This window comes from Aquarana catesbeiana, linkage group LG05, assembly GCF_042186555.1.
Source record: "Aquarana catesbeiana isolate 2022-GZ linkage group LG05, ASM4218655v1, whole genome shotgun sequence".
Taxonomy (NCBI): Eukaryota; Metazoa; Chordata; class Amphibia; order Anura; family Ranidae; genus Aquarana; species Aquarana catesbeiana.
This window is the reverse complement of record NC_133328.1, coordinates 322959723-323031811: the sequence shown is the minus strand read 5'-3', so window position 1 is coordinate 323031811 and position 72089 is coordinate 322959723.

Genomic DNA, 72089 nt, shown 5'->3' with positions numbered 1-72089 from the left:
GACCCGGGTCCCCAAACCCTTTTTAGGACAATACCATGCAAATTAGCCTTTAAAATGAGCACTTTTGATTTCGAACGTTCGAGTCCCATAGACGTCAATGGGGTTCTAATGTTCGTGCAAATTTTCGGTCCGTTCGCAGGTTCTGGTGCGAACCGAACCGGGGGGTGTTCGGCTCATCCCTAATGGGCACTGATAGGTGGCACTGGTATGCAGCACTAAACAAAAAAATGGGTAGTGGCACTGCTAAATAGTATGAAAATACATTAGTCCATCAATAAGTCTTTGAAGTGGATACTCAGTATATGTGGAGGGGGAGTGATGAAGAGGGGAGACCTGTATAGATTACTTTAGCAGTCCAAAACAACCTTGGCAGCCTTTGAGGGGGGAGTTGAAAGCAGACTCCAGATATGCAAATGAGAAGAGAAACACAGGTGCCTCTAGGTTAGAACATTATCCACTTACATGGAGGTTAAGGAAGTAAGGCACAAGTCCATCCACACTGGCGTGGTGTTCACTGCAGAGCAGCGTTCTGAACAGCTGATTTTTCTGCCTGTGTGGGAGAAATCCTAGCCAGCAGGATCTCTGGGACCACGGCAATGAAACCGAGGCTTAGTTCAGGTCGATGGTGAGGGCTGGAAAGCGACGCTGAGCGTGAATACATCACAGGTGGGTTGCAACAGGGTTTCGCAGCATGCGCACTGGCAGATGGGATTCGGGCGCGCTCCTTTGTCAAGCTAGTGAGACTTTGGCTGATAACAGCCTTATATGTGTCTTGGAACACAGCCATCTAGTGGAAAGGATGTGACATACTTTCCAACATGAAATACCCAGAGCTAGAAATACAGTCTGGACTGACTGGTGTTCCTAAAGCCATAGGGAAGTCCCCGTGGCATCAGAGGGGGTGGGTTCACCCAGGTACATCACCGGTAGGCCCCGACCTCAGTTATATACGAATTGTCACAAGCAAACAAGTGTCACACGGCGGGAGCCTCCCATTGACGCGGATCGGTCTCAGATTTTTTTTTTTTCGGTCCGATGCCGAGAGGTAGAAGAAGATGAATGGACTTCGTGGGACATTTTTTTTTTTAATAAAGGACTTGTCCCCAAGCTGTGTATTATCATTTTTAACATTTTGATACTTTTTTTGTGAAATGGTAGGGGTACATTTGTACCCCGTTACCATTTCACACAGGGGGAGGCCGGGATCTTATGGTCCCCTTGTTAAAGGGGGCTTCCAAATTTAGTTAAGCCCCCTGCCTGCAGACCCCCACAACCACCAGGCAAGGGTTGTGGGGATGAGGCCCTTGTCCCCAAAAAAATGGGTACAAGGTGCTTTGGGGGGCTACCCCAAAGCACCCTGCCCATGTTGAGGGCATCTGGCCTGGTATGGTTCAGGAGGGGGGTGCTCTCTCGTCCCCCCCTCTTTTCCTGCAGCCTGCCAGGTTGCATGCTCGGATAAGGGTCTAGTATGGATTTTGGGGGACCCCTACACCATTTTTAAAAAAAAATTGGCACAGGGTTCTCCTTAATTTCCATATCAGACCCGAAGGGCCAGGTATGGATATTAGGGGGACCACCACACAATTTTTTTTAAATTTTGATTTGGCGTTTCCCTTAATATTCATACCAGACCCAAAGGGCCTGGTAATGGACTGGGGGGTCCCCTTTTTTTCCATGAGTTTTACCTATATTGCAGAGACCCGACAATTCATTACAGCCGCGAGCAGTTTTAAATGACAATTTTTCCTTTAGAAATGTGATTTTGCTGTAATACTGTTCTAAACATGGGAAAAATGCACCACTTTTCAGGCATACTATAGACACCCCCCAGGCACTAGATATGTGCAATTCGTTTCGTACAGTAGGTGACCGCCATATTGTGTCAATCTCGCCATTGTTATCGGCAAGATTTGACACCTGTGAGCCCCGTCGCGGGAACCAGTGCCGAGCTGGCTCGCTCATCGGGAAAGGAAAAAAAAATTTCCCTTTCCCAATGAGCGACACGCATTGCTGACAGCTGTCTGGTATGAATCATGAAGGGGAACGCCGTGCCAAATTTTAAATAAAAACTGGCATGGGTTCCCCTCCAGGAGCATACCAGGCCCCTCGGTCTGGTATTGATTTTAAGGGGAGCACCCTACGCCGAAAAATCGGCATGGGGTCCCCCCAAAATCCATACCAGACCCTTATCCGAGCACGCAGCCCGGCCGGTCAGGAAAGGGGGTGGGGACGAGTGAGCGCCCCCCTCCTGAACCGTACAAGGCTGCATGCCCTCAACATGGGGGTGCTTTGGGGGGGTGGGCGCCCTGCGCCCCCCCCCACCCCAAAGCACCTTGTCCCAATGTTGATGAGGACAAGGGCCTCTTCCCGACAACCCTGGCCGTTGGCTGTCAGGGTCTGTGGGCGCGGAGCTTATCAGAATCCGGGAGCCCCCTTTAATAAGGGGGCCCCCAGATCCCGGCCCCCCACCCTATGTGAATGAGTATGGGGTACATCGTACCCCTACCCATTCACCTAGGGAAAAAAGTGTCAATAAATAAAACACACTACACAGGTTTTTAAAGTAATTTATTAAGCAGCTCCGGGGGTCTTCTTCCGACTTCAGGGTCCATCCTCTGACTTCTCCGCTCTCTCCGGCCTCTTCTCCCGGTGTCCGGTTCTTCCCCCGGTGTTCGGCCTCTTCTCCCAGGATCCGGTTCTTCTGCTGGGCTCCTCCGCTATCTTCTGCCGCTCTTTTGCTAGCAGTAGCACGGTCTTCTGCACCGTCTTCTCCCCTCTTCTCTTCTTCCGATGTTGACACGATGCTCTCTCCCACTGTAATGCTGTGTGCGAGCTGCGCAATGACTTATATAGGCAGTGACCCCGCCCCCTTATGACGTCACAGTCCCAGCATGTGCAGGGGGGTCATTGGGTGACATCACCCGGTGACCACGCCCCATGCCTATATAAATGGTTGTGCAGCTCGCACACAGCATTACAGTGGAAGAGAGCGTCGTGTCAACATCGGAAGAAGAGCAGAGGGAAGAAGACGGCGCAGAAGACCAGGCCACCGCTAGCAAAAGAGCAGCAGAAGATAGTGGAGGAGCCTGGCAGAAGAACCAGACACCGGGAGAAGAGGCCGGAGAGAGAAGAGAAGTCAGAAGAAGGCCCCCAAAGTTGGAAGAAGACCCCGGAGCTGCTTAATAAATTACTTTAAAAACCTGTGTAGTGTGTTTTATTTATTGACACTTTTTTCCCTAGGTGAATGAGTAGGGGTACAATGTACCCCATACTTATTCACATAGGGTGGGGGGCTGGGATCTGGGGGGGGATCCCGGATTCCGATAAGCTCCGCGCCCGCAGACCCTGACGACCAACGGCCAGGGTTGTCTGGAAGAGGCAGGGCACCCCCCCTCCCCCAAAGCACCCCCCCATGTTGAGGGCATGCAGCCTGGTACAGTTCAGGAGGGGGGGCTCGCTCGTCCCCACCCCCTTTCCTGACCGGCCGGGCTGCGTGCTCGGATAAGGGTCTGGTATGGATTTTGGGGGACCCCCACGCTGATTTTTTGGCGTAGGGGGTTCCCCTTAAAATCCATACCAGGCCGAAGGGCCTGGTATGCTCCTGGAGGGGAACCCATGCCGGTTTTTTATTTAAAATGTGGCGTGGCGTTCCCCTTCATGATTCATACCAGACAGCTGTCAGCAATGCATGTCGCTCAATGGGAAAGGAAAAAACAAATTTTTCCTTTCCCCGATGAGCGAGCCAGCGCAAGATGCACAGTACCCTATTGCCGAGAACCAGCACGATGGGATCGCGCTGGAAACACAATCTCACAGTCAGGTACTGTACGAATCGAAAATTGGTATGAATTTCCGTAAATTCGTAAATTCGGGAGGATCCGAAATACGAATTGCTATGCTTTCAAATTCTGTATGAAATTCGAAATTTCATTTACGAATTTCAGATCCAAATTCCTAACGAACATTCGTAATTGTTACGAAAAGTTAACGAACCTAAAAGTTAAAAACCCAGGAAGTCAGCACAGCACAGGGATGGTGGGAGCCCCTCATAATGATAAATTCATCATAACGAACATTCGTAATTGTTACAAAAAGTTAACGAACCCAAAAGTTAAAAATTCAGGAAGTCAGCACTTCCAGAAGGGCCTGGTATTGTCTGAGGGGGGAACCCCACGCCAACTTTTTTTTCATTTTGGCGAGGGTTCCCCTTCATCTTCAGCACACAAGTCACACCACAAGTCGAATCATGATGATCCAACTTGCAGTGCGACTTCTATTCAAATCAATGGGCTCCCATAGGGAACCATTGATTTTCAATAGAGGCACAGAAACGCAGTTAAAAGCTAGCACCGCTAAACGTGCATTGACAGCAATGCAAAAGGCTGATAAAATTGTGTTTTTAAAGCAGCATTTTCCTGCCAGCAATCCGACGTTCAGAACGGCCATTTATGAGCTCCAGTGTGCATGGAGCCTTATAAGAGAGAAAAAAATACCTCTAAAAAATATAATGCCAAGGGGTCATTGTCAGTATTGCAACAATACAAGGAGTGCAACAAGAAGTGTAAGAGCACAATCAGGGCAGCTAAAATAGACCATAAACAACACATACTGTAGCAGAAGAGTAAAAAATAAAATAAAATAAAAAAAAACTTGAAAAATATATTAATAGTAAGAAAGTGAGGTTGGAGCATATAGGCCCCATAAAGGATGATCAGGGGATGTTGGTTACAAATGACAAGGAGAAGGAAACTGTTCTAAATGCATTCTTCTCCTCCTTTTACAAAGGAAAAAGGAAGGGTATAGTACTGAAGACTGGATTGTTAGAAAGGCATCACAGAATGAACCCTTGTTGCTATCATAAGCCAGTGTCCAAAAAAAACCTTGAAAACCTGAATGCAAATAAATCACCAGGACCAGAAGGCTTACACCTGCAAGTTCTCAAAGAACTTAGCTAGCTAATAGCCAGGCCCTTATTTCTATATTATGGACAGCTTAAAGTGGTGCTCCAGCCCCCCATAGAAAAATTAAAATTCAGCAGCTACACATACTGTAGCTGCTGACTTTTAATATTAGGACACTTACCAGTCCTGGAATCCAGCAATGTCGGCACCTCAGTCAATATTTCCATCGGCTCACAGGTGCTGCCCCCACCATAGCTTGTGAGGGAAACCAGCAGTGAAGCCTTGTGGCTTCACAGCCGATTACCTACTAAGCATGCGCAAAGCGCATTGCACTTTCTGGTGGCAAGGGAAGGAGGAGGGAGGCGGAACAGGGGACAGGTACCTGTCAAAAACAGGTAACCGCTCCCCCTTCCAAAGGTGACAAATATGGCACCGGAGGGGGGAGAGGACAGATAAGTGGAGCTTTCTCTTTTGGGTGGAAATCCACTTTAAGAACTGGAATGGTACCAGCTGATTGGCATAAACCCAACATGGTACCAATATTCAAAAAAGGGCAAAGATATATACCTGGAAACTATAGGCCAGTCAATCTAATATCAATAGTGTATAATTCAATGGTGAATCCATCATAGAGGGTAAACGATTTAGTTTCAGGGAGATTAGGAAGACACATGGAAATTGAAGGAGAAGCAGTTCAACCTTAAACTGCGTAGGGGGTCCTTTACTGTTATGCCCTGTACACATGGTAGGACATTGATCAGACATTCCCACAACAAAATCCATGGATTTTTTCCAACGGATGTTGGCTCAAACTTGTCTTGCATACACTCTGTCACACAAAGTTGTTGGAAAATTCGATCGTTCTGAATGCGGTGACGTAAAACACGTACGTCGGGACTATAAACAGGGCAGTAGCCAATAGCTTTTGTCTTTTAATTTATTCTGAGCATGCGTGGCACTTTGTGCGTCGAAATTGTGTATACACAATCGGAATTTCCGACAATGGATTTTGTTGTCTGAAAATTTTATAACAAGCTCTCAAACTTTGTGTGTTGGAAATTCCGATGGAAAATGTGTGATGGAGCCCACACATGGTCGGAATTTCCAAAAACAAGGTCCTATCACGCATTTTCCGTCGGAAAATCCGACCGTGTGTACAGGGCATTAGAGTGGTAAGGATGTGGAATGGCGTTCAACAATCAGTGGTGTCAACGGGAATTGTAGATAATTATAAACTCTTAGATGGGCACCTTAGTGAATGCAATATACAAATATATGGGAAATGGTATTGGCATACACACACACATACACAGTTTGGATATGGACTATATGGTATCCTTGTTTAAGCTTACCAACCATGAAATTATGAAACCATGTGCTGCACCACAGTTTTTTGTTACCGTTCTGTAATATTTGTTTATTTATATGGCTTTTTGGTTATTTTTTTTTTCTTTCAAAATCTTTTATTAGTTTTATACAAAAACAAAAAAATAGAATACAGAATTTGTATCGACATATCATGTACCATCAGATGGTAAGTAACCTTCCCCTGCAGGGGCTAGAGAGCTAACAGTGGTAAGGCTCACTAAGATTGTTAAATTATTGCTAGGAGGAACAATCCCTGGCGAAAAGTTACTGGAACAAATATATAAAGGGACCACTAGGATCATGACCATGGGCCAGAGTGGCTCTAGAGGATCCCACCGGCACCCCAGACGGGATCATGCTGTGCACAGTAGGAGCCCCCACGCCTCCCTTTACCAGCCATCATCCTGAGGCCCTAGTGTCCCAAGTCTCATTTCTAACTAAATACTATATGCTACAGCTAAACAGCGTGAACCCTGGAACATCAATCAATTACTTGTCCCAATAATAAGAATTTCTGTGCAAAAGAAACCTTACGGCAATTTAAAGGAGGATCTGACCTAGTCTCCCCCGGCAGGTGAACATAATCGGCGAGAACTAAGACTAGAAGAGTAAAAGAGAAATAGAGAAGGGGGGAAAGTGAGAGAGGAAAGTTAGCCGGCCATCTGGAGGGGCCCCCACCCCCCAATTGTCCACTTTTAGTTTTGGGGTTGGATTCCGGGTATAAGAGAGATGCCAATGAACTGTGCCCAAGGCTCTCAAATAGTTTCAAATTGTGTTTTTTTGTCATCTAGGATGCTAGCTAGTTTCTCCTGGGCCATAATCCAGGAAATTTTAAGAATTGCTGCTTTCACCGAGACTTTGGGCTGTTACAAGATAGAAACAGGAAGAACCAACATATAAGACACCACATCCCGTATTTATAGATAAATAATAGGGAAGGGGCTGTTAGGCATAAAGCCTAGGGACTTTTAAGGTGTCGGTATTTTACAATAGGTATTTAGACCAAGTTGAAGTAAAAAAAAAGGAATTTTTATTACAAATAGATTAAAAAGAGCCTAATCAAGGCCACATATAATACAATGTTTTTCAAAGATATGATATAAATTGTAACAACAATTTTTTATTCCAGATACCACTATTCTTCTCTACATGTTTCGCTCTATGGAGCTTCCTCAGGAGATCATGTGGTAACGTTAGAACTGTAATTTACATGAAAAAGAAAATATCAATGAATCATTACAATACAAGATCATAAATTTCAAGAGTTGTTAATAATGAAAAAGATTAAGAGATCAAATTGAAAATCTACACGATATTACAAACACATGTTATAGATCTGCATTGATACAATGCAGATACTGCAATACAAGCATCTATATATATATACACAAAACAAAGGAAAAAAAAAAAAAAAAAAAAAAAAAAAAAAAAAAAAAGGTTTTCTACACCTTACCTAAAAGCAAAGGCTCTGTGACCAAAATTTATCAATTACAGAATCTAAAATGCAACTGAAGATCACCAGGCAGTAAGAAAAAATTCATCCATGGAGGAGCACGCTCTCACTAGATTTCTGAATCCCCACACAAGTGACTTGCAGAGGTGGTACTTTTTAAGGTTAGGCTATTAAATTGTCCTAGTTTGAAAAACAGGGCAAAAATAATTATAATTGTATAGAGTATTCATATAAAATATCTGTATAAAACTCTGATTGATTATTTGCAAAAACAAAAATCATGGTAAATAAATAATTATCAATTGGTTTTACCTTTGATGTATTTATTTGATAGAATCAATATTCATTAAGAATGACATCCTGGGTGTAGAATGGGACATGAACACCGTTTTGGGATGTAAGGAACCAAAAAGCTTCAAAAAAGAGATGTTTTGATAGGTCTGGAATTAAAAGGGGCTAGATCAATCTGTTTGAATATCCAAAACCTGAGCAATAGAGATAACCATATCCAGTTTTAGTGTAAAGTTTAGGGAAAGATATAGGCTGCTACCAGAGAGATACAACTTCATACCTGGTGAAGAGTTGTCCAGAAATTCAGTCCGAGGAGGAAAGATCCTCCTTGCTTCGTGGTGTCCAGCAGAGGGAAAGACGGGGAACACAGATGAGTTTCCCCGTTTAAGTACTCAGCTCCGGAGTGGACGGCGTCTGACGTCACCGCCATTCCGCGGACGTAAGAGAGGAATCACTGCGCATGCTCTCCAAACTGAAAAGGCAGATGGGAAAGACTGCCTAGGTATGCAGTCCCCAATCGCCATTTTAGAAAGTCTTTTGCCCTCACCTGATGGGAGGGGGGTTAAAGCGGCTGAAGAGAGAGTGAACACGGCTGATGATAAACACCGGCCGTTCACTGTGTAGATCAATATGCCGTTTAGAGTGTATGGATGCTAATTCAACAGTGTGGGAGACAGCGCAGGGAACCAGAAGGCATTTGGAAGGGGGATCATTGATTAGGAGCCCCAATTTCCGAATGCCTGGGTGTCCGTGCAAGTAAAAAAGGAGGGAGATTCAGATTGGAGAACGAGCTGCACATGGAATAGATATTACAAAATGTATATAAATCAGTATAGTTAACTGAAAGTAAAAAAATTTTGTTTAATCCAATAGCATGGTTTCAATACTTTGTCTGGTGATCGTTTCACAAATTGTCAGCAATATACTATGCTTGGTAGACAGAATTAGTTATGGCAAGGTTAGATATTGAAAAATACAACAACAAAGCAAAAAAAAAAAAAATATATATATAGATGCTTGTATTGCAGTATCTGCATTGTATCAATGCAGATCTATAACATGTGTTTGTAATATCGTGTAGATTTTCAATTTGATCTCTTAATCTTTTTCATTATTAACAACTCTTGAAATTTATGATCTTGTATTGTAATGATTCATTGATGTTTTCTTTTTCATGTAAATTACAGTTCTAACGTTACCACATGATCTCCTGAGGAAGCTCCATAGAGCGAAACATGTAGAGAAGAATAGTGGTATCTGGAATAAAAAATTGTTGTTACAATTTATATCATATCTTTGAAAAACATTGTATTATATGTGGCCTTGATTAGGCTCTTTTTAATCTATTTGTAATAAAAATTCCTTTTTTTTACTTCAACTTGGTCTAAATACCTATTGTAAAATACCGACACCTTAAAAGTCCCTAGGCTTTATGCCTAACAGCCCCTTCCCTATTATTTATCGAGACTTTGGGCTGTTTCCAAGCCTTAGCAATGGTGAGTTTTGCACCTAGGAGGATGAAGTGTATAAGTTTACGTGAGTGCTTCAGAGTCTTGGGCAAGTTATCATTGAGAAGAGCTATAGCCGGAGATTTCGGGATTTGAATTTGCGTTGTTTTCCGTATTAGGGAGAATATCTTATCCCAAAAGGGCCTCAGTCTAGGGCATTCCCACCAGACATGAGCCATTGAGCCCAAGAGCTGACACCCCCGAAAACACTTGGGGTCAGCTGTTGGGAACATTCTGGCGAGCTTGGCAGGGGTAAGGTACCATCTTGTCATCAATCCCTGTAAACTCTTCTCTACCTTCAACTCTCTACTTTGTCCTCCATCGCCTCCACCCACTGACTTACTCACTGCCCAGGAAATTGCTAATCACTTCAAAAACAAGATTGATACAATCCGTGATGAAATCTCCATTCTACAGGTATCTCCCCCAGCTAAGACCCCATGTCAAAAGGTACAACTGACACTCCCCCTATTCAAATCTACTACTACAGATGAAGCTGCTAAACTCCTTTCTATCGCCCACCTAACCACCTGTCCCCTGGACCCTATTCCCTCTCAAATGCTACGGTCACCCTCTGACCCCATCCTACACTCTCTAACCCACATCTTCAATCTCTCCCTCACCTCTGGCATCTTCCCCGATTCTCTAAAACGTGCACTGGTCACCCCCATACTCAAAAAGCCGTCCTTGGACCCTACCAATCTTAACAACCTACGCCCAATTTCCTTGCTCCCCTTTTCCTCTAAACTCCTTGAACGCCTGGTTTACAACCAACTGAGTGACCACCTCATTAAAAACAACCTTCTTGATCCCCTTCAATCTGGATTCCGCCCTCAACACTCCACAGAAACTGCTCTTTTAAAACTCACAAATGACCTACTAACTGCAAAAACCAACGGACACTATTCTGTACTCCTACTTCTGGATCTTTCAGCTGCCTTTGACACGGTTGACCACCCCATCCTCCTCAAAAAACTTTACTCCCTCGGTCTGCGTGACTGTGCTCTTCAGTGGCTCTCATCCTACCTATCCCAATGCACCTTCAGTGTCACTTACAATTCTACTTCCTCCACTCCTCTTCCCTTCTCTGTCGGGGTCCCCCAAGGTTCTGTTCTTGGACCTCTTTTATTTTCAATCTACACCTCTTCCCTGGGTCAGCTGATAGCCTCTCACGGCTTTCAATATCATTTCTATGCTGATGACACACAAATCTATCTCTCCACCCCTCAACTCACTCCATCAGTCTCCTCACGCATCACTAACTTACTAACCGACATATCTGTATGGATGTCACACCACTTCCTCAAACTCAACTTGTCCAAAACCGAGCTTATAATATTTCCTCCCCCACGTTCCTCTTCCCCCGACTTCTCTGTCAAGAGCAATGGCAAAACCATCCACCCGTCCCCACATGTCAGGGTACTAGGTGTTATCCTGGACTCTGAACTCTCCTTTCAGCCCCACATCCAATCACTTTCCAAAGCTTGCCGCCTCAACCTCCGCAACATCTCTAAACTACGTCCCTTTCTAACCAATGAAACCACAAAGCTCCTGATTCACTCCCTGGTTATCTCTCGCCTCAACTACTGCAACTCACTCCTCATTGGCTTACCTTTAAACAGATTATCCCCCCTTCAGTCCATCATGAATGCTGCTGCCAGACTCATCCACCTTACAAACCGCTCAGTGTCTGCTACCCCTCTCTGCCAATCCCTCCATTGGCTACCACTCGCCCAACGAATTAAATTCAAAATACTAACAATAAGTTACAAAGCCATCCACAACTCTGCCCCCAGCTACATCACTAACCTAGTTTCAAAATACCATTCTAATCGCCATCTCCGTTCCTCCCAAGACCTCCTGCTCTCTAGCTCCCTCATCACCTCCTCCCATATCCGCCTCCAGGACTTCTCCCGAGCCTCGCCCATCCTCTGGAATTCCCTACCCCAATCTGTCAGACTGTCTCCAACTTTATCCACTTTTAGGCTATCCCTGAAAACTTTCCTCTTCAGAGAAGCCTATCCTGCCTCCATCTAACAACTGCACTATTTTCTCCATTAGCTCATTCCCCACAGCTATTACCCTTTGTATAACTTGACCCTCCCTCCTAGATTGTAAGCTCTAACGAGCAGGGCCCTCTGATTCCTCCTGTATTGAATTGTATTGTACTTGTTCTGTCTGCCCTAATGTTGTAAAGTGCTGCATAAACTGTCGGCACTATATAAATCCTGTATAATAAATAATAATCTTGTCAAAACCTTAACACTTCCTTCGATTAAGGAAATGTTTTTAATACCTTTAAAGGCTCTGTCAAAGGAGCTTCTCCATTTAGAGGCTTCCCATTCAAAAGCTAGATCCCTTTCCCAGTCAAGCATGTAGGGAGACTTTTGGGGGTGAAGGGCTAGTGACTGGTAGATGACGGAAATCCCTCCCCTCTGTTCCAAAGAGCGACCACACCATAGTTCATATGGCGTAAAGGCGGTATGTGAGGAAATGTCTTATTTGGTGGAATCTGAAACGCTCAGAGTTCGGGATTTCCAGAAGCCTTACACCTTGCTCCAAGCAGATAGGACCCTCATTCGTGAAAAAATGTCCGATTCGGTACAGTCCCTTGTCCAACCACCAACGAAAAGCCTTAATATCCAACCCAGGGGGAAAATCAGGATTATTGAAGATGCGTGCTAAGGGAAGGCATCTTGAGATTAGGGCCGAATTTTTCCTAAGGTTATCCCATAAGTGAAATGATTGAGATAGAGATGGGGAGAGTATTGGGGGTCTCTGTTTGTGGGGAGTCCAGAGGAGAAAGTCCAGGGTATATGTGGGGACTGCCTGTCTCTCTATCTGAATCCAGTCTGGTTTCTCTGCCTTAGAGTAAACTGTGGATATTTGGGCCAGCCTAGCTGCTTGAAAGTACCAGAAGAGCTGAGGAGCCCCCATGCCCCCCAGATGACGTCTTTTTAGGACGAAACGCGTCAGGTAGGACCCCATTGTCGCCACTTTGTCACAGCGCTGTATATTTTGGACCTATACGTGAGTGTATTTCCTTACAATTTTTTATTAAAAAAAATTTTATATTCGGATTTACACTATGTGGCCCTTCCTTTCTTATCTCCATATTTACATCATCACCTAACCTATGAATGCTGGTTTGAGGGATTTATCCACGGAACACCTCATCCCGCCCCTAAGACCCACAGAACCATCTATATTCTTGGGACACCCCGCACCTCCCAGGACTCGGGGACTAGTCGGAGGAACCCAGCAAGCCGCGACATCACAGACATCTACAGCCACTTACCACCCAAGCCTTATCTGACCCAATTCGGCGTACGCCCTGTCGGGTCCACCACATCTGGTATGCCTATTTTCCTTCCGGTGGGAGTGAGCTGATCTGCCTTTTGGGACATTGGATTTACCTGTGTACAATATGTCTACCTGAGGACTAACCATGGTTATCTTTTAGTCATAACATCCATATCAGGACTTCCGGCCCATGGATGGTTTTTTATTTAAGTATACCTACCCATTTATGGTCATTTATTATATGGTTTAGCGCTACACTTTTTTGTTGTTTCTTGTCTATATACCTTGTTGGTTGTGTTAGCTGCTTCCCTTTCTTGTTTTTTGTTTTTTGTGAGCAGCGCAGAATTATTTTGCATACCCTGAGCTCTTGGCAGGAATAGGGTTTTTTGTTGAAATCTATGTCCTCTCCCCCCCCAGATGAATTTGGTGATCTTCTTTTGGAAATTGGATAGGTGTTCTCTGTTTATATTTATCGGAATTGCCCTGAAAAGGTATAGCAGTCTGGGCAAAAGTGTCATCTTTACTGCGTGAACTCTGCCCAGCCAAGAAATCTCACCCTTGGACCATGATCCCAGATCAGCCGCTAATTTACGATACATTGGCGGAAAGTTTAAGGGGTACAATTGTTCCGTTCTAGCCGGAAGTTTAATTCCTAAATAATCTATCCATTGGTCGTTCCATTTAAAGTCAAAGGAGCTTTGGAGTGCGGAAACCGTATCGGACTGCAGGGAGATATTTAAAGCTGATGATTTAGAATAATTTACCTTAAGGCCTGAGGTGCCAGAGAAGTCTTTCAATAGTTTACATAAATTAGGGAGTGATGTGATAGGAGACGTTATGAAAACTAGCATATCATTGGCGAAGAGCCCACACTTGTGAACTTGTTCCCCACAGGATACGCCGTGGATGTTAGTGTTTGATCTAATCGCTATCGTAAGTATTTCTATGGCCGTGGCGAAAATCAGAGGGGAGAGAGGGCATCCCTGTCTCGTCCCTCTCACTATTTGAAGGGGTTTGAAGTATTGGCCCTGTAGATGGATTATTGCTGCCGGGTTGGAGTAGAGGGAGCGTAATATCCCTAAGAATCTAGCCCCGAAACCCCATCTCTCCGGGATGGAAAAAAGGTATGGCCACTCGATCGAGTCGAAGGCCTTATGTAAATCTAATGACAACAGCATTCCTGCTTGTTTGGGGCCCCCCTCCCAATTTGATTGGAGAATAGAGACAATGTCCACCGCTCTCCTAATTTGATCTGGGCCCTGCCTCCCCGGGATAAAACCTTCCTGATCTTTGTGTACGTACTGCTTGATAAAGGAGGCTAGTCGGTTGGCTAAGATTTTAGTGAGTATCTTGAGGTCGTTATTGATTAGGGAGATGGGCCTATAGTTCTCTACTTCTTCGTGGTTCTTATTGGGTTTGGGGATAACTGTTATGAAAGCCATGTTCAGGTGGGGATCCATTGGGGAGCCTGATTTCTTCGAATTGAAAAATTTTGCCATATGGGGGGCCAGTATATCCCCAAACTTTTTGTAGTAAGGGACTGACAAACCATCCGGCCCCGGGGCCGAACCTGTCTTAAGGTTTTTGATAACTTCCCTTATCTCGTCTGAGGGTTCCTCCATAAGGTCTCTATGGTCCTTGGAAAGAGAAGGCAGTTTAATATTCGAGAGAAAGGAAGCGATCGAGATGTCGCTCGGTTTTTGTATAATCCTGAGTAAAATTTGTGGAAAGCTTTCATGATTTTGGATGGATTGGCCGTGGGAGGTTGACCCGCTATGCATTTGGTTATTTTTTTTACACTCAACAGATCAGAAATTGACACCTGAAGATTTCCCTTATCATTGACTACACCAAACTAGTGGGTTTTGTTTTTCTAAATATATGTTGCCTTTTTGGATTATGGCAAAAAATATCACTGGAAGTTTTACATAGCAATAATTAGAAATCAGAAGGAACCATTAGAGGAGTCCATAAAGGAATACTTCAGCATTAATTTGACGAGCCACGTCTCTCCTGCGACCGTTTGGGCGGCTCATAAATCTGTTATTAGGGAGAAAATCATTCAATTGACAGCTAAACTTAGAGCAGAAAATAGAGCCGACATGAATAAACTGACTGAAAATTTCCAATCCCTAGCAAAGTCACACAAACAACACCCCACGCCGGAGTCTCTAGCTAATTTAGACAAAGCTTGGGCACTCTTTAACCTGACTTTAACAACAGTTGCTGAAAAGCACCTCAGGTGTACAGGAGCAAAATTCTACTCCCAAAAGGATAGGATAGGCTCAAGACTGGTTGTTAAGCTTAGTCCAAAACCTCGCTCCCTAGCATTCCAAAAAATTAGACTACACTCAGGAGATCTAACTCAGAACCCAACCAAGTTAATGGAAGCCTTCCTTCAGTTCTATTCCGAATTTTACAAATCGAACCTCCCACCCTCTAGGCCTACTCAGAATATGTTTCTAGACTCCCTCTTCCTTAGTAGGAAGTGGATGGAAGGCACGTGATCAGACGCTTACATCAAGAAATGTATGGTTTATTTATGTAAAAGAATACAGACATATAGTCATATAGATATAAAATCATACAAATACTACATAATATTATAAAAAGAAAAGGAAAAACAGGTAACAAAATAAGTACTAGGAAGTTAAAATTGGGCTGTGCCCATATTGAGGCAGGTATTTAAGAAATGCTGACGCGTTTCGAGGAAAACCTCTTCATCAGAGCCAGGAGAACTGGAGCACAGTCTGTATGGGCCGGTAGGCCGACATGTGTACATGGGGAGAGGTGGTGTGGCTAGTAGGAGGATGTGTCCTGTGATGGACAATTGATTATTCCAAGTTCCATACCCAGGTGTTCTAGATGGGGTATAAATAAGAACAATATATAACGTACACTACAGACTGGAGACGTAAGATAAGTTTACATTGAAAAATGCATTCATAAAATGATAAAAAGTATATAATATAAATATATTAGAAATAAAAATTACCATATCAGTACAAAGAATTAATGATAGGTAGTGGGATTTTGAAGCACAGAACATGAGATTGTAGTCTAAATACATACAAATGAAAAAATCTACGCATACATAAGTGTACACACACATACTCGTGTACACATACATGCATATACATACACGTGCATATAAACCTGTGTGTGTACATGTGTGTGTATGTGTATGTATATGTGTATATATGTATATATATATATATATATATATATATATGTACATGTTCTGCACGAAATACCTCCGGTTCACTATTCAAATCATAGTCACACTTTTCATATCACATTACTTTATATGGCTTAATTGGATTCAATATTAGCCTTTTAATTCATGCCCTCGGACCTGCCCCCCCAGAGTCTTTTAAACCCCCAGTACAACCTCATCACAAAACCTTTCCTATCCCTAGGCAGCAAGACGCTTTCTATCCAGCCATCAGCTGCCTCAAGGACACCTCCTCCCTCCTCCTCCCCCCCTTCTGCTGCCAGGATCACACGGCTCTCCACTCCAAAGGATCTCTACAGTTTACAGCTGTGTCTACACACTTCTCCTGAGACAGGTTAGCCACAATGGTCTTTGTAACTTCCTTATCCTGTTAAACCCAGCAGTGTCCATAAGAGCTTGCTTACTTTCCCTGCTCAACTTATGTTTCACTACAGGCACATCTGACAGCCTAACAGGACCGCAAAAAGAAAATACAATCTATTTACATTCTAATTTCATCCATAGGTAGGTGCGTTCTGTCATCAGCCCACCTGTCTGCCACCTCCAATATTTGGTCACCAACACCAGATTATCCCCCTAACGTATCCACTCCCGCCACTCTCCGCTATTGCGTTGCACAAACTACACATTCCCACCCTACCGCCATGACACTGGTTCTACATAGGCACAATACATGCTGTGTAGGGGTGGTCTCCACATGTGTGTGTATGCATGTGGACATGTATATGTGTGCATGTATATATATATGTGTGCATATGTGTATATATATATATATATATATATATATATATATATATATATATATATATATATATGTACAGATTTATGTGAATATATACATATATTTATTTTGTGCATATTGTTTCTTTATCTATATATATATATATATATATATATATATATATATATATATATATATGGATATGCGTTTTAGATTTTTATGTACATTTGATATATGCATTTTTGTATATATTTTTGTGGATTTCCATTTGAATGAACACATTTCTGTTTTTGCACAAACCACATGGCCATCTTTGTGCCCCCATTTGTGCTTTCCGTGAACAGAGGCATACCTCCACATATCTGTTCCAGCACAGCGTTTTACGTGCTGGCAGAGTTTTTACACGCATGCGCATGTCCTTTGGACAAAAGCACAACCGGTTACCATGCGGAGAGACAATATCTCTCAATGTGTCTCAGTGCACTTTTTACTTCATTTACCATCGCCCCCCCCCCCCCTCATATGCATATATGTTTTTTTTTTTTAATGCATTTACATGCGTTTGTATTATGCACGTGTATGTATATACATGTATGTGTACACAAGTATGTGTGTGTACACTTATGTATGCGTAGATTTTTTCATTTGTATGTATTTAGACTACAATCTCATGTTCTGTGCTTCAAAATCCCACTACCTATCATTAATTCTTTGTACTGATATGGTAATTTTTATTTCTAATATATTTATATTATATACTTTTTATCATTTTATGAATGCATTTTTCAATGTAAACTTATCTTACGTCTCCAGTCTGTAGTGTACGTTATATATTGTTCTTATTTATACCCCATCTAGAACACCTGGGTATGGAACTTGGAATAATCAATTGTCCATCAAAGGACACATCCTCCTACTAGCCACACCACCTCTCCCCATGTACACATGTCGGCCTACCGGCCCATACAGACTGTGCTCCAGTTCTCCTGGCTCTGATGAAGAGGTTTTCCTCGAAACGCGTAAGCATTTCTTAAATACCTGCCTCAATATGGGCACACCCCAATTTTAACTTCCTAGTACTTATTTTGTTACCTGTTTTTCCTTTTCTTTTTATAATATTATGTAGTATTTGTATGATTTTATATCTACATGACTATATGTCTGTATTCTTTTACATAAATAAACCATACATTTCTTGATGTAAGCGTCTGATCACGCGCCTTCCATCCACTTCCTACTAAACAGTCCTTTGCAGACCACCCCTGGTCAGCTAAGGCAGCGGGACACGCTCCATCATCTCCCCCAGTCCTATCTCTGACTACAATACTACCTTTGTTTTACAGCAAACGATCTCACAAGCGCAGGAGTATTTTTCACCATATCTTGTTCACACTTTTGCATTAGCCTCCAGGGGTCTCCCGCAGCTCGAGTGAGATGTGCCTTTTGTCCAAGTTCATTCTCTGAACACTACCAAGGTCAGCAGACCCTACAACACAACAGGTCACAAAATATTCTACTACTAGACCAGCATGGTCTTATCTATTAAACAAAGAGAACTGAGACGGACCTCTCTGGCAAGAGGTTTCTCCAATAGCATTGAAGCACATGAAACATGCCACAAACCAACAGAAATTTCCACTACACCAGAAATCACTCCCACAAGGGAGGAACTCATGATAGCACTTTTTTCCAAATTGAGAAACATTCTGCAGAAAGAGATGACACAATGGTGGGACATTCTACTATTAGAAAATGATATCAAAACAAACCGTGTGCCAAGAGGCCTAAGACTAACTAAAACTTGCATATGGCTAGACGATGATCTTAAGGATGCATGGGCAATCCAAATGAGAGAACTAAATAGAAAATTACTCTCATCAATCATCATTCAAAGGGAGAGAAACCTACTTAAAATCCGCAATGACTTGAAAAATGTCCAGGATGATTTGGCCCCCTTCACTGATCTCACGTCTTTCAACGATTGGGATAAGAAGATAAATGACCACATTGTCACTTTTGAAACCAATCTCATCAGTAAGAAGTCAGGCAAATTTGAGAGGGACAGATTAGACTATCTGTATGGGCGCGAATTTGAATGGAAAATACCAACCGATGGCGCTGGCCCTCTCACAAACAAGTCAAAATCACTCCCTCGTAATGACATATGCCCTATGGGCCCTCCACGCCACAAAAAAACAAATAAGGGCAACACCACAAGACAGAGATCGCTCAGAAACTCCCAACCACAGAAACATCCCACCAATAATATTCAAGGGAAAAGGAAAGAGGGGCAACTCCCGACCCAGAGATACCACCAGGCGACAGCAGCCTACTATCCTTCATCCCACAACAATAAAAACAAATGGGCCAATAAACTGGAAAATGGCCGAACTCCACCATCAGGAGCCAAAGCCCAGCAAACACAAGGTCATACTTATGACTCTGTCACTACCTCAACAAAAAGCATTGAAACACACTCTACTGCCAGATACCACCACAACCAACCACCACACCAGCTACCAGATGAACAATACACCCATTCAGCAAATACCGATGGAAAACACACAACCATGTATTTTTTTAGAAGAGGGAGCTGTGGGAAACTGGAACCCCACGGCACAACAACAACAAAAAACCCCTCTGGAATTCCAACAGAGGTCGGTAAGAAAAAGAGAAGATGGAGAAGAAGAGGTAGACGAGGAGGAAAGAGCACCAAAAAAAGGGAAAAGATAATTCCAACACATACTACAATTAAGATCTTCAATCTATCTAGTTCAGTCTTCGATGACACAGAACTCAACATCCTTCGCAAAGGTCTCAACTTTGCCCCAAAAAACCCTCCAAACCTTTTTGAGATCTTTTTAGACCTAAATAGGTATATAAGAAATCTCACCCTGAAAAGGTATTTTGCCCTTCACGAATCACCCTCTGAAGCACCATCCTTATCCACAAGCCCCCCATCTGACAATACTGCACTAAATACGGACAACGCACTCGAAAACTTGGAGAGTCTTTTTCAGGAGGGAGCCTGCGAGGACTATGAAACTGAACCAGAACTCTTAGCCCTCATGGAAAAACAGATCACACACACCGACTTCAAACCCAAGTCTTCCTTCCATCCCCACTGGGCAAAAGGAAAATTCATTCCAATATTCTATGAGATAGTGCTGGACGAAATTAAAAGGATCTGTCAAAAAAATTTTCTCAGTGACAAATCCATAAACATTTAGAACAAAGACCACGAAGTCCCCAAAGAGATCCTTAAGAAATTCCAGAATAGAGAAGACATCATTATTAGGCAAGCTGATAAAGGTGGTGGTCTAGTAATTCAAAATCAAGCTGACTATCTGACAGAGGCCCTGAGACTCCTTGGAGATACCGACACATATGAGAAACTCCCTGCTGACCCACTACCATCTTTTGCAACCTCCCTCGAAGTCCTATTAAATCAAGCTAAGGATAATGGAGTCATCACGAAAAGCGAACTCCTTTTCCTTAACAAACAGCATTCACTGACTCCCCATTTCTACCATATCCCCAAAATTCACAAGAATCAGACAAATCCACCGGGCAGACCTATTATTGCTGGGATCGACAGCTTAACCAGCAATCTAGGTTGTTATATCGACCACTTCCTACAAGACTTAGTAATACAACTACCATCATACGTAAAAGATTCCGGACACATGCTCGACATCCTTTCATCATTTTCTTGGCAACCGCATTTCAAATGGCTCTCATTGGATGTCTCTTCTCTCTATACCTCCATCGAACACAAATATGGCATAGAAGCAGCCAAACACTTTCTCTCCAAGAGTAACATACACCCTGTACAGACCAAATTCCTCCTCGACTCCATCGAATTCTGCCTCACTCACAACTACTTCTCCTTCGTGGGCGAGTATTTTCGCCAAACCAAGGGAACTGCCATGGGAGCAAAATTTGCACCTAGCTACGCAAACCTCTTCATGGGCATGTGGGAAGATCTGTTCACCTGGGCCAACAATCCTTTTAAAGATCAGCTCGCCCTCTACACCCGATACATTGATGACATCCTGATCATTTGGAACGAATCACATATGGATCTAAACAAATTTCTGGAATACTGCAACTCCAATCCTTATGGTATCTCTTTTACCCATGTGGTCGACAACACATCACTCGTCTTTCTGGATTTAGACCTGCAAATCGAGGAAGGCAGCATTATATCCAAAACCCATTTCAAACCTAGTGCTGGAAATTCCTACCTCTACGCCAAAAGTCACCACCATCCCAAATGGATCCGTAACATACCCCACGGGCAATTCTGCAGGCTGAAGAAAACCTGCACTAAGAAAAGTGACTATGAAAAACAGGGATCCATCTTAAAAAAGAAATTTCTTGAGAAGGGTTATGAAGAATCACTCATCAAACAGGCCTTTTACAAATATTGGACCCAGTATGACGAACATCCCTCTGTCACTATGGTAATGGAGGCTAACAAAACAAGCGGCAATAAAAGGACCACCGACAGCAATATCTCCAACCCCATCAGATTCAGTACACAATATAACACCAAAGCATTCGACATACAGAGAGCCATCGAGAAAAATTGGAACATTCTCAAGCAGGATCCCATCCTCAATCCAGTTCTACCACCCAAACCAGTAGTTGTGTTTCGAAAATTCAAAGATCTTAGAAGCCTAATAGCTCCGAGTAGAGGGCGAAAACCTCAGAACCAAACCAAGACCCCCACTGGCAATTGGGCATCCATCTTTGACCAGAAAGGCAACTACAAGTGTGGAACCAAAAACTGTGGAGCCTGTGCCTTCATTGCACACCGCAAAAAAGAAATCATGGGGTCCAACGGCCAGTACCACAAAATCAAACAGTTCATCAATTGCGGTACCTCCTATGTAGTCTATGGTCTTATCTGTCTATGCGGTCTTCTGTATGTTGGGCGCACAATACGTCCACTCAGGACAAGATTTTTTTTTTTTAAATCAGAAAATTCTTTATTGAGCCACAAAAGACAAGTTACATAGTAGACAAGTAGTCAAGCATTAAATATGACATCATATATGTTGTGAACTCAGATCATTCAATGCTTTCTTGACCATGTGTATTCAATGTAAATAAAGATTGTTACAGCAGTGGCATCAAATAGGTTTTACCTTTATATAACAACAAACCGTATTGCGTAAGAGAACAAATACTCTCCCACCCAACACAGCTACCAGATGACAAACTGGTCATCTAACCATAAACCTTGCTCCTGGTCTGCACAATTAGGTTCAGTCTCCCGGATACACAGCATAAATACACCAATTACCGCCTCTGTCAAACAAGCAGTATACACTTAAACTTGAAATATTCTGTGCATAATTAATTGTGGGGGTGCCAATCCCGGGGAGTCCAACCAAGGTCGCCATATAGAGTTAAATTTTCGAGATGCATTTCTATGCTGATATGTTAGATGTTCTCTGATAAATATATAATATATAAGATATAATTTACCTGTTCTATCCATTGTTTTTTGGTTGGAATATTTACAGATAGCCAGAATCTGGCCACCAACTTACGGGCCAGATATAATAATCTGATTATTGCTATATTATTAGGAGGGGGTATATTTCTTCATCAATTGCTCCCAAAATACATATCAGGGGATCCAAGGGGACCCTAATTTGAAATACTGATGAAATTGTATCGGTAACATCGCCCCAACAACGGTGTAACTTGGGGCAGCGCCACATCAAATGAATCAGTGACCCCTCTTCTCCACACCTTTTAGGGCACAAGGGAGAATCCCTTCTGCCCCATCTATGTAATTGTATTGGCGTAGGATAAGCTCTATGTAGCAAGAATAAATGCGAAAGTCTATGTGTTTGTGATACTGAAGTTAATGGCCCTGTCTGAAGGCATGTGTCCCAGATATCCTCGTTCACCTCTCCCAGGTCCTCTATCCATCCACGTCTGCATGGTAAATTTGCAGTGTCTTGTATAGCAGAGAGCAAATGTGAGTAAATGTGAGATATAAGACCCTTTTTTTCCCGACAATAGAAAATGTCATTTATTAGGGGATGGGTAACAAGTACCAGAGCAGCTGACCGGCTTTGAATCTGAAGGGCATGGCGTAACTGAAGATATCGGTAAAATTGATGTCTGGGAAGCCCAAATTCAGATTGCAACTCCATAAAAGGTTTTAAGATATTTTGGTGAAATAATTGGGAAATATTATGAATTCCGGCATTCCTCCACAATTGGAAACCCTCCAGTTTATAGACTTCTGCTAGGTTCGGATTGTTCCATAGAGGGGTCTCTGCTAGGAAGCCCAGAACTTGTAATTTAGATTTGACCGTAGACCATAATTTTTTGAGAAGAACTATGGTGGGGGCCGTTTGTGGCAGGTGTAACAGTCCCGCCTCCAAAATTGCCAGCACCGATGTATTTAATGTTCCAGTTCGCAGCATGCATTCAACCGAGTCAAAATCGTTTAGCAATCCAAGACCACTCAAATGTTGCAATTGAGAGGCATAAAAATATAGTTTAGGGTTGGGAACCGCAGCTCCACCCCGATCTTTACCATACTGCAAGGTGGAAAGACTTATTCTAGCAACTTTTTTCCTCCAAATTAGGGATCTAAACAATGTCTCAATACGATTAAACCACTGACGGGGTATCCATTGTGGAGAATTGTGCATAATGTATAGAAGCTGAGGTCCCCAGACCATTTTGATTAAATTTATTCTACCAATTACTGATAAGGGGAGCTTACACCAAGTATTGCATATCATTTGAAGTCTTTTGAAAAGAGGTAGTAAATTATCTTCTAAGTATTTTTTTGGGTTGACTGACACATGTATTCCTAGATATTTAAATGAAGAGACCACTTTAAGCGGTCTTGCACTAACCGGCAGATCAACCATTGGCTCATCTACCGGAAGAATGACGGATTTACTCCAATTAATGGAGAATCCCGACAATGAACCAAAATGTTGTATTATCTCCATCACATTCGTAAGTGAAGCCTCCACATCCCCTAAGTAAAGTAAAGTGTCGTCTGCATAAAGAGAGATCTTATCAGAAATTGGGCCTCTGACAAAGCCCACAATAGACTGTGAGGATCTTACCACCTCTGCCAGTGGTTCAAGGGCCAGTGCGAATAGCAGGGGTGAGAGTGGGCACCCCTGCCTCGTACCTCTAAAAAGAGGAAATGAATCTGAGAGATCACCATTTACGCGGATCCTGGCTGTGGGGGCCGAATATAGCAGCTTACCCCATTGAATAAAATTATCTCCTAAGCCAAAACGCTTCAAGGTTTCCCATAAGTCTTGTGGCCAGCACCCTTGCCAACAATTTAACATCAGTTGTCAATAAAGATATGGGCCTATACGAGTCAGGTAGATGGGCCTCTTTACCAGGTTTAAGGAGAAGAACAATAATTGCTTCATTCATGGATTGGGGTAAACTTCCTATTTTTTTGGCATCTTCAAATACTTCCTTTAGGTGTACTATTAGGGTTTCAGAGTAGCGCTTATAGACCTCCGCCGGCAAGCCATCCGATCCCGGAGACTTACCAGGAGAGGAAAGCGTCAACGCCTCCAGGAGCTCCTCAACCCCAAGGGGAGCGTTCAACTGTGCTACGTCCTGAGGCGGGAGCTGCGGTAATTGGCAGTGATCTAGAAAAGAATTAATTTCCAACAGGGTAGGATTGACTTTCGTGGAGTACACATCAGCATAGAAATCCCTGAACGTGGATAATATCTCAGTATGGGAAGAAACCAGAGTGCCCGATGAGCTCATGATTGATTCTATGTGGGATGATCCCTTTTGGGAGCGTATCATCATAGCAAGCATATGCCCTGTGGTTTCTCCCTCCTCAAAATATTTTTGTTGAAGAAAAAACCTTTTCTTTTCCGCAGTGGTTAATATCAAATGGTTGGCCATATGCTGAGCCTCAAGAAAAGACCTCTCGGTGCTCTCCGAGGGGGATTCGATAAAAGCCGATTCAGTCCTCTTAACCTCTTTCAACACAGTTTGTTCCCAGTTCTTGGTCTCGGTCTTAATGGTGTTAATAGATCTGATAAATTGGCCTCTCAGAAATGCTTTTAATGTATCCCAAAAAATACCCGGGCTAGATGAAGGTTTGTTAAACCTAATGAAAGATTCTAAGTTATCAAAAATGGGGTCAGGCGCAGGAAACAATGACAACCAAAAAGGGTTGAGTTTCCAGTAGTTCCTCTTTAGAACACCCGATGTGGAAATCTCTATGCATAGGGGAGAATGATCAGAGACAGTTCGTGCTTCATATTTTGTAGAAGTTACTAATGGGAGCATCAAATCATTACCCAGACCGAGATCAATCCTGGAGAGACCTTTATGTGTAGCAGAGAAACATGAATAACATTTTGTCTGCGCATGACTCAACCTCCATACATCCCTCAATCCTAGTTCCGCAATGAGGCGGGCAAAGGACGTTTGTCCTCCCCTCACCCCACCCAAAGAGATCTTTGCGGTCATTTTGTCCAGCTCTGCATCTAAATAGTTGTTAAAATCCCCAACAATAATTGCTGGTATCCCTGGGTGTTGTGAGAGGAAGGAGGCCAACGTCTTAACAACCTCTATCGAAAAGGGAGGTGGTATATATATATTTCCAATAATACATTGTAACCCATCTAATGAACATACCAGAAAAACATAGCGACCGTGAGGGTCAACAATCGATAATGTATGAGTAAAACTTATATTTTTGCCTACCAGAATACTGACACCTCTAGCATATGAAGAGAAGACAGTATGAAACTGAGCGGTAAATAATTTTGTAGAGAATGGAGATTCCTGAGCAGGTAACATATGTGTCTCCTGAAGACACACTACTGAGGATTCCATGCGTTGAAGCATATGCAATACAGCTAGGCATTTCACTCTGTCTCCCAGGCCCCTAACATTCCAACTAGTAAGCATTATCTGTTTAGCCATAGAGCATTAAAACGTAAATAGATGAGGGTGAGTTATATAGGACACACAGAGAATGCTCCAGAGAGCCGCCATTATTATGTCGAACAAGACCATAGAAATTAGGCAGTCTTTGGTGTAGCTTCCTCAGGCCAGGTAAAAATCATTGAGGCAGTACCAGGACCAATGAAGTAACTGTGTCCCTGGGGACAGAAATCAAAAAGAAAACAACAGAATAAAACAGAAACTGTAGCGTCCACGAAGGACCCGCAACTGGGGGGCTAAATTCTGTAGCCGGCTTTAAAGAGCCAAAAGGCAACAGGCCTTGATTTACTTGCGTAGATTTAGCTACCTTCAGTAAACTGTCCATGCGGTATCCTTCGCCTTGAAGCAAATATTGCCATCTTGTGACTAGAACTATTATGAACGGATAATAATTGCACCATCATTGCTTTACTAAAAGAAATTTTCCTCTCAGATTATAGGGAAGGGTATTGATCTTCAGGTAATTCTGCGTCTTCTGCCCAGATCTTCTCGTAAGGATTTTTCCTCTCTGTCCAGCCATTGCACCGCCATCGCGGGCCTCTCAAAAAAATGCACCTCGTCCCTGGCTACTACACGAAGACGAGCCGGATAAAGCATAGAATATTGTAATTCCAGAGAGCGGAGTCTCTTTTTAATATCATTGAACTGAGCCCTCTGCTTTTGTACATCAGCCGAGAAGTCTGGAAACAGTGATATTTTGGAATTTTCAATCACCAGGGCATCTCCTAGAGTGCGGGCTTTTGATAGAATTATGTCTCTGTCTCTGTAATGAAGCATTTTGAAAAGAAATGCTCTAGGAGGATTGCCTGGGGGCAAGGGCCTAGATGGAACCCTATGTGCCCGCTCCACTGCAAACATGGGGGAGAACGAGTCTTTCCCAAATTTATCCAGCAGCCATTTTTCAATAAAATCGACCGGGTTCCTGCCCTCCATTTTTTCAGGGATGCCAATAGCTCTGACGTTATTTCTGCGTAGCCTGTTTTCTAAATCATCGAGTTTCGCAGCATGTTTAGCTACCATTATTTGTTGAGCGTGTGTGTCCCTTTGCATGGGGGCCCAGTCGTCCTCTATGATGCTAATACGTCCCTCAATAGCAGAGGTCCGATCCCTTAATTTTTGCATATCCTGACGCAGGAAAGACATCTCTGTCTTCATCCCCTTAACCTCTGATGCAAGTGCCGTGATAGAGAGATTACATGAAGTGACAGCGGAGAAGATATCTCTCAATGTGGGTTCCTGTTCAGGCGAACTCGCGGTTTGGGCCTTGTGTGATCTTTGGGGCATAGGTAAATTACTCACAGTGTCCCAGGGCAGCAGAGCAGCATGCAGATCCTCCAGGGGAACAGTATCATCTGCCTCCGATTGCGAGCCGCTTCGGCTCTCCGCTCCATTGCCGTTCGTTTCTGGTAAGTCCCATGCTTCAGACAGAGGGAAAAGCTTCTGCACGGCCTCCCTGTGTTTCGCTGCAGCCGACTTGAATGCCGCGCCGCCATCTTGGGCCTCGTGGTCCGGAGCGGAGCGGACTGTAGAGCGGCATCTGGGGTGTTTAGCAGCCATGCTGGTATATCTCTGTGAGCGGGCGATTGTGGCTGGTGTACCGGGGGGTAGTCTGGTGCAAGGTTCGGTCTGTCAGCAAAGATTTGCAGGATTTTTGTGCGGATTTTCGGCGGAGCTCACAAGATGTGCGACTGACTACATCCGCTGCCAAGCCACGCCCCCCCAGGACAAGATTTAGCGAACACAAATGCAGCATAATCAATAGTAACACGTACCATCAGAGTAAAAATAAAAAATGCCACAGCTATTCAGTACCTAGGCATTTCAGAGAATGTCATAACAGCAATCCAACAGGCATCAAAGTGTTTGGCATTGAAGCTATCAAAAAAGATGCTGACAATGGGAGGAGATTCAGAAGACTCTGTAAACAAGAATCATTCTGGATTTTCACTCTTGGGTCATTGGTTCCCGATGGAATGAATGAAGATCTAGATATCCATGGTGCCATCTAGATACAGAATATCACCATCATGCTTTGCCCCCCCCTCTATCCTAGCCATCCCCAGCCCCCCCCCTTATTACCTGTGATCCCCTTCATATCATCACCATCATTCCACCATACGGTAAACCCTGTATACCCTCTCCTGTCCCCACAGTTTCATGTACACCATTTCTCCTCATATTATCCACCTCTGCTGTTATACAACCCATATAAACCTGTGTGTGTACATGTGTGTGTATGTGTATGTATATGTGTATATGTGTATATATGTATATATATATATATATATATATATATATGTATATATATATATATATATATATATATATATATATATATATATATATATGTGTGTGTGTGTGTGTGTGTGTGTATGTGTATATATGCATATATATATATGTACATGTTCTGCACGAAATACCTCCGGTTCACTATTCAAATCATAGTCACACTTTTCATATCACATTACTTTATATGGCTTAATTGGATTCAATATTAGCCTTTTCATTCATGCCCTCGGACCTGCCCCCCAGAGTCTTTTAAACCCCCAGCACAACCTCATCACAAAACCTTTCCTATCCCTAGGCAGCAAGACGCTTTCTATCCAGCCATCAGCTGCCTCAAGGACACCTCCTCCCTCCTCCTCCCCCCCCCCTTCTGCTGCCAGGATCACACGGCTCTCCACTCCAAAGGATCTCTACAGTTTACAGCTGTGTCTACACACTTCTCCTGAGACAGGTTAGCCACAATGGTCTTATCCTGTTAAACCCAGCAGTGTCCATAAGAGCTTGCTTACTTTCCCTGCTCAACTTATGTTTCACTACAGGCACATCTGACAGCCTAACAGGACCGCAAAAAGAAAATACAATCTATTTACATTCTAATTTCATCCATAGGTAGGTGCGTTCTGTCATCAGCCCACCTGTCTGCCTCCTCCAATATTTGGTCACCAACACCAGATTATCCCCCTAACGTATCCACTCCCGCCACTCTCCGCTATTGCGTTGCACAAACTACACATTCCCACCCTACCGCCATGACACTGGTTCTACATAGGCACAATACATGCTGTGTAGGGGTGGTCTCCACATGTGTGTGTATGCATGTGGACATGTATATGTGTGCATGTATATATATATGTGTGCATACGTGTATATATATATATATATATATATATATATATATATATATATATATATGTGTACAGATTTATGTGAATATATACATATATTTATTTTGTGCATATTGTTTCTTTATATATATATATATATATATATATATATATATATATATATATGCATATGCGTTTTAGATTTTTATGTACATTTGATATATGCATTTTTGTATATATTTTTGTGGATTTCCATTTGAATGAACACATTTCTGTTTTTGCACAAACCACATGGCCATCTTTGTGCCCCCATTTGTGCTTTCCGTGAACAGGGGCATACCTCCACATATCTGTTCCAGCACAGCGTTTTACGTGCTGGCAGAGTTTTTACACGCATGCGCATGTCCTTTGGACAAAAGCACAACCGGTTTTACCATGCGGAGAGACAATATCTCTCAATGTGTCTCAGTGCACTTTTTACTTCATTTACCATCGCCCCCCCTCATATGCATATATGTTTTTTTTTAATGCATTTACATGCGTTTGTATTATGCACGTGTATGTATATGCATGTATGTGTACACGAGTATGTGTGTGTACACTTATGTATGCGTAGATTTTTTCATTTGTATGTATTTAGACTACAATCTCATGTTCTGTGCTTTAAAATCCCACTACCTATCATTAATTCTTTGTACTGATATGGTAATTTTTATTTCTAATATATTTATATTATATACTTTTTATCATTTTATGAATGCATTTTTCAATGTAAACTTATCTTACGTCTCCAGTCTGTAGTGTACGGTATATATTGTTCTTATTTATACCCCATCTAGAACACCTGGGTATGGAACTTGGAATAATCAATTGTCCATCACAGGACACATCCTCCTACTAGCCACACCACCTCTCCCCATGTACACATGTCGGCCTACCGGCCTATACAGACTGTGCTCCAGTTCTCCTGGCTCTGATGAAGAGGTTTTCCTCGAAACGCGTCAGCATTTCTTAAATACCTGCCTCAATATGGGCACACCCCAATTTTAACTTCCTAGTACTTATTTTGTTACCTGTTTTTCCTTTTCTTTTTATAATATTATGTAGTATTTGTATGATTTTATATCTATATGACTATATGTCTGTATTCTTTTACATAAATAAACCATACATTTCTTGATGTAAGCGTCTGATCACGCGCCTTCCATCCACTTCCTACTAAACAGTCCTTTGCAGACCACCCCTGGTCAGCTAAGGCAGCGAGACACGCTCCATCATCTCCCCAGTCCTATCTCTGACTACAATACTACCTTTGTTTTACAGCAAACGATCTCACAAGCGCAGGAGTATTTTTCACCATATCTTGTTCACACTTTTGCATTAGCCTCCAGGGGTCTCCCGCAGCTCGAGTGAGACGTGCCTTTTGTCCAAGTTCATTCTCTGAACACTACCAAGGTCAGCAGACCCTACAACACAACAGGTCACAAAATATTATACTACTAGACCAGCATGGTCTTATCTATTAAACAAAGAGAACTGAGACGGACCTCTCTGGCAAGAGGTTTCTCCAATAGCATTGAAGCACATGAAACATGCCACAAACCAACAGAAATTTCCACTACACCAATACTACCTTTGTTTTACAGCAAACGATCTCACAAGCGCAGGAGTATTTTTCACCATATCTTGTTCACACTTTTGCATCTCCCTCTTCCTGCCTACCCTGTCTAACGACCATAGGGATCTCCTTGAGAGCCTGTTCACCCAAGCAGAGGTACTAGACACAAACAAATCTTTGAAAGTCGGCTCTTCACCTGGACCAGATAGCTTTTCCACTGGATGCTATAAAAAGTTTGGACCCTGCCTGGCCCCACATCTGATAAGGTTATTCAACTCCCTTAGGGAGGGTACCCTTCTGGGGGCAGATCTAAACGCAGCATTTATTTTGGTTATTCCCAAACCAGGGAAGGACGCAAGCGAGGTAGGAAATTATTGTCCGATCTCTCTCATAAACAACGATATTAAAATTGTGACAAAGATACTAGCTAACAGGAGAGCAAGCTTCATCCCCTCATTTATTCATAGAGATCAGGTGGGTTTAATCCCTGGGAGACAAGGCCCAGATCAGATTCGTCAAACCACAGCTTGGAAGAGTCAGACGTCTTTGTACAGAGCCTTATCCGTGTAACTCATGGACCTCCCTGAGTTCTGAGCGGTCATGTGACCTGCCTCCTCTGACTCAGACCTTGAAAAGCCTCAATCCAGCCAAGAGCTGAGCAGCTCCTGATTCAAGCCATGGAACCTGCCATTAGGGTCATGGGGAGGAGGCAGGTCACATGACCGCTCAGAACTCAGGGAGATCCATGAGTTACATGGATAAGGCTCTGTACAAAGACGTCTGACTCGTCCAAGCTTCCCAATACTTACCAGCATCCCTGCTCCCTACTTGAAGGATCTCTCCACCAGATATTGCGGTGAGGATTTGAGATCAGGATTCCAGCGGGACACTGATGTAGGAAGATATCATTCTTGGATACAGACAATGGCACCTGCCCACTCCCAGGGGTGGTAATGTACTGTGTTTCTATTTTCAAATCTTATTCCCAGATATCAATAGTGCACTTTATTACATTCATCACCACCGACTATCTGATAATAAACACTCTGATTGGGACTTACCGGACTTCAAGCTACATACAGCAACACAGCTTTGATTTATGATACTTATTCAGGCTGCTTTGAACTTTGTTACCTTGCTTATACCGTCATGGTATCCGGATCCCATAGACCATAGTTGATAACTGAACACCCCAATCAGTTAGTGTCCACTCTGAGCCCCCTGATTTACACTGTGAATTCCTCATGGCCCTCTCCCCTTTTCGATCCTCCATCCCCCTCTTTTGAGCTTCACTCATCCACCCAGGGGATTGGTGTCAGCCTTACAGCCCTACCCACAATTTCTGGAAATCCTAATGATGGACAGCAGGGCTGACACCAACTTCACTTAGTGTCCGGACGCTGTTTGTATTATTTGTTATATGTTACATGTTGTTTTGTTCCCCCTGACTGTGTTTGCGACAGATCCACTTATCTAAGTGGTTGGCAATTTTTAATTAGGAACAGTACACCACTGGGTCCACACCCTTTTTCGCTATTAATGTATGTGCCTAAATAATTAATACATTTATACCTTTTTGAGATAATATTGGTATGTTGCCCCTTCATTAACCCTGCTTTTCTCCGTCCCCTTCTGTTTGGGATACTTAGTTTATTACCTAGGGATCAACCTAACTCCAGATATAACTAACCTTTTTAAAGCTAATTATCCCCTATGATCCTCAAATGTAGGGGTGATTTGGAAAAATGGTCTAGATGTGGTCTATTCTGGCTGGGTAGGGTGCACGCAGTAAAGATGATGCTCCTCCCCCGTCTTTTATACTTATTCCGCTCTCTGCCAATCCCACTCATGAAGCGTTTCCTCAGTAAATTTCAGTCAGAAATAATACGCTTTATCTGGGGTAATAAGGGGTATAGGTGCCCATCCAGAATCCTTCTTCGCCTAAAATCCCAGGGCGGTTTGGGTCTACCGGACCTCTGGGGATACTATCAGGCTGCGCAATTATCACAAATTTCAATGATTTTCAATTATCTTTTCCAGGGGCCCAAAACCTGACTGGCTATCCATGGAAAGGAAGGCTACCCCACTCAACACCATTGATTTTCTCCTATGGTGTGACCCAAAGATCAGGCCGGCTATAATGTCCCCCACTCTCTCTCACTCCATTACACTAGACACTAAACTATACACACAAAACTTCCTCATCTCTCCCCTGAAACCACTAGCTCACATATTCCATAATGCTAACTTCCCTTCGGGGCTAAATATACAGGCGTTCAGATGGTGGACAGACAAAGGTCTCTACTGCATAGGCCACTACCTTTCCCTGGTGGGTCCTCTTACCTTGTCCTACTACAGGCAGAAACTGGACATGCCCAACACAGAAATATTCAGATTCTCCAAAATCTCACATTTTTTAAATTCCCTCTGGATTAACAAACCGGAACCTCCCAAAATAACCCCTTACGAGCACTGGTGCTCCAATACTATGGACCAGAAAGGAGGTATCTCCTTGATTTACACGGCCAAAAAAAGGAGGGGGAGTGCAGCGCTATAAACAAATAAATACCAAGAATGTAATTGTCGACAATGATGTCAAAATAAAAGAAGTGAAATAATATGTGAACAGTGACATAAATATACAGTAAATAAAGTGACCTATGACCAATATAAAGATCAATAAAAATAAATGTCCATATGTGATGAAAAGGGACCACATATAATGGTGAATCCCTGTGGTGAGTGATCCAAAACAAGCATGTGACGATCATTAAAATCTTGAGCAGACATCAAAGTGAATGGTGAATAACCATGAAAAGACCACCACCAAAAGTACTAGTCTCTTACCAGAAAGATTGGACTTGTACAGGTGTACACCTGACAAGCCAATCAAGCTTGGAAGGTAACCAACGAGGCACCAATTCAATGTATGGAATACAGCGTCTGGATGGACGTTCCATTGAATTCAGCAGAGTAGACACAGCTTACATGCAGATGCAAATCAGCATTTGCCAATAGGTATACAAGTGCTTGAAAAAGAGACAATAACTGTGGACCAGCAAGAAATCCTGATGCGTTTCGCCTAAACAGGCCTCATCTGGGGTGCTGGTCACCCACAATCACTGTCTATATATAGATGAATAAGCCCCCAAATGAGGAACAGCTCTGGTGTTCAATTACAGCTAATCTGCACTTACTTCCTGTTTCAGACAAGATGGCGTCACCGCTTGAGTGTCAAGCCTCACTTTTGAAACAAGGAAGTAAAACCAAACTTTTGTTTAGATCACCTCTGGGTATGAGGCAAGATGGCACAGCCGCCTGTGTTCCAAGCCTCATTGTGATAAACCAAAACAGGAAGTGATCTAGTATGATAGAAGACCATGCTGAGAAAAGGCATAGGGATGTAAAAGACATTACTGGGGGCTTAAATAAAGTAAAAAATATAAAATAAACATTAATATTATGTTAGATGTAATTAATGAAAAAAAAATGGAAAGCATATTTAATGATTAGATATGGAAAAAAAGAAAAACTTTTACCAAATAAAACAAAAACTGTGACAGCCATCTGGTATGAAGGCCGAATGATATCTCCAGAATCAATAAGGAGATAATAAATAAAGTATGAAAAACAAAAAATATGAGAAATGTTCTATAAAAATATAAAAATATAAAAAATGTTCTAAATATTCAGAGCTGGTACTCACATTGGTTGCCAATATAGTGGTACATAATAAACACATAAAGTGGCATGTAAATGCAAAAGTACAAAATGCACATGAGATACAATGTATCATTAAAAAAATATTTAATGGATGTATTTTAGGGAAAAAGTAAAAAACAAAATGAAAATTAATTTTTAAAAAATGAGAGCGACATTAATAAGCACCTAGGAAATATGGTCTATATAGAAATGAGTTACCTTGGTTAATAAAAGCATTAATATCCCACTCTATATTGAGATCAAAGGGGGAGTAAGTCTGAAGCTTATATATCCAGTAGGTTTCCAAATGGGAAACCCTCCTAGTTTTAGCACTCCCTCTTCATAGGGGGATATAATTGTCAATAATGATAAATTAAAACAAAAAATGTCGGCGCTAAGTGGTGTCTGTTACTGTACAAAAACCTAACCAGAATGTGTCTCTGGGGGTCAGCAGCACAGTAAAAATTGAATAAAACACCTGAATCAACAAGTGTGAAAAATATTATGATGAACAATAAACTAGGAAGTGCGGTTCTGAACATACACATATAAAGGTACAAGTAGGTAAGTGTATTCAACACTTATACGTAGTGGGTATCATTGGATACCAAAATGAATAAGCAAATAACCTCCTGGTGGCCACCAGGGCAACAGAAAGTTCCAATGTGGACACAATATTGTGTGTGAAAAATATTAAATGTGTCAAAAAATAAAAAATATTAATAACTAGAAAAGGTACAATTTCTGGGGAAATTGTGAAAGTGTTCTTGCCTCTACAACTGGAGTGGGCGGAGTAACTGGGTGGAGTGGGCGGAGTAACTGTGAAAAGTGTTAAAAAGCTTAATATTTTAAAAAGTATAAATAGTAGTAAAACAGTTGAAGTCCCATCATTAGCTGAAAGAGCTGAACATTTTTTTCAAAAAAGATTTTTTTTTTCAAAAATGAATTTTTTTTTAAATGATTTTTTTTTCAAAAATAATTTTTTTATTTTTTCAAAAATATTTTTTTTTCAAAAATAAATTTTTTTTTCTCAATATTTTTTTTTTCAAAATTTTTTTTTTTTCAAAAATATTTTTTTTTTTTCAAAAATGATTTTATTTTTATTTTTTCAAAAATTATTATTTTTTTTTTTCAAAAATTTTTTTTTTTTTTTTCAAAAATATTTTTTTTTTTTACATGGGGCAGTCATAATGTTTTGGCTGATCATGGGGTGGTCATAATGTTTTGGCTGATCATGGGGTTGTCAGCTTTTGTCACCTCCCACTCTAGTTTTGAACATTTCACCATTCATTCCTATGGGACCAATTGCGCCGCAAAAACGTAATTTCGTGGACCATTCGGGGAAACATTCCACAAAGTAATAACACACCAATCGGGAACAATCCGCTCGTTTCGGTATATTACTTGTCTCTGTAGTGTGAAAACTGTGGGAGGAGTCTACAAGCATTATCAAGTCTAGCAGATGAAGTCACATGCATTTAGGGTGTCTCAGCATCTTGTGTTTACAACCACTGTTTCCTAGCAACGCTCATGCCCTGTTTATGCTTCCCAAATACTACTTCATCAAAACTGCCCCATCAGAATTACCCCATCAAAACTGCCCCATCATATTCCTCTATTATAAATCAGTACATGGTGTGTCTGTCCCCTCCCCCGGGCTCTGTAATCAGAGCTGAGATGCTCCAGCCACCTCCCCCCTGTGTATAACAGAAGCTTTGGTAACCATGGCAACAAAACAAACACTAACAGTACACTCTGATTAATGGCTAAAATTTCCTGAAATGACCTCTAAACAAATGGCCGTATTTTAAAAACTATACATCCTACAGCGAAGATCTTTATATTGTGAGAATCACAAGACCCAGACCTAGATTTTGATGTATAGTATGTCTCTGAAATATTAAAAATGAAGGCACGGTCACAGTTTAGAAATTGCCCTTCAAATTTGGAGGGGGCTAGAGTGTAGTTTCAATGAATGTCAATGGACGGCGTGAGTTACAAACAAATGGTCATATTGTGAAAACTATCAGGACTATGGCTTAGCCGTGGACATGTTTAGTGGCAGCAGGGATAGCTGAACGTTTTGATATAAGATTTGTGTAGGTGGGCTTGAAAATGAGGGAGTGGCGGCAGTTTAGAAATCATGTTCTGATTTTTCAGCTTTTGTCATCTCCCACTCTAGTTTCCCCATTCATTCCTATGGGACCAATTTCGCCGCAAAAATGACGATATTTCGTGAACCATTCGGCGAAACGTTCCACAAAGTAATAGCACACCATTCGGGAACAATCCGCACATTTCGGTATATTACTTGTCTATGTAGTGTAAAAACTGTGGGAGGAGTTAGGGTGGTAAATTTGGCTATAATAATAAGAATAATATATATGTGAGATAACAGTAAGTGGTCTTGCTATGCAAGAACACTTAACTAGAAAAGGTACAATTTCTGGGGAAATTGTGAAAGTGTTCTTGCCTCTACAACTGGAGTGGGCGGAGTAACTGGGTGGGGTGGAGTGGCTTGAGTAACTGTGAAAAGTGTTAAAAAGCTTAATATTTTAAAAAGTATAAATAGTAGTAAAAAAGTTCCATCATTCGCTGAAAGAGCTGAACATTTTTTTCAAAAGTAATTTTTTTTTTTCAAAAATGAATTTTTTTTAATCAAAAATGATTTTTTTTTCTTTAAAAATGATTTTTTTTTTCAAAAGTAATTTTTTTTTTCAAAGGTAATTTTTTTTTTCAAAAATGAATTTTTTTATTTCAAAAATAATTTTTTTTTTCAAAAATATTTTTTTTTTTCCAAATATATTTTTTTTTCAAAAATAATTTTTTTTTTAAAAGAAATTTTTTTTTCAAAAATAATTTTTTTTTTTCAAAAATATTTTTTTTTTTCAAAAATATTTTTTTTTTTCAAAAATATTTTTTTTTTTTTTCAAAAATGATTTTTTTTTTTCAAAAATTATTTTTTTACTTTTTTCAAAAATTTTTTTTTTTTTTCAAAAATATATTTTTTTTTTACATGGGGCGGTCATAATGTTTTGGCTGATCATGGGGTGGTCATAATGTTTTGGCTGATCATGGGGTTGTCAGCTTTTGTCACCTCCCACTCTAGTTTTGAACATTTCGCCATTCATTCCTATGGGACCAATTTCGCTGCAAAAACGTCATTTCGTGGACCATTCGGCAAAACATTCCACAAAGTAATAGCACACCAATCGGGAACAATCCGCTCGTTTCGGTATATTATTTGTCTCTGTAGTGTGAAAACTGTGGGAGGAGTCTACAAGCATTATCAAGTCTAGCAGATGAAGTCACATGCATTTGGAGTGTCTCAGCATCTTGTGTTTACAACCACTGTTTCCTAGCAACGCTCATGCCCTGTTTATGCTTCCCAAATACTGCTTCATCAAAACTGCCCCATCAGAATTACCCCATCAAAACTGCCCCATCATATTCCTCTATTATAAATCAGTACATGGTGTGTCTGTCCCCTCCCCCGGGCTCTGTAATCAGCTGAGATGCTCCAGCCACCTTCCCCCCTGTGTATAACAGAAGCTTTGGTAACCATGGCAACAAAACAAACACTAACAGTACACTCTGATTAATGGCTAAAATTTCCTGAAATGACCTCTAAACAAATGGCCGTATTTTAAAAACTATACATCCTACAGCGAAGATCTTTATATTGTGAGAATCACAAGACCCAGACCTAGATTTTGATGTATAGTATGTCTCTGAAATATTAAAAATGAAGGCACAGTCGCAGTTTAGAAATTGCCCTTCAAATTTAGAGGGGGCTAGAGTGTAGTTTCAATGAATGTCAATGGACGGCGTGAGTTGCAAACAAATGGTCATATTGTGAAAACTATAAGGACTATGGCTTAGCCGTGGACATGTTTAGTGGCAGCAGGGATAGCTGAACGTTTTGATATAAGATTTGTGTAGGTGGGCTTGAAAATGAGGGAGTGGCGGCAGTTTAGAAATCATGTTCTGATTTTCCAGCTTTTGTCATCTCCCACTCTAGTTTCCCCATTCATTCCTATGGGACCAATTTCGCCGCAAAAACGACGATATTTCGTGAACCATTCGGCGAAACGTTCCACAAAGTAATAGCACACCATTCGGGAACAATCCGCACGTTTCGGTATATTACTTGTCTATGTAGTGTAAAAACTGTGGGAGGAGTTAGGGTGGTAAATTTGGCTATAATAATAAGAATAATATATATGTGAGATAACAGTAAGTGGTCTTGCTATGCAAGAACACTTAATAAACATCTATACCTAAAATAACACTAATAAGCCTATAAAGTGTATACATAAGTGTGTAAGTAGGTATTAATAATATAACTTATAAAATAAATGTTATCTCCAATAAGAATCCAGCATGATCTGTATACAATGTAAATCAGAAGGTTACTAAAGCCAAATTGGTAAGAAATTGGCACCCCTAAACGGGGAGAGATTAAGTTCATGTGGACGTGTCTCAAACGGGAAGAGACTTGTCTCTGAGACTTGTCTATTTTCTCTATACCTTCCCTTCTTAGGTCTGGGGACACTGAAGTCATAACAAAGGAGGGCTCTGTTACTGCCATGAGAAATTCCACCTTTTATAAGAGAACTGAAGATCAAGGTTGGTAACCTTACTATAGCTGTGTAACCAGGGAAGCTCTAAGCCAGAGAACATCCATTCCTGATTGTTGATGAGTAATGGCCAGGGATTTCTACGGAATCTCCCTCGGATACAGCTCCACATCTACTTCCTCCGGGTTAACCACCCCATCTACCGAATTCTGGTACAAGCCTGTTTGACTCACCACCTCCGGCTTGTGAGTCCACCTGTTCCGGTAAGAGTATTCCAGCTTCCTCGTTTCAATTTTTTGCAAGCTCTGATCAGTAGTGTTCACTTGTCTATTCCTACATTGCGCATACTGATCAAATACATCTCATATGTATATAGAAGGCATTGAAGCCGTTTACACGTCCATGTGAACTTAATCTCTCCCCGTTTAGGGGTGCCAATTTCTTACCAATTTGGCTTTAGTAACCTTCTGATTCACTTTGTATACAGATTCATGCTGGATTTTTATTGGAGATAACATTTATTTTATAAGTTATATTATTAATACCTACTTACACACTTATGTATACACTTTATAGGTTTATTAGTGTTATTTTAGGTATAGATGTTTATTATTGATATTTTTTATTTTTTTGACACATTTAATATTTTTCACACACAATATTGAGTCCACATTGGAATCTTCTGTTGGCCTGATGGCCACCAGGAGGTTATTTACGTATTCATTTTGATATCCAATGATACCCACTTCCTATAAGTGTTGAATACACTTACCTACTTGTACCTTTATATGTGTATGTTCAGAACCGCACTTCCTAGTTTATTGTTCATCATAATATTTTTTACACTTGTTGATTCGGGTGTTTTATTAAATTTTTACTGTGCTGCTGACCCCCAGAGACACATTCTGGTTAGGTTTTTGTACAGTAACAGACACCACTTAGCGCCGACATTTTTTGTTTTATTTGTTCACTTCACAATTTGTCTATTTGTAGTGTTGGCTCCTTTTTTTCACAGTTGGCGCAGTATTTCCACTTATCTTTTCAATAATGACAAATTGAGAACCTTTTGGATCTCGGCCATGATGTTTTCTGTAGTGTCTAGGTAGATTACTTTTAGATCTATTCTGGAGATATCATTCGGCCTTCATACCAGATGGCTGTCACCGTCTTTATACTGGTCATATGTTACTTTATTTACTGTATATTTATGTCACTGTTCACATATTATTTCACTTCTTTTATTGTGACATCATTGTCGACAATTACATTCTTGGTATTTATTTGTTTATAGCGCTGCACCCCTCCTTTTTTTGACCATTTTATTTACATTGTCATGTTGGCTGCTTTTTCATGGTTTTTTTTTGACAGCACGGTACTCTTTGTGATTTTTTTTTTTTGGCCCTTAATTTACACAGCTCTCCTGACAAATCTTGAAAAACCGACCTATGCTTGGCCTGGGAGGAGGACACAGGCAGAACGTGGACTTCATCAGAATGGTTCCAGTCCTCGATATGCTCCTACAAAGGTGTTTGCAACATTTTCCCCATAGAGGCCAGTCTAAAGGTTTTGACCAGGTGGTATTATGTTCCATTCAGATTGGCATTGATTTACCCAGGGACATCACCACTATGCTTTAGAGGTTGTGAACTTGAGGGCACAATGCTACATATTTGGTGGACCTGCCCCCGCATTATAGCCCTCTGGCAGAAAATCTTTCGAACTATTAGTTCCTTAATGAATGATACGGTAACTCCTAATCCCAGCATAGCCCTACTTAATCATACTATCTCTAACCTACCTAAGCACTTACAGGCCCTCTCTTTCTTTATATTGTTGGGAGCTAAAATCACTATAGCTAAGGCCTGGAAGAGGCCCACCATTTTCTTCCAATGTTGCAGGAGGAAAGTATCCTGGATTATGGCTAGGGAGCAAATAGTAGGGAAACTTAATGACAAAATTGAGAGGTTTAATGCCACCTGGGAACCTTGGGCCACTCTCTGTAACATACCATTCCTTCCTGGAATGGAGACTGGAACCGGGAATGCTCCCTCCCAGAGGCGTAACTAGAATCTTCAGGGCCCCGATGCAAGAAACCATGGAGGGCCCCCCTGACCCCCGGACAGGGCTCTTTTCTCTGAGCCTGATGGCGGAACACCAGGGCCTGGTCCCAAGTGGGTGGCTGCATATAAAGGAATTGATTTCTCCACCCCCCGCTTCCCCTCCTCTCCCTCCCACAGGCATTCAGCAGCTGCAGGAGAAAAATGGAGAGATCAGTTCCTCTATGTTGTTGTTTCTCAATCTTTTTCCAGTCAGGGCACCTTTGAAGTACACCCCTAGGTGAATGGGGCTGCACTGCAACCACCCTGCAACTGTGTGCATTGCATGCAGTTGCAGCATAGTTATGATGCATTTAAGGGGTTAAAACAGGCGGTCAGGAGGCAACATATTGCCTCTTTACCGGGTGTCAAATGCCTCTGAAAAGCGATCTGAGCATGGATCACTTTTCAGAGGAACAGCATTTTTTTTGCTGGTACTATGAACAAGCAAAAAAAAAAAAAAATGGTTCTAATGGGACACATATAGGGGGTCAGGATTAAAAGCGCATACATAAAATGTGCATATATACATGTAAACACACATACACACACATGCACACACATATATAAATACACACACACATATATATATATATATATATATATATATATATATATATATATATAAAGGCACATATGCACACACAGATAAACCAGTGGCAGCTGGTGTTCAAAATTCTTGGGGGGCGCAAGCAAACTGAAAAATTCTTTAAAAAAACGCATCAATTGCAGCCTCACTGTGTTCATCAAACGCAGCCACTGTGCCCATCAATTGCTACCACTATGTCCTCAAACGCAGCCACTGTGCCCATCAAATGCAGTCACTGTGCCCATCAATTGCCACCACTGTGCCCTCAAACGCAGTCACTGTGCCTATCAAACGCAGCCACTGTGCTCATCAATTGCCACCACTGTGCCTATCAAACGCAGCCACTGTGCCCATCAAACGCAGCCACGGTGCCCTGAAACGCAGCCACTGTGCCATCAAATGCTGCCACTGTGACCTCCCTGCCCGCTCGCAGTCTGCCCGGCACTTACCCTGTCTCAGTGGGGCAGCGGGTGACGGCGACGAGCGGGCTCCTCCATGCGTCTCCTCCCATCCTCTCCTCCTGATAGGCATCCAATAGCGGCGCCTGTCATTTCAGCCAATCAGGTGACGGGTAAAAAGACCCGAACACATGATTGGTGGAGAGGCAGTTCAGTGTTAGGAAAGCGAATATTCATTCACTTTTCTAACACACTTGGGTGGACTGTGAGCGCCAAGCATGGCACTCGCAGTTCACCTATTTTGAAGCCTATTAGTACTTTAAAAACACCCTCTCCAGTATAATTCAGGCGCCCGGCGTCCGAAAAGGTGGCAGGCGCCTGAATAGGGGGGCAGTGGTGGCCATAGATAGATTCACGCTATGCATTAATCTATCTATTTGTGATAGAGGGGTGGCTGGAGAGAGGGGGCGGCGCCCGTGCACCCTTATGGACACACTGCCACTGATATAAACACATACATACACACATACATGCACATATACATACATGCACATGAGCACACGTACATGCGCACACACACACACACACACACACACACATATACATACATGCACACACACATATACATACATGCACACACACATGCACATATACATACATGCACACACACACATACAAACACACATACATGCACACACACACACATACATACATGCACATACATATAAACACACATACAGTAGATAAAAAACGGCAGTCCTTTACCTTAGCTCTTCCTGCCGGGTACTGCACTGTAGGGGGATACAAAGAGCACAGCACTGTGCTTTCACTTTGTAATCAATGTGAACAGCTCCCCGCACAGTGCCGATTACAGTTCGGCTTAGGATCGGGGAGCTTGTCTCCGCTCCTCCTATCGAAGTACTGCATACAGGGGGCCCTCAAGGGCCCCCTTCAGCAAAGGGCCTGGTCACCATGGCAACCTCAGTGTCGCCTATAATTCCACCACTGCTCCCTCCCCTCCCTAAACCTCACCCTGTACTTTTCTTCCTTCCTTTCACATGTTTCTTCTCTCTCCTTTCTGGGACAATCTAGTCCCTCACTTACCTCTAATGCAGAAAGACCTGCAGTTACCCCTAAGGGGGATGCTTTAGAGGTTGTTGGACAGGCTGTCAAAGGGATCCAGTCCTCTCTATTATGCAGTTAACATTCAATCACCATGGATGTAATCTAGGAAATGGAGGGCTCCGCTTTTATAGCCTCTCCATTAAATCAATATCGACCCCAGCTACAGGAGTGACCATGGATTCTGGGAGGGCTCTGTACACACCCACAGAAAGATCCCACAGGGGCAGGGTGTATAGGACCTCTCGGCCCGTCTGACGATCACCTCCCAAAGACTAATTACTACTTTTACTGTTAATATCTCAGTTATAAACCCCCTGACAGTCCTGACCTTGTATATTGAGTACACTGAAAATGGTTTATTATTCCTTTCTAGTTCTCTTTTAAAGTTCTCATGAGCCACTTTATTTGACCTCATTTACACACGGTTAAATTAGCCTGTTTCATGATTGAATGTATCGTACTCTGCCATGTGTAACTACTTATATGATGTATGAAAGTTTTATTCAATACAAATATTTTCAACTTAAAAAAAAAAAATCAGAAGGAACCATATTCTTGCTCCAGAACTCATTATCCTATCAAATAACATATTGTGGGGCTAACCTTGGGGGAGATTTGTCATTTTGCAGAGATCATTGTGCAATAGACCCCTATGCATTGTAAACCTATAGGAGTTGATTTACAAAAGCAAATAGGCTGTTAATTTTGCTAAGGGAAAATTCCCTTGCAAAATTAAAATGTCATTGCAAAACGAACAGGCTATTTTATTTTAGTAAATTGACCCCACTTTTTCTAACATTAGAGCAACCAAATGCAGTTATTGGCATACTGACTCCGCATTCATAATCTAAGGGAAATGTGACTCACTCCATGGCACTAAAACTGTTTGATGGTTCTAGACACCATTTTGTAACAAAATGTACTGTAAATGTACTATTTTCTTAACTAAAGACATGATTGAAATGTATGTCTGCATTTGCTTTGTTATAGAAATGCTAAATCATACAGGCAAGGATTAGAGCCTACCTATTTAATGTCTTATAGTGAAACTATGGGCAAGATAAAAAATTCAATATATGATGCGTTAACACTGACATTTTTGTTTTTCTATGCAGCTAATGTAACAGTTTTATTTTTATGTAACAGTTTTATTACTTTCCATTTCCTTTCCATTTTTCCATTATTTTTCACATCCTTTGAAGGGTCCCTGTTTCTCTATCTTTACATGTGGTGAAGCTGGCACACAAGCAGTGTTTCTACTTTATCCATACTTTGAATGCACCAGTTCCCTCTCCTACATGGTTGCATATGTTTGTTCTATGTAACAAACTGGGGTTTCCTTTTATGTTCATTAGGTAGTACGACAGGGGTAATTTTGTGCCTCCACTCTCCTGAAAGGGATCTTACAATTAATCATGTTTGCTTGTTTTTCACTATAATGCCTTTTGCCACCTTGTATACCTATGGCCTTTCCATTTGTCTGATGCCACAACTCTAATACTAGAATGCAACATTACTGTTTCTCCCTACTAGAGCTACTCTATGACCACTACAAAAACCCAGGAATGGTTGCTTAAACTCACTCACATTGTGTATATTGCCCTTTCTGTCTATAACATTGCTACAATGTGTCAGATACACACCCTACTATCCCCCCTGGAGAATAAACCTAAACCATTTGACATAACAATAATATCACTGAGATTAGTGTAGCAATGGTGTTATTTGCACCCCAACTCCCAAGCCCTGTGCGTCTTTTGGTTAATTTTAGGACCAAATTCAGTTTAAAATTTGGGCTGAAATCAGACCTGAAATGGTGAATGGGGAGGCAAGCGGGCCCTTGCTGTGAGCCACATGCAAAGATAGTGTGAAGCCAGCCTTAAAGCATATGCCCGAGGTTTATAAACTAAGAAACTCTTAAGCTGGCCATGCACTGATAGAAAAAAAAAGGAAAAAGAACCCTTCATCCATGATATACATTGCAGATGAATGACTCCCCACTATGGCTATTGTATTTTGACAACTGGCCCCAGGACAAACAAATGGAAATTGCATCTTATTGCTACTGTTTGGCTGAAAAATTCCAGTAGGCTCTGTGAATCAAATACATTGAGCAGTCAATGTTTGTTGAATGGAGTGGGGTCGGCAGGACCACCCAATGAGCAATTTGCAGCCAGATTTCCAGAAACCTGTCAACATTTGCACAGTGTATGACCAACTTTAACCATAATCCCAGGGCAAAGGAGAAATGTTTGATGGATCTTGCTCTTTCTGAAGAGGCAGTCATTTTTTTTAATTTCAATAAGTTTTTATTATTTTTGCAAAAGAAAAAAGAGATTACAAACAGTGTGATGTCAGGCGTGAAATATTGACAAGGATATAGAATGTACATTTGTAACAAGGTTATCAGCAAAGCAATATTTGAAACATGCGCTGTATCCAATACAGCATCTGTTTAATACCATGCCAAGAAATTATAATGAAATGAAAAGAGAAAGTAAAATAAATAAGATATAACAGAACAAAACCGAATAATGAGCCAGTACAGTCAAGAAAATGAGGTTAGGCATGCCAATCAAACCACTTTTTCCAAAAAAGACTAGCAACTTGGTATCTCCCCGTAGAGGATGTGAAGAGTAACTCATAGGTAGCTTGAGTGTGAGTTATTTGTATTATTTCAATGATAGATGTTGATTGGGGGTAGGGATGAACCCGATGTTCAAGTTGAACATAAGTTCGACTCGAACATCGAGTGTTCACCTGTTCGCCAAACAGCAAACATTTTGCGGTGTTCACTGAAAATTTGAAAGCCGCGGAACACCGTTAAAGTCTATGGGACACTAAAAACTAATTTTAAAGGCTTATATGCAAGTTGTTGCCATTAAAAGTGTATGGGGACCCGGGTCCTGTGCCAGGGGACATGTACCAATGCAAAAAAAAGTATTTAAAGCGGTTGTTTTTTCAGGACCAGTGATTTTAATAATGCTTAAAGTGAAACAATAAAAATTAAATATTCCTTTAAATATCGTGCCTGGGGGGGTGTCCTTAGTATGCCTGTAAAGTAGCGCATTTTTCCCGTGTTTAGAACAATACCACAGCAAAATTATATTTCTAAAGGAAAAAAGTCATTTAAAACTGCTCACGGCTGTAATGAATTGTCGGCATATAGATAAAAATCATTGAACAAAACGGCATGAGTTCCCCCCAGTCCATTACCAGGCCTTTTGGGTCTGGTATGAATATGAAGGAGAACCCTGTATCAAAATTAAAAAAAAATGCGTGGGGGTCCCCCCAAAATCCATACATGGCTCTTCAGGTCTGGTATGGATATTAAGGGGAACCCTGTGCCAAAATAAAAAAAAATGATGTAGGGTCCCCCCCAAAATCCATACCAGACCCTTATTCGAGCACGCAACCTAGCAGGCTGCAAGAAAAGGGGGGCGAGAGAGCCATACCAGGCCACATGCCCTCAACATGGGGAAGATGCTTTGGGGTCCCCCCCAAAGCACCTTGTCCCCATGTTGATGAGGACAAGGGCCTCATCCCCACAATCCTTTTCCAGTGTTTGTGGGGGTCTGTGGGCAGGGGGCTTATCAAAATCTGGAAGCCCCCTTTAACAAGGGGACCCCCAGATCCTGCCCCCCTATGTGAATGGGTATTGGGTATGGGTACAATGTACGCCTACACATTCACCAAAAATATCAAAATGGTAAAAATGACAGTAGACAATTTGGGACAAGTCCTTTATTAAAAAAAAACTGCCCATACATCTTTGATCACAGCATCTGACGACCAAAGAAAAAAAAACTGAAGAAACTCTGCCTCCATGGGAGGCTTGCGCTGACTGAAGCCTCTTCGCAATGACAGCTGTTATATACCTGAGGGTGGGGCCACCCGGTGTAAATGAGTGGCAACGCCCCCTATGACACCACGTGATATTAGAGGAAGGCGGGGTCATCCGTTAACGTCACCGGGTGACTCCGTTCTCAGCTATATAACAGCTGTCATCGTGAAGAGGCTTCAGTCAGCGGGAGCCTCCCATGTTGCATTTTTATTTTTTTCCTTTTCGGTTCGTCAGTATGGACAATGGATTTACATCATGGGACATTTTTATTTTTTAATAAAGAATTTGTCCTAAACTGTCTACCGTCATTTTTACTATTTTTGACACTTTTTTTGGTGAATGTGTACCCAATGTACCCGATACCCATTCACATGGGGGAGCCTGGGATCTGGGAGTCCCCTTGTTAATTCCTGGTATGGATTTTTGGGAACCCCTACGCCATTTTTTTTTTAAATTGGCACAGGGTTCCCCTTAATATTCATACTAGACCCAAAGGGCCTGGTAATGGACTGGGGGGAACCCATGCCATTTTTTTCAATGATTTTTATTTATATTGGCGGGATCTGACAATTCATTACAGTTGCAAGCAGTTTTAAATGACTTTTTTTCCATTAGAAATGTCATTTTGCTGTGGTATTGTTCTAAACATGGGGAAAATGTGCTACTTTACAGGCATACTAAGGACACCCCCAGGCACAATATTTAAAGGAACATTTCATTTTTATTGATTCACTTTAAGCATTATTAAAATCACTGCTCCTGAAAAAACAGCCGTTAAAAAAAAAAAATTGCATTGATACATGTCCCCTGGGGCAGGACCCAGGTCCCCATACACTTTTTATGGCAATAACTTGCATATAAGCCTTTAAAATGAGCACTTTTTTCATGTTTGTTTCCTATAAACTTTAACGGTGTTCGCTTGTTCGTGCAAATTTTTTGCCTGTTCACATGTTCTGGTGCAAACAGAACCAGGGGGTGTTCGCTCATCCCTAGTTGGGGGTTCTTCCAGTGTCTTACCAGAGAGAGTCGAGCTGCAAGTAATATACCGGTTTCCTTAATTCATGTGGTATTGAGTCTTAGGTCTAAGGAGAATAACGCTGTCCTAGCTGAAAAGAACAGAAGAGGCACCTCCAGGTTAGAGCCAGTTTCATTTAATATATTACAGGTGCATAAATCCACTTACATAAATGAAAAGAGACTTCCATCACATGTCCTCTAAGTGTGGCGACGGTTTACAGCTTGTCCAAGTGTGGGGAGTACTGTCCAGCAGGATTTCCGGATGATCTGGGAGAGCTGAGACAGAGGCTTTGCTCTGGTCAGCTGTGGAACGCAGTCACCGGGCGTGGTGATGTCACAGGCAACCGCGATGATGTCTGAAATGTTGTCGCGATTGCCTGTGACATCATCCCACGCGATGCCTGCATTCCACTGCTGAGCCACACTTAGAGGACATGTGCTGGAAGTCTCTTTTCTTTTATGTAAGTGGATTTATGCACCTATATTATATTAAATGCAACTGGCTCTAACCTGGAGGCGCCTCTTCTGTTCTTTTTTGCATGTTCTTGAGTCTGCTCTCAACTTCCCCCTGAAGGCTTGTTGCTAATAATATACAGGTCTTTTTTCCTTCCCTTATTTCCACCATTTCCTGGCTGTTTCTAGTTTTTATCCCTTTTCATCTGTTTAAAGATTTTATAACAAGGGCTTATTTGATGGACTCTTTTTATCATTTCATACCAAGTGACAGCGCCAACATCCCCTGTGTTTGTTTCTGTCCTAGCTGATACTGGAACTGCCAGAAACGGCTACCCAGAGGGAAAACACCAAAGGACAAGCCCAGAGGACATGGTGGAGGGTCCCTAAGAATTCACATCCTCTCCAACAGAGCGCAGAGGTTTGTGGAGCAAATTTTGTGATTCTATGTGGAGTTAAGTAGCAGGAACTTTTGAGTAGGTTCCCATAAATTGATATTTTTTTGTGGCTGTGTAAGTGGAGCATAGAGCTTTTTGCCAAGTTTCTGGGGAATATGTCATCCCTATGTCACATTCCTATGCTTTGATGGGTACAGATTTGAGAAATATGTTTTTGTTATTTAGTAGGTTATAAAATAGGGAAATATCCTTGATGCGAGAGTTGGGTGTAGTGTAGAAATGGACCACCTGCCAAGGTAGGGAAACCTTTGTGGACCAGCTGTGTTGGAGAAAGTGTGTGATTCTCGTATAGCTATTCATTGATGATGGGAAAAAGGGTGCGGAGTAACCATGAGGAGTAAACTTGTGCTGAGGGTTTGGAGTACAGGGCCATAATAGTGTAGTAAATTGGACCATAAAAATCAAAGGCCGATAGAATCCACTGGGATTACTTAGCCAGGGTTCTATCAAAGGCCTTCTCTGCGTCCAAGGCCAGAAGCAGAGAAGGCTGCTTCTGTAAATTCACTAGATGTATGATATCAATCAGTCGGCGGGTGGCATCTGAGGTCTGACACCCTTTAGTAAACCCGGAATGATCAAGCAGAGGCAGCATATTCAGTAGGCATTGGGCAATCAGTTTAGCACAATTCTTTAAATCGATATTTGAAAGGGATTTCAGCCTAAAGTTCTGGGGTGTGGTTGGCTTTTCCCATGGCTTAGGGAGAGTTATGATTAAGGCTTGTAACATCTCAGGTTGGAAGGATGAAGACGCAGCAGCTGCATTGTATATGCCGGTCATATATGGTGTTAAAATATTTTTAAATGTTTTAAAATATTGCCCTGTAAAGCCATCTGGGCCTGAGGATTTGTTTATAGGTTGTAAATGACTCGTTGAATTTCAGTGCTAGTGAATGGAGAATTTAAGGATAGAAATTAGGTTTGGGTTAGCTGTGGTAAAGTTACCCTCCATAAAAATTTGTCAATTAGGTTTGGGTTAGGTTTTCTTTGTGTCCGCAATTGCAGTAGAGATAAAAGGAAAGTGTTTATGTGTACACTTTGAAGGGGTGAGGCTACTGAAATGCATTTCCTGTGCACACAGAATGTCACATTTGTATTATAATGCCTCTTGCCACAGCGATTTACATTCATCTGGGTGGTTTAGGCGAGGGACTAAAATGTCAAGTTCTGAGATATTAGCTAGGCATCAAAGGTTACTCTCCACCAGTTGGCCCACCCAACCCTTACCCTGTCCTGCCCCTAATCCCGCCCCTAAACATGCCCTCATAAATTAAAATTAAATTGTAAACAACAACTTTATCCATGTACATCAAAGCAGCCTCACCTGTGCCAAAAAATGCAGCCTGCCCGTGTCCACCAATGCAGCTTGTGCCTAACAATGCAGCTTGTGATCACCAATGCAGCCTGTGACAACTAATGCAGCCTGTGTCCATCAATGAACCTGTGCCTAACAATGCAGCCTGTGCCTAACAATGCAATCTACCTGTGCAGGGAAGAGAGGAGAGGAATTGCCGGCTGGATGATCAGAGCACTGGGGAACATCACAGCTTTCATTTCAATTGCAGTATGTTTGTACCGCTTGCCATCACATACAGCCCCGCCTCCTGGCCAGGGAACTTTGATATATGTCACACGTCCTGGGATTGGATGGGTGATCTGTCTATGAAAGTCCCAGGACAAGGAGGGGGGGCTGTATGTGACGGCGAGTGTGGGGAACACACAATTGAGATGAAAGCTGTGATGTTCCTTGGAGCTCTGATCATCCGGCTGCCTGCTCTCCTCTCTCTCCCCCTCCGCAATCGCTGGGATAATGGCTCCCATACAACCCTGCCTGCCAGTGGTGCTCACCCCCCCACCCACTCCCAGGCAGCCATAGCACGCCAGCCCTCAAATTCCACGCGCAAAATGCGAGCAGGCAAGTGCAGATTGAGGGCTGGTTTAGGCCCCTTGTATTAATTGACAGAAAAGTTACTTCCATGTTGTTGTGTATGGAGTTTTGTGTTGTAAACCATTATAGCTGTATGTACTCACTGTGAAGTAGGGGCTCCCCCAAGAGGACACTTTAAGAATACCAAATTCTTCGGTCAATAGTGAACCAAGGTCTACTGTAAAGGTCTAAAGAAGGAGTGGGTTATCCATTAAGCTTGACTGTATTGCAGAAAATGAGAACAAAAACAAGATGAACAAACATAAAAGCAATGTGGTAAAGCAATAACAGAGTTCTGCTTGTTTAAAAGAGTACATGAATGTGTAATACACTATCATCTAAGATTTCAACAAGGAGAGACCTTTTTCCATGGAATCAATAACATGTGTGGAACCATCTTTTTTGATGGTAATCTTGGATGGAGATCCCCATCTGTAGCTGAGATTGTGATTTCGGAGGGCTTTTGTGGTAGTGTTAAAGCGGAGGTCCACCATAAAAAAAATTACAATAACAGTCTATTTAAAATATATTAAAAAACATTTGAAAAAAAAATTTACTCACCAGAAATGGCTGTTGCTAGGCAGTCATCCTAATCTGCCACTTCCTTCTCCGCGGATCTGTTCCTTCTCTTCATCCCTTGCGTTGCCTCCTGGGAAATGAGACACGCTGTATTCTGGGACCTGTGTGTGTCCCAGCAGACAGCCGCCCATTCACAAAGCGCCGTGCAACTTGCGCATGCTCAGTAGTAAACGGGCAGTGGAGCCTTGCGGCTCCACTGCCCGTTTCCCTTCGTTAGCATGGCGGCGCTGGCACCCGATCCGATGGACAGATCGGCCTCAGGGGGCTGACATCGCGGGCTCCCTGGACAGGTAAGTGTCCTTATTAAAAGTCAGCAGCTACAGTGTTGGTAGCTGCTGACTTTAAAAAAAAAATTGCGGCTGGAACACCGATTTAAACTCTCTCCTTTTTTTGATGTATGAATTGGGATAAATCTGTATATATTTGGAGCTCTGAATACTCCAGAGATATATAATCTTTTTTATGCATAGCCGACATGAGACTTACTTTGACATGATAGAAGTGAAGCCTCGGTATCACATTTCTAGGGATGTAAGAGGGGAGATGGTCAGATTTTAAGGAGAAGGTGGATTCTGTCGATCATAACATCCATACTAGAGAGGTCAGGGAGAATAGCTTTAAACATAGCAGTAGCATATGACTTTGAAACTGCTTGCTGGACAGATTTGGGTACACCCCTGAATTTCAAGTTGTTCTTCTTGGATCTGTCTTCTAAATCAGTGAGTTTTGCTTTAACCCACTCCATCTCATCATCTTTCCCCTTGAGGCATCGACCAGATCATTAAAGACGGTGGCAAATGCCCCCATTTTGGCTTCAATATGATCTACCCTGGATTCCACTTCAGTTAATTCAGTATTAAACTTTGTGCATGCAGGCCATCATGTCAGCTTGTAATGAGCTTCTCAGGGACATTAGCATACAGTGCCTTAAAGTTTTCATAACCCTTGAAATTTTCCACATTTTGTCATGTTACAACCCAAAACGTACTGTAAATGTATTTTATTGAGGTTTTATGTGATAGAGTAGACCAACACAAAGTGACACATAATTGTGAAGTGGAAGGAAAATGATAAATGTTTTTCAAAATGGTTTACAAATATGTGAAAAGTGTGGTGTGCATTTGTATTCAGCCCCCCTAAGTCAATACTTTGTATGTAGCACCCTCTAGTGTGCTAGAAGGATAGTATGTTTTTTTGTGAGAGTATTAAAATTTTCAGGCTTGGCTGGCAGCCAAGCCTGGGTGTGTTTTGATCTGGGTTAGGAGGGACTCAGAGTAGAGCTGGGTGACTCACAGGCAGCATGACAAGACCTCCCACTTCTTTCCAGAATGTTCTAGTGGTTTCTGGAAAGGAAGGAGTAGAGAGGAGGTGGTGCTGTCTGGGGTGTTCTAAGGAGCCCTGACCAATCCCCAATATTGATTGACCGGGGTCAGGCCTCCTTTAAATACCTAGAGTCAGCCCAGCTGGGGAGGAGTTGTTTGGGTGGAAGCTGGAGATAGAGGGCTAGGCTTTTGGGGCCTTTGAGAGTGCTCCCCAGTCTGGGGGGTGACCTTGGGTCTGGGGTCTGGGGCCTGTGGACAGGACCCTTCTCATGACACACTGAGGTGTCCTGGACAGGTGGCATAGGAGCAAGAGAGGACAGAGGGACAGCACTGCCAGGCAAAGTCTCCAGGAGAGGAACAACAGGTCACAGCCAAGAGGGCTTGTGAGTGAGACAAAGTCGGGAGAGGACTGGGGTGTCACGCCTGAGAAGACTGGGAGAGTGCAGTCTGAGATTGGTGCAGAGCCAGAGGAGTGGACTGGGGTGTCTCGAGCAGTGGAGAGAGGCAGCTGCAGCCATTAGGGCTGTCAGGGCCTGAAGATATGGTATTGGGCTCAGTAGCCACATGGACAGCTAGCACTAAGGACTACCATATTTTTTCTACACTAAAGGGGCCCACAGTCCCTGTCTGCAAAAGGCATTCAATCTAGGCCTGGCTGAACCAGTGTCAGGCCTACTAATCAGTGCTAGCTGGTCCAGGAAGTGCAACCAAGTGATGTGCTGGAGTTGAAGATTGGAGTTGTATATACCGGAGGTGTATATATTCGGTCCCATAAATATTGTTCTGCAAATCAGTTTGGGCATCTCATGAAAATCCCATCCCCATCCAAGTTTATTCCCCTCAATAAAAATAAAAACAAAGTTCAAGGACTGGTTTTCTGCCTGAGGGTGAATTAGAACTGTGTGCCTGGCTGGGCAGGGTGACAGATGGACTACAACACTCAGCAGCCCTTAAGAGGGTACCGCTACATGTAGAACCACCTTTTGATGCAATTACAGCCTCAAGTCTTTTTGGGATGTCTCTACCAGCTTTGCACATCTGGAGAGTGAAATTTTTGCCTATTCTTCTTTGCAAAATAGCTCAAGCTCTGTCAGATTGGATGGAGAACATCTGTGAAAAGCAATTTTCAAATCTTGCCATAAATTCTCAATTGGATTTAGGTCTGAACTTTGACTGGGCCAGTCTAATGCCACGTACAGATGATCGGAATTTCCGACAACCAAACCATGGATTTATTTCCGACGGATGTTGGCTGAAACTTGTCTCGCATACACGCGGTCGCACACATAGTTGTTGGAAATTCCGATTGCAGTGACATACAACATGTGTGACAGGACTAGAAAAAGGAAGTTCAATAGCCAGTGCGCCACCCTTTGGGCTCCTTCTGCTAATCTTGTGTTAGTAGAAGTTTGGTGAGAGACGATTCGCGCTTTTCAGACTCCTGCTTTTCTAATTGTTACTGCTCTTCAGTTTGTGCTTGTGTGTTCGTATCTAGTTTTCAGTTCGTGTAGTCAGTTTGCATCTGGATTTCAGTGCGTGCTATTTTCTAGTACGTATCTGATTTCCATTGCGTTCTTGTCCACTCATTTCTGATTTTCAGCTCGTTCTTCTCAGGTTCTTTCTGATTTTCAGTGCGTTCTGTTGGTTCGTTCTGACCAGCTGACCGTTTTGAAGCCATGTCTCGGTTACATACTTGTCATAGAATTCGTGCTATGCAGGGGCTTGGTGTTGGGATTCTTACTTTGACCTAAGCCCAGTCCATGAACAGGGCAGGGAGGAGTTTATGAACCAAGAATTGGTTACTCCAGCGTTACCAATTCTCTCATATGACTTTGTTGCGGGAGATCCGTGAGAATAATCCTGATGATTTCAGGAATCATCTCTGGATGACGGACCCTGTTTTTCACCGTACGTTGGCTTTGCTGTCCCCTTATATTACTAAGCAGGACACCTGCATGCGGCAAGCCATCACTCCTGAACAAAGGCTAGTCACCACCTTGCGGTACTTGGCGACAGGGAGAAGTCTCCAGGACATCAAGTTCTCGACAGGCATCCCCCCGGGCTCTGGGGATCATTATTCCAGAGACCTGTTATGCCATCATTCAGGTCCTGCAGAAGGACTATATTAGGGTAAGTTTTCTCCTTTAACATCACATTCTATGTATTTAATGTTTGCTAATGTATTGTATTTATTTCATTATTCCCTAATTACCATGAATGTAATATGCTGTGAATGTCCCCTTTGTCCTCATGTGTGCTTGAATTTTTTTATTGTCCTTTTTTGTCCTTCATGCATATTTGCCTTCACTAACCTTTCCAGCATGCTATCCTGGGTCCATGCACACCTAGCCTAGTCACTTAACAATGTATTTTGTTAGCTCCATAGTAGTGTTTTATAGTGTTTTACCCTAAACATCCCCCAAAATGTGTACAAATGTTATTTTTGTCCTTTAATTCAGGCAGAGTGCAAGAGGCTTTTTTGGGGGGGCCCAAACTCATTTGGAACCCTCCCTCCCCCCAACCGCTAAGTCAGCCGTTACCAATACTCTATCTGCTGACTTTGCCAAACCCATACACACTATACCTACCTCTTTTGTGGTCATATTTATGGATGAATTCACCATGAATTCACCAAAGCATGTAGTTATAGGTCCTGCCTGAATACTGTGGTACTGTTTAAAGTTTTTTTCTTATATTATCTTGATAGGTAATTGCAGAATGTAAAAATGTGCTCCAATTTGGACAGTGTGTATTCATATTTTTGTATTATGACACTTCTTAGCTGTCCAGTGGGCTGCCAATAGTGTAAGTAAGGAGGGTCTGGCCAAAGTAACACACATTATTTATGCATTCAGCTCTCAATGAAGTGGAGAGGGTTACCTGTTCAAAACATCTCCCCCCCAGAAGGTTTTTATCTACCTGCTGGCCAGAGCCAGAAGAGTGGTGGAGAATGTTTTCAGGATAATGGCCAGCCAGTTCCACCTGTTCCTGATGCCAATCAACAAGGTGGAATATAAACTAAACCATATAATACTTGCATGCTGCATTCTACACTATCTCAGGAGAAATGCTACAAACTATGTGGCCTCACTTGGGCCTCAGGCCGGATTTCCAGAACAAACAACAACCCTGACGGAGCTTGAATCTGGCCTTCCTGGCTTGCCCCCCCAAAGTGCCCGTGAGGTCCGTAAAAAATATATGTAATACTTTGCGGGTAAGGGGGCCATTGATATGCCAGAAAATGTTAGATAAACATTTTTAAAATACATTTTTTGGTTAAAATGAAAGAATATTTCATTTGATTTACTGCTTGTGTTTCTTTTAGCTGTCTCCTAGGTTCTCCAATGGGCTTTTCTTTTTGGCCATTTTCTGCAACAGTGCAAACGTAATTTAGTTGATACATGAGGTGCTAAATCACGATTGCACATCATGATCTCCCCGATGAGGACGTGTGCACTTGCACTTGTGAGATTCTTCTTCCACAACATCCACATCACCTAAAATAAAAAAAGCACACCATGTATTATAAATATGCAGGCATACATCTATTACCTGAAGCTGTGGTCTCAGACACTCACCTGTTGTCACTATTTCCCCCACTTCATAAACCTCTCCTTCCTCCACATCCTCAGGTTGTGATGTTGTGAGTTCCCCTTCTTTCGGAGGTTGGGGGTCCCTGGTGACCTCAGACGTCTCAAGTATTTTCTCCCCTATGTGAATACAAAAGAGGTATACTTAGCACACAGATATTTGAGGCCAGAAATAGGAATATGAAACATTGCTTGAAGTGTTGTACAATTGTCTGTTTTGGCAGAGTTCCAAGCTGTAACTTTTTTTTGCCTTTAGAAAGCTGGAATAATTACCTTTTTTGTGCAAGTTTCACACATGGAGACACCCCTAGTATCCACTGGAGCACCTGTGTGGGACACCCTAAAAATTTGTTCTGGTGTCCCACACTAGTGCTCCTGCATCCAGATGTATAAACAGCTGCTGAGTGTCCTCTCCTTACACTGAATCAAGTTTGCATTTCATTCTAGTTACAAACCCATCTAGACAACAATGTAATAAACTTCATTTAATACAAATAGGCATGAACAAATGTAGTTAACCTGCTTCTGCAAAAAACATCGCATTAGTGGGTGAATGAACGATGTTTACTATGAACGATTACTGTGCCCATGAACCTGAAACTTGCCGTTTTAAACTGTACAACAGTAAAGAAAAGCACATGGAGCAGCATGAACGTAATAATAATAACAGGAACACACAACACAATACTTACTTTTTTGCAGCACTCTCTTGATTCTCCTGTACTGATCATGCTCCCTCAATTTGAGGTCTGACCATTGTTTCCTCAGTTGATCCTTGGATCACCGTACCCCAAAATTCTTCTGCAGACTTTTCAGAACTTTAGCCATGATCTTGGCCTTTCTCACATTTGAGTTTGGGTAAGGTCCATCATAGTCGGCCTCTTCAAGATGTCCACCATCTCTACAAAGGACAATTAGAGGCCTTAAATCTCCTGGATCGGGACGTTTGTGGCTCCGGGCTTTCGTCCTCCTCCTCCTTGCTGCTCTTCTCTGCATGCACTTACACTTTCTTCACCATGTGCTCTCCCACTGCGTCAAAAGAGAAGGGGTCGGGGAATAGACTAGAATGAAGGTCAGGGGAGGGCGGAGTTTCACGCATGCGCAGTGTATATAAAGCATAAGACGCGTACATCATACGTACAATCTGTGAGCAGAGGACGGAGTAGCATAAGCGACGATCGTGATATTGAAGGTACAATTTTAACTTGGGACATCAGTGGTCTATACTGCTTTTAGATTGAGGCTTATATTAGGAAAAGATTAAGAGAGTTTAGCCTGACATTAGGGTTTGTCTTGTGTTGTGTCTTGCAGAGAAAATGGATCAATTCAATGATCACGACTTCCTCCCCAATTCATTGATATGAACAGAGAGCTGCCCTGTCTGTGGCAGGTGAAACACCCCTTTTATATTAATAAAAGAAAGAGGCAGGTAGCAATGGATCAATTGCTGGAATTGGTGAAGCCGCAGATCCCCACGGCAAACATCAACTATTTGAAGGCCAAAATTGGTGGCCTGAGGAGCACATATAATAGGGAGTGCAAGAAGGTCCAGGATTCCATGAGAGCAGGAGCAGCAGCAGATGACATTTATGTCCCCAGGCTGTGGTACTATGACAGACTGCAGTTTTTGTCAGACCAGTCTGAAATCAGGCCATCACTCTCAACCCTTCCTTCCATGCTTCCTTCCACTCTTCCTTCATCCTCAGATGAGGCTTCAGAAGTCCAACCTGGGCCTTCCACCCAGGAAGAAGATGTGGAGGAGCCCAGCTTGAGTCAGGTATAGCATTGCTTAACATATTTCTCAAAATTATGTTTGATTGATGAACAATAAACTAAAACTATGTCCCATTTTAATACACAGGAAAGACTCAGCCAGGAGGAGGCTGTGGAAAGTGGCAGCCAGGAGGTGACGGGGAAAGTGGCAGCCAGGAGGTGGCTGGGCCCAGTTGCCTGACTGAATCCCAGGTTTCTCCCCTCCGCCTTCCAACAAAAAGTACCAGGAAGGGGAGAAACGTGCAGGAGTCAATGCTTTCTTTGATTCGGGAGGCTACTGCGGCCCTCAGAACCACCCCCAATCTTCAAGAGGCCTATGCCTGCATGGTAGCTAACAAAATGCCGGAAATGGAGGTGGGTCAACGCCTCTTTTGTGAGGAAGTGATCTATCTGGCCCTAAATAAGGGGTTTAGGGGCGAAATCACAAGAAAAACCCACCTGTTTGATTTGGACCATCCTCCTCCACCCCCTCTACCTCCTGCCACAACTCCAACACCAGAGCCACAGCCCGGAAGCAAGTGTGGAAGGAAGCGTGTAAGGAAGACAAGAGTGTGATGGCCTGGGTTCAGTCTGGTCAGATACAAGACGCAGGATGTTGTATGAAAACAGCCTCAGGACATACATGTCATCTGCTGCTGCTCCTGATCTCTCGGAGTCCTGGACCGGATTGTGATCCCTATTAAATGGACCCCTCAGGCTACCAATTTTGCCTGTCAAATAATTGATGTGTGCCCTGGGGTACAAAGGCTTCGCCAATTTCACCAGTTTATCCAGAGTTGCCTTCCTCTTTATTTTGTTATGACCACTAATAAATGATTAGTTTATTTTCACAAATATTTGGCTATGTGTTTTAGTTCAAAAAGGACAGTTTGTTTGTGAGTAGGCAGGTACATTTCAAAAAGACAATGGGGGTTATTTACTAAAGGCAAATCCACTTTGCACTGCAAGTGCACTGAAAGTGCACTTGGAAGTAAAGTCGCTGAAGATCCGAAGGGGACATGCAAGAAAAATAAAAAACAGCATTTTAGCTTGCACATGATTGGATTATAAAATCAGCAGAGCTTCCACTCATTTCAGATCTAGCCCTTAGATTTAGAGCGACTGCACTTCCAAGTGCACTTTCACGTGCACTTGCAGTGCACTTGTAGTGCAAAGTGGATTTTCCTTTCGTAAATAACCCCCAATGTCAAATTAACAAGGGACACCAACACCAACCAATATCTTTGAGGTTAAAAATACAAGATAATAATGGTATTGTGGTAACTTGACACACAAAACTAGAAAAAATATTATGGGGATCACTATAAAAATAAATAAAACATTATTCTGGAGGTTTGGCAAAAAAAAAAAAAAAGATTATTTATGAGATCACGAAAAATAATAAAGAAATCAGTCTGTCAGAACTTTGTGTGAATATCAGCAGCAAAATAACTTCATTATTCTAGCATTCTAAAGAAGAAGAGAATGCACTGCATTAAAAGATTAAAAACTTTGCAGCGTGATGAATGTGCTATCTCCATTACGAACGCTAGTCTTACCAGACCGAGAGCTTCCGCCTCGTACTTGATTCAGAGCTTGCATGGAATTTTGTGCATCGGAATTGTGTACACACGCTCGGAATTTACGACAATGGATTTTGTTGTTGGAAAATTTGAGAACCAGCTCTCAAATTTTGTTGGTCGGAAATTCCGACAAAAAATTTCCGATGGAGCCTACACACGGTCGGAATTTCCAACAACAAGCTCACATTGAACATTTGTTGTTGGAAATTTTGATCTCTCTGTACGCGGCATAACACATGAATATGCTTTGATCTAAACCATTCCATTACAGCTCTGGCTGTATGTTTAGGGTTGTTGTCCTGCTGGAAGGTGAACCTCCGCCCCAGTCTTCTTATGGATTTTTTCAACAATGGCTTTCTTCTTGCCACTCTCCCATAAAGGCCAGATTTGTGGAGTGCATGACTAATAGTTGTCCTGTGGACAGATTCTCCCACGTGAGCTGTGGAATTCTGCAGCTCCTCCAGAGTTACCATGGGCCTCTTGGCTGCTTCTCTAATTAATTATTTGCTTGCCCGGCCCATCAGTTTAGGTGGACAGCCATGTCTTGGTAGGTTTGTGGTTGTGCCATACTCTTTCTATTTTCTGACGATGGATTGAAAAGTGCTCTGTGAGACATTTAAAGTTTGGGATATTGTTTTATAACCTAACCCTGCTTTAAACTTCTCAACAACTTTATCCCTAACCTGTCTGGTGTGTTCCTTGGCCTTCATGTTGCTGTTTCTTCACTAAGGTTCCCTAACAAACCTCTGAGGACTTCACAAAACAGCTGTATTTATACTGAGATTATATTAAACACAGGTGGACTCTATTTACTAATTAGGTGACTTCTGAAGGCAATTGGTTCCATTAGATTTTTGTTAGGGGTATCAGAGTAAAAGTGACTGAATACACGTGCACGTAACACTTTTCACATATTTATTTGTAAAAAAATTTGATTTGGATAACCATTTATCATTTTCCTTCCACTTCACAATTATGTGCCACTTTGTGTTGGTCTATCACAAAAAATCCCAATAAAATAAATTGACATTTTTGGTTGTAACATGACAAAATGTGGAAAATTTCAAGGGGTATGAAAACTTTTTCAAGGCGCTGTATCTTTTATTACTGTGCCAAACACAGGCTGATTTGTGGTAGGGAACTCTTCAATGGAGTCAGGAAGCCCCCTCATGTCTTCCCCAGAGTCCACATTTTTGCTCACCTCATGTCTCCCGCTGTGGTCATCAGTTTTAAATTTGGCCTTCTCAGGGATACCAGACAGAGGAGTAGAAAGGCAGGAGCTTCCCAACCTTTACCGGACATGTCCTGCTGTGAGTCCTTGAGGAAGGAATAGGACACACAGTCGCACAAATGTTGTCGGAAATTCCGAACGTCAGGAACGAGGTGACGTACAACACGTACGACGAGCCCAGAAAAATGAAGTTCAATAGCCAGTACGTCTCTTCTGCTTGATTCCAAGCATGCATGGACTTTTGTGCATCGGAATTGTGTACACACGCTCGGAATTTCTGACAAGTCTTGTTGCCGGAAAATTTGAGAACCTGCTATCAAACATTTGTTGGTGGAAATTCCGACAACAAAAGTTTTATGGAGAATATACACGGTTGGACTTTCCGACAACAAGGTCACATCCAACATTTGTTGTCGGAAAATCCTATTGTGTACGGCCCATAAGAGCGCTTTGGTAACAGCCCCCAGTGATGTGAACCAGGTCTTTCATATCTATTATAGTAGCCTGAATACCTTTTTCCAGACTGGGATTTGCACAGTGTGAATTTTCCCCCCTCATAATTCAGGAAATTGTATACTCCATAGCTTCTTTTTCTGCTTGTAAAACTTCAGCGGTTGGTAGTTTACCTTAAAATTCTATAAGTGACCATTTTGAAGGCTTATATGCAAGTAATTAGCCATAAAAGTGTATGGGGGTCTATGTACTGCCCTGGGGATATGTTTCAATAAAAAAAAGTGCAACAATAAAAATGGAAAATTCTCTCACCTCTAACAATATGTGGCAAGTTTTGAACGCATCCAAGGCCTACATTCAAACACAGGTGGTAGAATCCTGGCCTCTCTAAAACATCAAAAGGCCTTCAGCTCAATAAAATGGCTATATCTCTTTGCTGTTATTGCCAGGTTTGGTATTGGTGAGGGCTTCATTTTCTGGGTTAAGCTATTCTATACTTCTCCTATGGCTAGAATTTGTACAAATGGTTGGATATTCTGAGCCTTCCCTCTTCAACATGGTTCAAATTAGGGCTGCCCTTTATCACCCCATTATAAACTCTTCACTAAACCAATAGCTGCTTGCACCCTGATATTAAAGGCCTTACTGTTCACTCACAGACTGATAAAATAGACATATGATAATATTCTTTTCTTAGCTGATCCCAACAAGTCACTTACAGTGGCCCTGTCTGGGACATACTGGCCATAATGTAGCCGAAGTTCTTAGGCAGAGGCAAATACGGATGCATTTGCATGTGCCCGTATTGCTGGACATAGGCTAATGCCTATACATTAGCCATTAATGCTGGAGCCAAATGGCCTATATAAAGACAGCAGCTGCACTAGTGCAGTACTGTCTAATCTGCAGCTTTACCTGAGTCTGATCCTGTGTCTGCACCTGATTACCTGTGTTTGACCTGGCTTCCTTGACTATGCTTGCTTATCTCCAGTCCTGAACCTGGCTTGCCTTAAACTTGTTATACCTACCATTCTGCCTGGTATCCTGCTGCCAACTTCTGCCTGTCTACTGACCAATCTCTGCTTACCGTTTATGCCATATCTGATTATCTGTGATTGACCTGGCTTGTCTGACCCTGCTCCAGTCTTGCTCCATTCTGCACCATCTAGTACCTGGTGATGCTGTCCTGCATCCGATGTGCACCCGCACCTGCTGCTGCTACCACCACCTGCTGCTCAAGACCAAGCCTGGTCATCTCTACCTTCAACAAGAGATTGCACAGACACTCCTATCTCACTGCGCTCTCACAGCCACTGTCGCAACTCCAGTAGTTCCTGAGCCAGAGCTGTAAGAGGTCCCCTTCTACACATCAGGCTCTGTTACAAGTAGGGATGAGCCGAACATCCCCCGGTTCGGTTCGCACCAGAACCTGCGAACGGACCGAAAGTTTGCACGAACGTTAGAACCCCATTGACGTCTATGGGACTCGAACGTTCGAAGACAAAAGTGCTAATTTTAAAGGCTAATTTGCATGGTATTGTCCTAAAAAGGGTTTGGGGACCCGGGTCCTACCCCAGGGGACATGTATCAATGCAAAAAAAACTTTTAAAAACGGCCGTTTTTTCGGGAGCAGTGATTTTAATGATGCTTAAAGTAAAAAAAAAAAAAAGTGAAATATTCCTTTAAATATCGTACCTGGGGGGTGTCTATAGTATGCCTGTAAAGTGGCGCGTGTTTCCCGTGTTTAGAACAGTCCATGCACCAAATGTCATTTTTAAAGGAAAAAATCTCATTTAAAACTGCTTGCGGGTTTAATGTAATGTCGGGTCCTGACAATATGGATGAAAATCAGTGAGACAAACGGTACCCCCCAGTCCATTACCAGGCCCTTTGGGTCTTGTATGGATATTAAGGGGAACCCCGCACGCAAATTAAAATAAGGAAAGGTGTGGGGCCACCAGGCCCTATATACTCTGAACAGCAGTATACAGGCGGTGCAAACAAGACAGGGACTGTAGGTTTGTTGTTAAGTAGAATCTGTTTGTCATTTTGAACGGGTACATTTTTAACGTGTTTAGCTCCAGCCAAAATATCTTTTTTAAGCTTTTTGGAAAACATAGGGAAGGGTTATCACCCCTGTGACATTTGTTTTGCTGTCTTTCCTCCTCTTTAGAAGATTTCACCTCACTTTTTGTCCCAATGACAAATGTTTTTTGAGAATTTGGGGTTTTTTGTGGAACAAGGATTGGAAAGCATCAGTGGAAAGGAGAAATGTTTTTCCCATATTAACTCTTACAGGAGAGAATTTCCCTTCCTAGGGGTAGATTTCATCTCACTTCCTGTTGTCTCCTTCCGTTTGCAAGTAGGAGTCGTTTGTAAGTTAGATGTTTGAAAGTAGGGGCCTGCCCTATATACTCAGCAGAAATTTGGGCCTTAGGTGTTGTTGTGGCCACAACAACGTAAGCCCTCACAGGGCCCTGCTGTGAAATATTAGATCAAGAATTGTAATTACATGCCCCTGTTGAACAGGGGCAGAAAAACTGGGCCTTTGGTGGTGGTGGTGGTGGTGCTGGTGCCACAACACTGTAAGTCCTCACTCACTCTTGGTGGGTGCAGAAATGGGCCCTGCTGTGAAATATTAGATCAAGAATTGTAATTACATGCCCCTGTTGAACAGGGGCAGAAAAATTGGGCCTTTGGTGGTGGTGGTGGTGCTGGTGCCACAACACTGCAACCCCTCACAGACACTCTAGTTGGAACGCAGGAATGAGCCCTGCTGCAAAGTATTGCATTAAAAATTGTAATTACACGCCCCTGTTAAACAGGGGCTGAAAAATTGGGCCTTAGGCACTGGTGCTGGTGCCACAACACTGCAACCCCTCACAGACACTCTAGTTGGAACGCAGGAACAAGCCCTGCTGCAAAGTATTGCATCAAAAATTGTAATTACACGCCCCTGTTAAACAGGGGCAGAAAAATTGGGCCTTAGGCACTGGTGCTGGTGCCACAACACTGCAACCCCTCACAGACACTCTAGTTGGAATGCAGGAACGAGCCCTGCTGCAAAGTATTGCATCAAAAATTGTAATTACATGCCCCTGTTAAACAGGGGCAGAAAAAGTGGGCCTTAGGCACTGGTGCTGGTGCCACAACACTGCAACCCCTCACAGACACTCTAGTTGGAACGCAGGAACGAGCCCTGCTGCAAAGTATTGCATCAAAAATTGTAATTACATGCCCCTCTTAAACAGGGGCTGAAAAATTGGGCCTTAGGCACTGGTGGTGGCGCCCAGAACCAAAAATGTTCTTACAAGCTATCAGCTATAAAGAAAGTCTGAGAGCTGACCCCTAACATGAAGCACCTCCATCCCTAATATCAGAAAAAAAGCAAATGAACGTTGCCCACGGGACTTTAAATGAGGTGTAAATGGTGATCAAAGGGTAAGCAGGTATAAAGGTACAAATATTTTATTGAAAACAACAGTATAATCCATAGTAAGACATGAGCATGGGTGAACAGGTTCATAAAACAGCAACATTGCAATATAGTCCTAAAACATAGCCATCATATAATAGTAATATATATAATATACAGGAATGCATAATACATCTCTAACCCGACGCGTTTCGCGAGCTTTCCTCGCTTCATCAGGGGCTGATGTGCATAACTGCTGTCTGTAAATACAGATTAAAGTAATTAGAGTATCGGTTGTGATAGGGTAAGAGCAAGAAGCCAAACCTGGTCATCCCAGACCTACTTGTAGGACCAAAGCTGTAGACACATAACCCAGGCACGGGCCGGCGGAGGGCATCTCCCCCGGGAGCTGAAGGGGCCAAGGACCCAGCCAGAGGACCGAGGCCAGGCGTGGGGGGCAACATGGCAGAATAAGAAAGAGAACGGAGAGCGTGGACCCAAATTGATCCCAAATGCAATGCAGGGCGACTCACTGTATGGGGATATAAATAAGATTAAAACGTTTGGAAGTAAGAGATGTATATCGTGGCATAATGCAAGGTATGTTGGTAAGCAAGGTCTAAAGTAATGTCATTGGTATTGTCGTAGAAATATAAAATGTGCTACTTGCATAATATGCACAAAGTGTCCCGCAGAGCAGAGAGAGAGAGGAGGATACAAGGTGAAAAAGTGAATGAGAAAGGAAGGAAGGGGAAAGGAAGGAGGAGAAAACAGGGGGAAGTGAAGTGAATGGTAACAGAAAAAGGACAGAGAAAGAAAAGAAAAATGAAAAGAGGGGGGACGGGACCAGGGGGAGAAAAGAAAAAGTGAGTGGAGAGAAAGGAGGAGAGGCACAGTGAGGTAGGGGGCAAAATGATTGTTGGTGTGATGCACTGGAAAAGTACTTATGTGTAAAAGAGCAGAATGTGATTGGAGGAGTCAGTCAGAAACAGCAAGTGAGGATAGGTACGCTGTGGGGTGCAGGTATTCATATTAGAGTAGATAAGTAGGGTGCCTACCAGTACAGTGCAGCGTCCCGACTGAGTGTTGGAGAGGTAGTGAAGGAAAGGTTGCCATACTGTCACCCCCCGCCTTATACCCGGGCATCCGCCGAGTTCTCCGCCCCTAACGTCATGCGTCAGGCGGAGCAAGAGGAGATCGCAACGCACCCGCCGCATAGGGCAGGCACTCGCGATCCACAGCTGCCGCCTGGATGACACATCCCGCCCATCGGGGAGGGGGATACCGCTGAATTGCAGGCATCCCCAGGTGGGCGTGGAAGAGCATGACGCCGATGCCCTGGTGGCCCCGCCCCTCCGGAGAAGCCAGAGAAGCGGGGACAGCTGGGGAAATAAATCCCCATTTGTGCATCGCAGCTCCCAGAGGGTAAACAGACCGCTCAGCCCAAACATGGGTGCAGTGAAAGAGCTGGGTCTGCAAGTAGATAGAAAATTCAAACATGATCATGTTGGAGGGTATACTAGTGAAGTCATAAAGGTTCAGTGATAGCCGAACCAATGTAGCCCCTAAGATCTAGGGTCAGCATCAGACCAGGGCATTATGGTGTTTTCCACCTGGGTACAAATTATAAAGAAAGTCTGAGAGCTGACCCCTAACATGAAGCACCTCCATCCCTAATATCAGAAAAAAAGCAAATGAACGTCGCCCACGGGACTTTAAATGAGGTGTAAATGGTGATCAAAGGGTAAGCAGATATAAAGGTACAAATATTTTATTGAAAACAACAGTATAATCCATAGTAAGACATGAGCATGGGTGAACAGGTTCATAAAACAGCAACATTGCAATATAGTCCTAAAACATAGCCATCATATAATAGTAATATATATAATATACAGGAATGCATAATACATCTCTAACCCGACGCGTTTCGCGAGCTTTCCTCGCTTCATCAGGGGCTGATGTGCATAACTGCTGTCTGTAAATACAGATTAAAGTAATTAGAGTATCGGTTGTGATAGGGTAAGAGCAAGAAGCCAAACCTGGTCATCCCAGACCTACTTGTAGGACCAAAGCTGTAGACACATAACCCAGGCACGGGCCGGCGGAGGGCATCTCCCCCGGGAGCTGAAGGGGCCAAGGACCCAGCCAGAGGACCGAGGCCAGGCGTGGGGGGCAACATGGCAGAATAAGAAAGAGAACGGAGAGCGTGGACCCAAATTGATCCCAAATGCAATGCAGGGCGACTCACTGTATGGGGATATAAATAAGATTAAAACGTTTGGAAGTAAGAGATGTATATCGTGGCATAATGCAAGGTATGTTGGTAAGCAAGGTCTAAAGTAATGTCATTGGTATTGTCGTAGAAATATAAAATGTGCTACTTGCATAATATGCACAAAGTGTCCCGCAGAGCAGTGCCTGGGTTATGTGTCTACAGCTTTGGTCCTACAAGTAGGTCTGGGATGACCAGGTTTGGCTTCTTGCTCTTACCCTATCACAACCGATACTCTAATTACTTTAATCTGTATTTACAGACAGCAGTTATGCACATCAGCCCCTGATGAAGCGAGGAAAGCTCGCGAAACGCGTCGGGTTAGAGATGTATTATGCATTCCTGTATATTATATATATTACTATTATATGATGGCTATGTTTTAGGACTATATTGCAATGTTGCTGTTTTATGAACCTGTTCACCCATGCTCATGTCTTACTATGGATTATACTGTTGTTTTCAATAAAATATTTGTACCTTTATACCTGCTTACCCTTTGATCACCATTTACACCTCATTTAAAGTCCCGTGGGCGACGTTCATTTGCTTTTTTTCTGATATTAGGGATGGAGGTGCTTCATGTTAGGGGTCAGCTCTCAGACTTTCTTTATAATTTGTACCCAGGTGGAAAACACCATAATGCCCTGGTCTGATGCTGACCCTAGATCTTAGGGGCTACATTGGTTCGGCTATCACTGAACCTTTATGACTTCACTAGTATACCCTCCAACATGATCATGTTTGAATTTTCTATCTACTTGCAGACCCAGCTCTTTCACTGCACCCATGTTTGGGCTGAGCGGTCTGTTTACCTTCTGGGAGCTGCGATGCACAAATGGGGATTTATTTCCCCAGCTGTCCCCGCTTCTCTGGCTTCTCCGGAGGGGCGGGGCCACCAGGGCATCGGCGTCATGCTCTTCCACGCCCACCTGGGGATGCCTGCAATTCAGCGGTATCCCCCTCCCCGATGGGCGGGATGTGTCATCCAGGCGGCGGCTGTGGATCGCGAGTGCCTGCCCTATGCGGCGGGTGCGTTGCGATCTCCTCTTGCTCCGCCTGACGCATGACGTTAGGGGCGGAGAACTCGGCGGATGCCCGGGTATAAGGCGGGGGGTGACAGTATGGCAACCTTTCCTTCACTACCTCTCCAACACTCAGTCGGGACGCTGCACTGTACTGGTAGGCACCCTACTTATCTACTCTAATATGAATACCTGCACCCCACAGCGTACCTATCCTCACTTGCTGTTTCTGACTGACTCCTCCAATCACATTCTGCTCTTTTACACATAAGTACTTTTCCAGTGCATCACACCAACAATCATTTTGCCCCCTACCTCACTGTGCCTCTCCTCCTTTCTCTCCACTCACTTTTTCTTTTCTCCCCCTGGTCCCGTCCCCCCTCTTTTCATTTTTCTTTTCTTTCTCTGTCCTTTTTCTGTTACCATTCACTTCACTTCCCCCTGTTTTCTCCTCCTTCCTTTCCCCTTCCTTCCTTTCTCATTCACTTTTTCACCTTGTATCCTCCTCTCTCTCTCTGCTCTGCGGGACACTTTGTGCATATTATGCAAGTAGCACATTTTATATTTCTACGACAATACCAATGACATTACTTTAGACCTTGCTTACCAACATACCTTGCATTATGCCACGATATACATCTCTTACTTCCAAACGTTTTAATCTTATTTATATCCCCATACAGTGAGTCGCCCTGCATTGCATTTGGGATCAATTTGGGTCCACGCTCTCCGTTCTCTTTCTTATTCTGCCATGTTGCCCCCCACGCCTGGCCTCGGTCCTCTGGCTGGGTCCTTGGCCCCTTCAGCTCCCGGGGGAGATGCCCTCCGCCGGCCCGTGCCTGGGTTATGTGTCTACAGCTTTGGTCCTACAAGTAGGTCTGGGATGACCAGGTTTGGCTTCTTGCTCTTACCCTATCACAACCGATACTCTAATTACTTTAATCTGTATTTACAGACAGCAGTTATGCACATCAGCCCCTGATGAAGCGAGGAAAGCTCGCGAAACGCGTCGGGTTAGAGATGTATTATGCATTCCTGTATATTATATATATTACTATTATATGATGGCTATGTTTTAGGACTATATTGCAATGTTGCTGTTTTATGAACCTGTTCACCCATGCTCATGTCTTACTATGGATTATACTGTTGTTTTCAATAAAATATTTGTACCTTTATACCTGCTTACCCTTTGATCACCATTTACACCTCATTTAAAGTCCCGTGGGCGACGTTCATTTGCTTTTTTACAAGCTATCAGCGTGATGATTGAGGAGGAAGAGGATAATTACTCAGGGATAGTCACTCAGCATCAGCATAGGCAGTCTTTGAAGGGATCTGAGATTTAAAAAAAAATGATAAGGTTACATCAGCATCAGGTGCTTGGTAGCTGGTGGTGATCCAAGACTGATTCATTTTTATGAAGGTCAGTCGATCGACCGAGTCGGTGGACAGACACACCCTGTGATCGGTTACCACGCCTCCAGCAGCACTGAATGTGCGTTCCGAAAGAACGCTGGATGCAGGACAGGCCAATAGCTCAATTGCATACTGTGCAAGCTCTGGCCAGTGATCCATCCTCAAGACCCAGTAACCCAGAGGATTTTCGGTGGGAAAGGTGTCCAAGTCTGATCTTGCCCCTAGGTATTCCTGCACAATGTAAAACAGACGCTGGCGATGGTTGCTGGAACCGATCATACATTGGGGCTGCGGACCAAAAAATTGTCTGAACGCATCGGTCAGGCGGCCAGCTTCTCCACCGCTCCTTCTTTGACTGACCGAAGCCTCAGCAACACGTTGTCCAGAAACAGGAGTTTGTAACCTCCCAGTCTCTGGGAACACATTGCACAGACCTTTCTGCAAGGCCTCCCGAAGATGTTTCATCCTCTGCTCTCTCTGCGATGGCAAGATAAGGTCCGCAACCTTACCCTTGTAACGTGGATCAAGGAGGGTTGCCAGCCAGTATTGGTCCTTCTCCTTGATACCACGAATACGAGGATCCTTACGCAGGCTTTGCAGGATCAGGGAGGCCATGCAGTGTAGGTTTGCTGAGGCATTCGGTCCGGAGTCCTCTGGGTCACTAAGGTCGACATGGTCCGCAGCCACCTCCTCCCAGCCACGTACAAGTCCATGTGTTTCTTGGGACTGATCCCTTAAAGACTGCTGCTGATGCTGAGTGCCAGGCTCCACCTCCATACTGACACAATCTTCCTCCTCCTCCTCCTCCTCCTTCTCCTCCTCATCCTCTTCCTGTGTGATCGGCGGGCACGCAGGAACACTGTCTGGATAAAGGGGGCCTTGAGAGCTAAGGAAGTCCTCCTCTTCCTGCCTCTGTTCTGCCTCAAGTGCCCTGTCCATTATTTCACGCAGCATGTGCTCCAACAGGTGGACAAGGGGGACAGTGTCACTGATGCATGCACTGTCACTGTTCACCATCCTCGTGGCCTCCTCAAATGGTGACAGGACAGTGCATGTATCCCTGATCATGGCCCACTGGCGTGGGGAAAAAAAAGCAAACTCCCCTGACCCTGTCCTGGTGCCATAGTCACACAGGTACTCATTGATGGCCCTCTGCTGTGTGTGCAGCCGCTGCAGCATGGCCAACGTTGAGTTCCACCTGGTGGGCATGTCACAGATTAGGCGGTTCTTGGGCAGGTTAAACTCCTTTTGGAGGTCCGTCAGCCGAGCACTGGCATTATATGACCGGCGGAAATGCACACAGACTTTCCTGGCCTGCCTCAGGACATCCTGTAAGCCCGGGTACCTGCCCAAGAACCGCTGCACCACCAAGTTAAGGACGTGAGCCAAACAGGGCACATGGGTCATTTGTCCCTGTCGGAGGGCAGAGAGGAGGTTGATGCCATTGTCGCAAACCACCATTCCTGCCTTAAGTTGGCGTGGCATCAACCACCTCTGAACCTGCCCCTGCAGAGCTGACAGAACCTCTGCCCCAGTGTGGCTCCTGTCCCCCAAGCACACCAGCTCAAGCACCGCATGGCATCTTTTGGCCTGCGTACTTGCGTAGCCCCTTGAATGGCTACGGAGCACCGCTGGTTCCGAGGACAAAGCACAGAAAGAGGCCATGGAAGAAGAAGAAGAGGAGGGGGTGGAGGAGAGAGGTGTGTCACAATCATTAGCATTTTGGAGGCGTGGTGGTGGAACAACCTCCAACACTACTGCACCTTGTCCTGCATCCTTCCCAGCTGCCAGCAGAGTCACCCAATGCGCCGTGAAACTTAGGTAACGTCCCTGTCCTTGCCTGCTGGACCATGAGTCAGCGGTAATATGCACCTTACCGCTGATCGCCCTGTCCAACGAGGCATGGACATTGCCTTCCACATGCCGGTAGAGAGCCAGAATCGCCTTCCGTGAGAAAAAGTGGCGTTTGGGTACCTGCCACTGAGGAACCGCACATTCCACAAACTCACGGAAGGGGGCAGAGTCTACCAACTGAAAAGGCAGCAGTTGAAGTGCTAGCAATTTTGCCAAGCTAGCATTCAACCGCTGGGCATGTGGATGGCTGGGAGCAAACTTCTTTCAGCGGTGCAGCAGCTACGGCAGGGAAATTTGCCTGGTACAATCTGACATCGGTGTACCGAAAGCAGATTGCCCACAAGTACTTGGCTGTGACACACCTAATTCTACACCTTCATTCCTCTCAGTGCAGGTCTCAGAGAGGACTGAAGGTATAGTGGGGTTGGAAATCTCAGCTGATGAGGAGCAAGGAGAGGTCCTCTTTGTTCTTTGGTGTGGGTCTTTTAGATATGCTTGGCAACGAACTGCATGGCAGGTCAACATATGTCTGGTCAAGCATGTGGTACCCAAGCGGGAGATGTTTTGGCCACGCGAGATACGCTTGAGACATATGTTGCAAATAGCAGCGGTGCAATCTGATGCACTCGTCTCAAAAAAGGCCCACACCAAAGAACTTTTTGAATAACGCGCAGAGACTGCAGCGCCCTGCACATGTGGAGCTTTGGGGTGTGATGCAGTCAATGTGCTGCCCTTATGATGTGCCACCTCCTCCTCCTCCTCTCTCCTATCAGGCACCCACGTTGAGTCAGTGACCTCATCATCCCCTCCCTCCTCATCACTGGAGCAAACCTGGCAGTATGCTGCAGCAGAGGGAGCATGACTGCCAGATTGCTGTCCTTCTTGGACACCCCCTCTGTCCGTGCTCATGTTACT